At 40.9% G+C, this 72,089-nt stretch overlaps 2 protein-coding genes across 5 annotated transcripts in view; both read right to left on the bottom strand.

The window, feature by feature from the left end:
• LOC141972446 (interleukin-1 receptor type 1-like) overlaps positions 1 to 10,054 on the bottom strand; it is a 17,053-nt gene extending 6,999 nt beyond the window's left edge. The window contains 6 exon segments of the mRNA XM_074930319.1: positions 1,082 to 1,244; positions 2,072 to 2,258; positions 2,563 to 2,806; positions 6,128 to 6,197; positions 8,827 to 9,014; positions 10,010 to 10,054. Coding sequence (XP_074786420.1) covers positions 1,082 to 1,244; positions 2,072 to 2,258; positions 2,563 to 2,806; positions 6,128 to 6,197; positions 8,827 to 8,874 — 712 coding nt within the window. The 5' untranslated portion in view covers positions 8,875 to 9,014; positions 10,010 to 10,054.
• Positions 10,055 to 13,310: 3,256 nt separating this feature from the next.
• On the bottom strand, positions 13,311 to 47,297 carry LOC141961836 (interleukin-1 receptor type 1-like). 4 transcript variants are annotated; one of them, XM_074909197.1, is made up of 13 exons: positions 47,252 to 47,297; positions 45,765 to 45,846; positions 43,093 to 43,173; positions 41,783 to 41,849; positions 39,880 to 40,111; positions 37,642 to 37,831; positions 34,635 to 34,809; positions 33,376 to 33,441; positions 29,360 to 29,480; positions 26,260 to 26,405; positions 24,564 to 24,707; positions 23,332 to 23,496; positions 13,311 to 13,888 (listed from the first exon to the last, which is right to left on the bottom strand). In XM_074909197.1, exons 3-13 carry the CDS (start codon positions 43,093 to 43,095, stop codon positions 13,866 to 13,868), a joined length of 1,332 nt encoding a protein of 443 aa, XP_074765298.1. In that variant the 5' UTR covers positions 43,096 to 43,173; positions 45,765 to 45,846; positions 47,252 to 47,297; the 3' UTR covers positions 13,311 to 13,865. The 4 variants fall into 4 exon arrangements, with proteins under 4 accessions (XP_074765298.1, XP_074765283.1, XP_074765290.1 ...); XM_074909182.1 differs by lacking the exon at positions 13,311 to 13,888 and adding an exon at positions 18,419 to 21,863; XM_074909189.1 differs by lacking the exon at positions 13,311 to 13,888 and adding an exon at positions 18,419 to 21,863 and having other exon boundaries at positions 45,765 to 45,839; positions 47,252 to 47,287.
• Between the last annotated feature and the right edge of the window lie 24,792 nt (positions 47,298 to 72,089).

Below are 72,089 nucleotides of genomic sequence, written 5' to 3'. Positions count from 1 at the left end.
TGCTCTATTGTTTGGACCCCAAATCACTCATTTTAGTGTAGATTTGCTTAGCTGGAGTATTTAAAAACAACTGAGCTGCCCTCAGTCATTCACAGCAAAGGAGTGATATGATTTTGCTTCTGCTGATTAGTGGAAGCTGAAATTACACTAAGAGAGAAGTTCTAAGGAGAGATTTTAAGACCTGGATGATCATTTCATCTGATCTGAACTTATGTTCCCCATACTTTGTTTATCCACATCATATACACATGACATTATATGAATATATGTTCATATCATATATATACATATACACATATATATACATAAATATGTGTGTGTATATATATATATACACACACACAGAGACAAAACAGGCAAGCACAAAAAGAGATCACTAAATAGCAATGCAATCTATTAGTAAACCTAAAAATGTCTTTCATCAGCTGGAATGTAAAAACAGTATTAGTATTTCATACCTTGATATAGCATAGCCTTTTCAGTGATCCATTATCAATCTCAAAATGCTGTGCTAGGAAAGGAGTTTTATAGATTTTGTTGTGCTGGTGGCCCCCCAACATAAATCAGGGTGAACTGAGCTAGATACACAATATCAGAGATCAGCAGTTCTTGTGCTGAGGAGCTTAAAACCAAAAAGAGAAAGAGACAAAGGTTTGAAGGAAACAGGTGGGACACACGGTCAAGATATTGCTATAATTTGGGCTGGTTTAGTTTGTTGTTCTTACATCAAGAGGATAATGTAAAAGAAAGATAAGTAAGATGGGCAGGATAGAGGGTGCAGCTACAGCAGAAAGTACTGTGCCTGCTAAGTCTTAGAGAACACCTGTTTAGGTGGTCTGGGCAGCAAAGCTTTGACATAAACGCAACTTTGAACAGGGGAGCATATCTTCAACGTGGTGGCAACAACAGACAAAATATATAAACTCTCAGTCATTATTTCTCTCCCTCATATTTAGGTGAAAACTAGTACCCCTAAGCTTGTCTATCCACAAATTGGGATCTTTTAGCTTTAGTCTTTAGAAACTTGGACAAATATTTGGTCATCATTAAGAACACAAACACAGTGAGACTACCTACTTACCTTCTACAGTCAGACTGATGTCTCGTGAAATGTTATATTGTTTTCCATTGTAGGTATATGTTGTTTCACATGTATAGTTTCCTCGATCATGTACAGTCACATTGAAAATTATAAGATCACTGTTTGAGAAGGTAAACCTTTTCCCTTCCAGCAGCTGACAGTCCTAAACATGTGAAGAGATGTTAATGTTAATGTTAATTCTTACCACTATATCATATAGTGATATGAATTCATGTCACTATCATATGGAAACATGGTTTATCTCTCTTTAATGCAATCTGAACTTTCAATGGACCACAGCATAAGAATGGATGTCTTGCAGAGGCTGAGGAGGAGCAAGGGCAAAACATTTTGGCTCTGAGTTTTTAATTCAAAGACACTACAGTTCATTTCCTATACAAAACACCTTTCAATATGAGAGAAACAAGAAAGTGAAATGCAAGTGTCAGGATTTGTAAAAGTATTCATTAATGATGAATCACTCCATAATTAGGCTTAATTTTTTCAAGTATTTAAATACTCTTGGTACCATATGGACTTCAGGGGCATGAGGCAGGAATGCTGCAGAAGGCACTACATTCTTGTAACAGACAGAACCTTTAAATAAGCATGAACAGTATGAAATGGAATTTATTTAATGGAACAATATTGAGCACATAATGGATATGCCATCTCTCACAAATGACATACTAAATCTCTTTTCTGCACAAAAGAAATTCACGGCAGTGTGGTTTGCTAGTAGGTTAAAAGATGCCACCTGGTGGATACGTGGGTCAACGTCTCTCCTACATCTAAGCTGAATTTCTTCATCAAAAAACCTGTATATACCTTTAAAAGATAAAAAGTCTTCATCTTCTTCCAATATTTTTAAAGTTTTTTTCTCCCATTTATAATAACTCTTTAGTTTTTCTTCTACAATTCACAAACATCAGTGATTTAGATTTTAAATAATGGACAGTTACAAGACAGTACAGAACACAGTATTCTCACCTTATACCAACGAACAGGCTGAAAATTCTTCGCATTCCTGAAATGATCCAAGTGTGGACACACAACCTTTGCAGATGATAATGTGAATATCACCTCCTCCACAGCAAATTTTTCATTTAAGCATAAACCATCAATCCTCTCAAAAACTGTTACTTTCGTAAACATTTTCTTGCAGCTTGTCAAATTCCTGCAATTAATGTAACATAATTAAATAAATCTATTTGAATATCTTCCCACTCAAAAATATATGCAATTCTTTTTGGAGAAGAAAGAGAGGACGAGAAGTTCACAGTTTCTCCAATAGATTTACTTGTGTCTACTAGTAAAAAGAACCCCAAATTAGACTTACTTTTCCCAAACTAAAGTTATTGTGAACACACCCTCCCTTCTTCATCAGTATTTCTCTTACCCCCCAAATTCTACTTGCTTTCTAAAAGTTATTCCCTTTGCAACTCATTTCTATAACAACATAATTTTTTTTTAACTTTCACCTTATGACACATTCATAATCTCCAGAATCTTCTAGCATTGCAGGAAGAAACCAAATTAAATTCTTCTGCTGATGAATTCTAGAAAGTTTGTCTCTAGGCACAGCTGTCTGGTTACCAACTTTATACCATGTTAAGTTGTAGTCTCCACTTTTCAAGCTCTTTTCCAGTGAACATTTAATAGCAAGAGGCTGCCCGTCAGGCACAAGACTTTGCCTCAACATCACACTATAGGCTTCACATTTCTCTAAAGGAAAGAGATAAACATTAAAGAAAACTTCAAACACTGTAAAAGGATGTATTGAGCTAATTTTTGATAACAACAAAGTCGTTTACAAAGTTCATTGGAGTTTTCATCTCCATTCTCAAGACATCTATTAAGAACACAATTATAATACTTTATCTTTACAGTTGAGAGTACCACTCAGTGATATACAGATATAGTTATGTCACTGAAATGAAATTATGTTTTTTGAATGCAAAATTTACGCTCAATAGACTCTCTTTGTAACAGACTCCCATTTGTACGTTTTAGTTCAGATGCAATTTACTAAAGTACTTGTATTTCTCCAGTGTGTTTCATGTGCATGTACACAAACATACACATGCACACACAAATTTCACATTTAATGTCTTTCTTAACTTCACTTAACTGTAGCCAAAGTCTTCAAGACAGACTATGCCTTCCATACCCAAATGTCCTAAGAGGATATTGGAGTTAAAACTGCTGTTCCACAAATATTAAGCTTGCAATGGAAATTTCAACTAATTCTTCATTTTATGAGCATTTAGAGAGGAATTACTACAGGCACTTACCAAATGAGCTCATTTTCTCTCCTCCTGACCTAAGGAGATTCATACAGGAAAAGACCACCACCATGAGATTTTTAAATTTTTTTGTCAGTATGACAAAAAAGGCACCGACTCTGGATACCATAGTCACATCCCTGAGTCAGTATTATATTTATCTAAAATTCTTTTTTTCTTTAGAATATAAGAACAGCCACACAGAGTCATTAAAGTGTCTGTCTAGCCCAAAACCTTGTCTCTGATAATGATCAGTGTCAAGCGTGTAAGAGAGTCGGACACAACATGTAGAGTAATACTTTGCTTTTGACACTTTTCTTTCCTCTTGTGTTCTGCATGAAAAAAACATTCATTGGCTTTTATAATTTCTCTGGATATCATGTATTTCTTATTATGAAAAATGGCAAAGCAGACTTTCCCTCATCTGCCTAGTCTACATTATTGACAATTTTATAGACCTCCATCACATCTTGCCTCGGTCATCTCTTTACCTCAGAGACCTCATTCACTTAATGACTTCTCATATGGAAGCCATCCCATATCACACAACACTGTCACTCATCCCTGTACCTCTTATGATACAGTCTTTCCGAGATGGAATGACCAGAACTGCAGAGTTCAATTGATGCACATTCACCATGGGGTTATATGAAGTGGTCTGCTTTCCACTCTACCTCTTCTCAAAAATTCTGCTTTTCAGACCACTGCTGATGACAGAGTTAATCCTTCCAGAGAGCATCCAGAGATGTCAAAGCAGCATTTTTACCAAGTGGATATTAACTAACTTAATGCTCACATCACACACATACAGTATACATGCTTCTGCTATACAAGTATGACGCTTCCATGCCCCTCCACATCCATTTGATTTTACTTATTGACATTCTATCTCTAAACCATTCAATATCCAGACATCCTCTTCATAGTGAGCATTAGTTTTAATTACCAAGATTTTACATCATCCACAGTTCTCACCACCTCACTACAAATCTTTTCCAAATTACTTAACAAAATATTGAATTGCTCAGATATCTGTACTGAATGCCCCACAATAACTTCGATGGTTATGAAATACTGGGGCCACAGGAACTGATAACTCTTTTCTGCCACTAAATGCTAATATTCTGAAATAATGTCGTCTTTTTTTTTTTTTTTTTTTTACAGACTTCTTGCCTCAGTTTCTCTGAAATCCCCCTCCCCCAATGCCTTCCATTGTCTCCATGGAGCAGGAAAGAATTATAAGGTACACATAACTAAAGAGACAATAAAACTCCCTGCTACTGGGGGGAGGGCAGCCGAAAAATCACCTTTCCATATGAATACCAAGAAACAGACTATCCAATGGATTTGTGAACCCTGCAGATTGTCCATCCATGGGAAAAAAAAAAACAAACCAAAACCAAATCATTTCCAACCAAATGGCTTGCTAGAAACTCAAAGAATGGAAATTCATGAAGTTTTTAAACAGTCTGGCACTGCTGCAAGACGGAATGACAAGATTATGACAGCAACTCATTTGTACCATCTGAAATATTTTAAACATGAACTGGATTGCTGGTTGACAGCTGCAGGGCAGAAACAAGCAGTTGCAACTGAGTAGCCTAGCAATTTTACAAAAATCTAAATGTTATTGTCAAATGGCTATATTTTCCAATATGAAAAAAATCCTAGGGACATGTTCCGTAAAGTTAAAACTACAACTCATTTCATCAGTTTATACAACAGATGTGTATAATGTCGTGCTGCCATTCAGATGGACCTCAACAGGGTAGAGAAGTGGGCTGACAGGAACCTCGTGAAGTTCAGCAAAGGGAAACGTGAAGTCCTGCATCAGGTGAGGACTGTCCCTAGGCACCAGCACATTGGACCAATTCAGCTAGAAAGCAGATCTGCAGAGAACACTGTGGTCCTGGTGGACAACAAACTAACCATGAGCCAAAGCGACCAAGGCTCCCTCATGGCAAAGGTGGCTAACCGTGTCCTGGGCTGCATTAGGACCTGCCAACAGGTCGAAGAAGGTGATCCTTCCCCGCTGCTCAGCACTGGTGAGGCCACATCTGGAGTACTGCGGCCAGTTCTGGGCTCTCTCGTGCAAGAGAGACATAGATTTACTGAAGAAAGTCCAGCACAGGGCCACAAAGATGATTAAGGGAGAGGAGCATCTCTCACATGAGGAGAGGCTGAAAGAGCAGAGACTGTCCAGCCTAGAAAAGAGAAGGTTTGGGGAGCGTGTGGGTGGATCCCACCAATGTGTGTAAACACCTGGCAGGAGGGAATTAAGAACCAAGAGCCAGACTTTTGCCAGTATTGCCCACTGACAGGACAAGAGGCAATGAGCACAAATTGAAACACACAAAATTCCATCTGAATACAAGAAAATACTTTGGTACTGTGAGGGTGATCAAACACTGGAACAAGTTGCCCAGAGATGTCGTGGAGTCTCCATTTGTTGAGATATTCAAAATCCAACTGGACACAGTACTGGGCAACCAGCTCTAGCTGACCCTGGCAGGGGGTCAGGGAGGTTGGACTAGATGATCTCAAGAGTTCCCTTCCAACCTAAATGATTCTGTGATAAGGTAGTACATAAAATATCACATATTCCATGTTTCATAGGTTCCTACTTTTAGGACTGTTTAAAAGAACGCATTGGCATGCACACAACTTTGACTTTTACAGTGATTTTCACAGAAAATTAGTATTACTTGTGTGAAAAAGTGAGTTTCAGAACAAGACCTGCCATAGCCACCACTAAACTTACCTGCAATAATTAAAGACAGAAATGCTGTTGTGATATTACATGAAAACAATGTTCTTGCTGTCATGTTTCCCTGCAGAAATGGAAATAAAATCTTCAATTAGTGGTTTCCAATATAGACCTCCACAGTTTAAAGCCAATGTTTGCATTACACAGTTAATACAGGAATTACAGAGTTAATACATGACACGGGAAATATATTAATTATCTGTGGCTTATTTTGAGCATGTTACCTGCTTGTTTTACCGGACAGCTACTAATTATCATACCACAAGAAAAAAATGAGCAAAGGTTTCCTATTCAGCCTGTCAAGCACTCAGGATTTTTTTACATCTGTAGCCCACTCCTCCCTGCTTCTTGCTTTCCCAAGCTACAGTCTTAGTCTAACTGTCCCTTAGACGGAATCTTTGCCACCCTCTTCTGTATCATTTCCAGTTATGCCACAGCCTGTCTGAGGTGGGGAGGAGAGAAAAGAATTTGCATACAGTCTTCAAAACATAGGTACACTATGGATTTATAAACTAAAACACTGATTTTTTTTTCTGGGTTTTTCCTAATAATTTCTAACAGTCTATTTGTTCTTCGAGTACTAGAGTATTGACCTGATCTTTCCATGGGCTTATGTAGTAAAATCCCAAGATCTCATCACTGACTGTTAAAAATTAGGTAAACCCAGTCAGCCACTAAGCACATGACATCAGGATTTTGCCCATGTGTTTTCATTTTAGATTTTCTTTACAATAAAACTGCTGTTATTACCCAGTCATTCACTATCATGACATCCTTCTGCCATCTTTGCAATCAACACCTCCATGTTCTAGCCTGAATAGCTTTATATTGTTAGCAAATACTGCCACTGCAACAGTTTCTCTCTGTCTAGATCATTAAATATATATGCTGAGCACAAGAGAGTTGTTGGAACTCCAGTAGTAATCTTCCTCCACCTGAAGAACTGATCATTTATCTTTTACCTATTTATTTATACATGTGAGAATAAATACATTATGACAGTGTGGCTTCACTGACAGACTTGCCTTTTGGAAATTAAGGGAGACTGTATGAGCCATGTCCCCAGTGTGTTAACATAAATGGGTACAATTCTAACACAATTCCAGCATTTGAGAGCCATGACTTCCCTTTACAAAACTCGCTGCTGACTCCTTCCCTACATAATTTATTTCATTTCCACTGGTTCCGATCTTTAAATCAGTTTCTACCCAGCTGCCTGCTGCAGATACCAGGCTCACTGGTCTCTACTTTTCTGGCTCTCTTCTGATTACACGAGGAGGATAAAAAAAAAACATTTATCACTTTTTTTAGCTGCTTTAAACGAGACATTTACAACAGAAGAACACAAAAGTGAGTATCAACCAGTCATGGTGCTTTGTTCATTCTGTAACTGCCTTTTGCAGACTTTTCCATTTGTGTCAGATCCTTCCATGGAAGGTTAGCCGTAAGAAAAGCCACTGGCACTGAAATCCATGCTCTTCCAAGATGAACACAAATGCAAAAAAATTTTTCTTGCTATATTTGGATCTTCCCATAGCCCATCCCATAGGGACTTTTTTATACCCGAATGACCTCTTTGCTCTCAGGACTCTATGGTAGGCTTCTTATCCCTAACGTGTTTGGAGAAGGATCGATTAGCTACATGCCTCTGACAGGATGTTCCTTAACTTGGCCTGCCTTACTGCTTTTTCTATTCAGCCTACCACAGTTTTTACAGCACTGTGAAAGGATAAATGCAATTATTCAAACTGAGCAGGAGAACCTCACCCTGTTGTGAAGAATATTTAGCTGATCACCAATTTCTACAGTAGTCAAAGATGACACTTCCGCCTGCTGTGTTTGCTTTCACCAAACTGACTCAGAAACGTGCCATATATTGAGTCATCCACACTGCTTCTTGCAGTGCCTGCTTTCTTCCTCCTTCCCCTTCTCTACCACCCTCCCTCATTGCAAATTTCTGCTCAAATTACCGGGCAGGTCTTTTCTTGCCTAGCTGTAAGAAAGAATGAGTCCCCACAAGAATGCTGAGCATAAAAAGAAATACATAAAACTTTAAAATCACTAGAGGGGGTTTATGTGTGTTTGAACAAAAGCTCTAACTTTTTTCACTGTTGTCACCGACAGTAACTCTTAAAATCTCCAGTTTTAAATTCTAAGGAAGACAAAAATATTATAATGGAAATAATTTAAACAGAAAATGGGACTGAATAGACTCCACTTATGACCAGGTATTTTCTTTATGACTTCTCTGAATCTGTTTTGTCATAAGCTCTGTTCCATTACAGTGTTACCTTACTCTACCATTCTTACACATGCTCTCTCAAGCAGCTTTTGCCCCTATCAGTAGATGCAGTAGATGCAGCAGTAGTATTTTGGCATGTTCTGAAGGAAAGTCTTGCAGAATCCTGCTTCTCTATAAATTCAGTGTTCATTCTATTTAAATTTATAATTTGCTCCTTTGCCAACATGGAAGACCCGCAAATATATATAGCCCTGTATAACAGCAGATACAGGCACTGCTCTGAGGAGACTCCTCCTTATCTCTGATTTTTCATGATGAAAAAACTTCCATTTTTATAGAAGGCATATTCAATAGCAAAGTTAGCTTCTGCTCTGTGCATATGCATTCATATAAATTGTGAAGAAAATAACAAACGTATGACTACAAAGTCAAATGCAAATGTTTTTCCTACCACATTCTGCCACGATAAACAGCTAAATTTATCCCTTTTTTCAGCCATTTTGTCCACATCTTCAGCCTGCAATCGACCTGTGGAGCTCTACCACTCAGGAAATAATTCAGCTGGAGTTAACTTTGCCCCAATTTTCCAGAGGGGAAAAAAATTCCAAGTATCTGAGGCCATGTCCATGAAGTTTCATCCTGAAAGGAAATATCTGTATCAATTTAAGATTAAAAAAAAAATAATAATGAACAAGCGTCTGAAAAGTCTTCAATGATACACGCACCTGAATTACAATCACAGCATCCATTATACCACATATTAAAGCACAAGTTCTCATTAAATGAATACAGCCTTTTCCTTTGCTCTCTAGTCCTTTCAAAGTTAGCTTATTCGATTAAAAAACCCACAACTAGTCTCATCAGAACTTTGAAGAATCATGGCTTTCACTATTTTTTGCATACTTGTGGCACTTTTTCTTTCAATGTTTTATTCGAAAACATGAACAGATTAAAACATACAACAGTCCTGTTCTCAGAATTGAGAGAACCCACAAAAAGCCAGAGTATCACACCACTTCTTTTACATGAGTCCACGATCAGTGTAAATCATAAAAAAATATATATTCGTACTACCTTAAACGTTTCTATTAACTGCAAGGTACGCCATACCTCTTCAAGAGAACTTACTCAAGTGTCTTGCTTTTGATCTAGAAAAAAATTATTACAACAAATACATATATTCCTTGGTTGTTGGGGCACACCTAACCGGTGCCGACCTGACGGGTTACCCCCCCCCCGCTGGGATGTAGTTATGGAACTGAGACTATCTCGGTATTCGCTTTTCTGTGACTTGTTGTCATCCCTCGCCAGGTACGGCCAGGAAATATTTTTTCAATAGTCTTCATTTAAATTCTTCCGTATTCCCGGAAGCATTCAGGTCAAAGGGCCCGGGGAAGCCCCGCCGCGGGCAGGCGGCCGGCGCTGAGGGCAGGCGGCTTCCCGCAGGACGGGCCAAGGCGCCGGGGAATCCCCGCTGCTCCCCACCTACCTGCTGCGCCGCTGCCAGCGCGGCCCGGCCCGGCGGGGCCAGCCCCGGCCGCCGTCTCCTAGAAAGCCCGGGCGGCCCGTGAGCCGCGGCGCCGCTGCCGGCCCTCGCCCCGTCGCACGGGCTGCTCCTGCCGGCCAGGCCTCACCTTTCCCCGCCTGCAGCTGGCAAACCGGGCGCTGCGGTGCCCCGCGTCACAGCCGGGCCGGGCCGGGCCGGGCCGGGCCGGGCCGGGCCGCCTCCCCGCCCAGGCGCAGGGCGGCAGGTGTCCCGGCGCGCGGATTAAACCCAGGCTGCGAAAACTAAGGAGTTTGAGCAAGAGCCTCCTTCTGTTGAAAAAAGCAGGCGGCGGCGCCAGGAGAGGCGGCCGCTTCACTTCACCCACCGGCTGAGCCGCCTCCCCCAGCCCTTTGCAGCCGCGGCTCGGCCTCCGTCCCAGGGCAGGCGCGGGGGGAGCCGGCAGGAAATTCTCCAAGCAAGGACTGCAAGATCTGGGGTTACTGACCTTTTCTTCCTTTTTTTTTTTTTTTTTTTTTTTGGTCTCTGTACTACGGGCAGCTTCAGGCTTCCCTAGCTGAAGAGAGCATGTCACGGGAAGCGAAAGATCCCCTCAAGACTGTGGAGCTATTGGCAGGAGGATCTCAGGAACGTCAGCTCTTTTATTTGCTTCTTCAATAGGCTACTTTGGCAGCTTGGTCTCAGTTCCCCAGACTGCCACATGTCACTGAGATACACTGAGCTCTGAAGCTTGAACATACAAATTTAATCTTACCCCTGTACTTGGCCCTGGTGAGGCCTCAATGACTGTGTTCAGTTTTGGGCCCCTCACTACAAAAAGGACATTGAATGACTCGAGCGTGTCCAGAGAAGGGCAACGAAGCTGGTGCAGGGTCTGGAGCACAGGTCGTACGGGGAGCGGCTGAGGGAACTGGGGGTGTTTAGTCCGGAGAAGAGGAGGCTGAGGGGAGACCACATCACCCTCTACAGCTGCCTGAAAGGAGGTTGCAGAGAGCTGGGGATGAGTCTCTTTACAGTCATTCAAATATTCAGTGATTGATGTGAATCAGAATTTAGAAAAAACATGTTATAATAAAGCTGACTGAATATCAACTGAAATGACTGGATTTGACAAGACAGCAAAATACACAGAACCATGTCAGTCATAAGATCACAGGAAAGAGCAGAGATGTGGGTTGTCCAAGGAAATCGGACATTGATGCCAGCCTGAATGAATATTTGATGTGGTCACCAAGAACACTTCAAAGCAGACCAAGAACCACCAGCTCCAGCAACGAAGGTGATGCTAAGCAAAGAGTTTTTCAAACACCCTCCTGATCGGATCTGTGTAGTGGAATTTACCTTTTTTTAATCTATACAAATGTTCAGAAATATTTTGTCTCATAAAGCTCCAAGACAGAATGATGTGTTGTAATTAACACAGGGAGGACTCTAAAACAACTTCTCAGTGCTAGTGTTGAAACTGGATTGCAGCAGACTGATGATCATGACATGGCTTATTTTTCTGCAACTGATGAGGTGTTGAAAGAAGGCTACATCTGTGCAGATGAAGCAACTGGACTTACGGGTAGCATTTGGTATGTTGCATTTTTCCAAAATATTGTATTTGCTGAATAAGGTATCTCTGTGAAGTCCTTTTTCTGTTGGATGGCCCCATGCATCTGCTTTATTCATTTGATAAATGTTATATAACCGATAAAGGGAGAAAGGTACCTGCAATAAACAATTCAATCCTTTTGAGTTAGAAAGAAATCAGACAGAGTATTCACTTCAGTAGGGATGGGATGGAAGGTACTTGGGATGAATTTATACCATTGCTTTTAATTACCACAAACTTGGTTTTCTGCATCCTTCAGTAGTTTTTTATAAGATCACCCATATTCCCCAATTTATAATACTGATGACTTTCCCATTTTGCATGTATTCATTTCCTTCAGGTGTATGTGTGTGGCTTCATTAGCATTTTCTTTTGGAGCAGGAACATGCGTTTAAAGCTCATCTGTCTCTCAACTCCACCCCCCCACCCCCCACTGTGTATCACCAAACAATCCTGGAACTCATGAAACAAATCCTTTTCAGAAGAGGAAGACAAGCTCCAGCCACTTGGGCATGCTGTCAGCAGTACCTGACAGAGTTCGTCTGAAGTACAGTCTCTTGAAACATGCATTGTGTGGATACCAGGTCCTCCACACCAGCTAACTTAACCCACAAAAATCAGGGCAAGCATTGCCCTAATTTCTTTTTAGGACAAGTGACAATAACAAGCAAACATAATCGCTACTTCTATAAAGGAAATGATAGAATTCGGTAATCTTGTGTGTCACCTGCTCCTGGTTAATCATCCCTTCTACGTGAAAAGAGACTATAGTCACAGTGTGTTTCTAAGACATCCGGAAGTATATTTAGGGCAAAACTATGTGGTTTGTAGCCACAATCTTATTTTCTGGTTTTGGCTGCAATACATATTGATTGTATATCTTTCTCATCTGAAACTGAACAGGGCAAATAAAACCCTAACAAAATTTTGAAGTCCTTTATATATATTTTTCTGCCATTTCTACTCTAATTTTTGTTGCACAAGATGTCTTCACTGAAGTTATTGAGAATATTGTTGTACGTACAAAACTTATAAAGCTACAAGAAAAAATAACAAGAAATGTAATTACAGGTGATTCGTTAGATACAGTTAAAGCTGCATAAACCAGTCTGTTTTGATACTTATCATCCCTAACCAGAATATTAGGAATGTCAAGGCCATCTAAATTGCTTGCAGTGCTGAGAATGTGTAATTCCATTTTACTGAGCAATCCCATTTCTGGTTTTAACACTGAGTTTAGCATTTACATCTTGCAGACATCCATCTTACAGGGATTTCTCTGGACTTGTAAGTGTGGTAAGCAAGCATCTTGCAGTTACAAATTATTCACCGGTAGAGCATAGGAAGTAATTTGTACTTTTGGAAGGTTTCTAGTAGAAGGCACACTTTTCATGGCAAAATCTATCCATCTTTCCCTCAAAGGAAATGATTCGTCGGTTTTCACACTTCCAACTGCATGTTGGAAGGCTTAAAACTCAGCTGGGAGAATCTGTCTTGGCAAGAAACATTAGAGAAATGGGACACAGGACTGACTGGTTAACAAAGATCTGTTCTGAAGGTCATAACCACAAGCACTGGCAAAAGTCAGATGGAGTGTAGTTTCACTAGGTAAATTAACACATTTAATAAAATGTTCTTTAGGTATGACAATGACCAGTGAAATAGGAATTCAATGCAATCAGAATGAGCCACAATGGCAACTGTGGGAGGAGAGGGCAGCAAGACTGGTAGCAATAAAGATATGATCCAGGAAATTATAATACCTAAGAAGAAAGGAAAATTCTTAAGTTTTCAGCATATTTCATTCATGGAAGCCAAGCAGTTTCTGTCCTAAATTCCGGAGTAACTGGTGTATGAAGTTGCAGGCCCATTAGCTAGTAATCTTGAAGCACGGCAAGAGCCATTGCAAGAGGTAATATCTTTCTTTGGGCCATCTAAAATAGTTCAAGGAACAGACAAGCTTTTCTGCAGAAAAAAACCCTAACATTCTACATTGTATATAATATACAATTGTAGAACAGAAATTCTTCTATTGAGGAAGAAATATTCAAAACCAATCAAGTAAGTGGCAGGGTATGCAAGAACTTTTGATCCAGAAAGGTTAAAATAAGAGTGAAAAATGGAAATGGAAAATGATAAACTAATGTTGCAGCATTTGGTTACATCACATTAGTCTGTTGTTTTGTTTCAATATGCTTATTGCCTTCATCTTGGAAACCGACTATCATGGCAGAGCAGAGAAAGCTGAGTTATATTGCAAAACCAGAATTGCAAGACGGACTGGGAAGCCAGCTCATGAGCGATGACAGCAGATGCTTGAAAAGGGAAGTCAAGGTGTGGCAGTAGTTATTGTCATGGAGGGAACTCACCAGGGGATCGGCCATTACCTTCATATCAATGTTTTCATCAGTACTGTCAGCAGAAAAAAAAAAAAAAAAAAGTTGAAAAGGTGAAATATGAAGTTTCCGTATGTAATTTATCAATAGCACAACAGTTGGAAGAAAAGTATGTGCCTGAGAGGCCTGGCTCGTAACGATGTTGCCCTGGTTTTGGCTGGGAGAGAGTTAATTTTCTTCATAGAAGTTTGTATGGGGCCATGGTTTGGATTTGTGCTAAAACGATGTCTTTGTTACTGCTGAGCAGTGTTTCCACACAGTCAAGGCCTTTTCTGCTTCTCACACCACCCCACCAGCGAGGACTGGGGGTGCACAAGGAGTTGGGAGGAGACACAGCCGGGACAGCTGACCCCAACTGACTAAAGGGATATCCCGCACCATGTGACGTCATGCTCAGCATATAAAGCTGGAGAAGAAGGAAGGGGGGGACGTTCAGAGCGATGACATTTGTCTTCCCAAGTCACTGTTATGTGTGATGGAGCCCTGCTTCCCTGGCTGAGGACCTGCCTGCTGATGGGAAGCAGTGAATTAATTATTTGTTTTGCCTTGCTTGCGTTCACACCTTTTGCTTTACCTATTAAACTGTCTTTATCTCAGCTCACAAGTTTTCTCTTTTACTCTTCCACTTCTCTCCTCCAACCTGATGCTGGGTGGTGGAGGTGTTGGTGGGGTAAGTGAGCATCTGAGTGGTGCTTAGTTGCTGGCTGGGGCTTCTCCACTAACGTGAGCTGGTTCAGATTGTCCTACAGCTGTGTGGTATCTGCAGCACAGCTCAGGCCTGCACCTACTCTCATCAGCTCTCACGTGGGTCACTGACTCCTCCATGCACATGCATCTTCAGTTTAGGACCCCAACAATGCTGTTTAGGGTCCTGGCCCACCTTCAGCTGAAATGTTGTGCAATATCCTGGTCAACACATTAACAAATTTGAAGAGACTTCTCATGGGAGGAGAACTACTAGTATACTATGGAAAATAGGAAACTTACCTTTCAGGAAGGATTAAGGTAATTTGGCTTGTCTAGGTTAAATTGAAGACAGACTACAACTGCTGTCTATAAATAATACATCCAGTATATACCAATGAAGGAGAATGTCTCAACTGTCAATGCATTAAAGCTACACATTTACAAGTTTCTAAGAATCAGGTCAAATGTCGTTCTTGAACAGCAATAATGGAGATGAGAATCCTAACTACTTTGTTGGGATTGAGTATGATATATCACAGAGAGAACAGTATAACTGAACACCTGAGATGGGAAGGAACTAGCTAAGGGGAAGAGGAAGCCCCTTCCCATCTCGTGTTTCCCAAGTTCAGGCCTTTTAGGCACTATATATACATTACACAGGTACACACTGTGAAGTTCCTGGTCACAGACAAGGAAAAAAATGCATTTATAATTACATACACAAGCTACTCACTGACAGAAAGTTGTGTCTAAGGGGCTTCAGATGAAGTCCTCTAAAAACTGGAGGGCAGAGTGTGGGGTAATAATTTAGCTGGGGAAGAGATAACATGGGAAAGTCCAAACAAATTTCTCCCATGAGGTTGTCTCCTGCAAGTCTTCACAACTGCCTACTTTGTTAAAGATTTCTTAGCAGTCCTAGGAGTGCATAATGCACTTTATCTGCATGATTATGCAAGCATATCCCCTATCTGCAGGCAAAGATGACAGGGGTTTTAATGCCAAGGCACAACATCAGACATAGAGTATATTTAAAATACTTCCATCTTGCAACAGTTAAAAATGCTGGGGCAAGGAGTCCTGCAACCAAGCAACCACAAGAATTTTGAGTTAAACCAGCAAAGAAAGACATAATGAAAGTATTGCATCAGTCAGCGGAACTTTCAAGCAAGTACAAAACACAAATATTTAGGTCTCCTTAAGCTGCCTACAGGGAGTTCTCTGGGCGTATCACAGAGACTCAAATCTCCCACTTGTGGTGGGGTTTTTTATTATTTAAAACTAGTCGAGAAATTATTCCAGCTTCTTTGTAAGAACTTCACTGTAGGTCATTACAACGTGATCTTCAGTACAAGCAAAGGAACAGAGCATTTCGGTTCACTTACTGGGAAAAAAAGTCTTAGGAACAAGTGCTTGGTACAACTTAAATTCTTTCTTTCTATACTTATTATTTTAGTTCTACTTAATTATTTAATACGTCTTAAATTTTTCTGGTTCTCATTAATATTCTTTCTAGAAGTTCAGTTGTCCAAGTATCCACATAAATTGTGGTTTGTTGGAAAAAATCCACAACACTGGAACTGTAATAATATTTATGCTGGTAGCCTCGGTAGAGCAAAGATTGCTCAGGGAAGGAACAACATCCAGAGGTCCTGAGTGCATAAAGCAATAGTTGAATCTCAAAAGAGGGACTGAAAAAAGAAGCACCAGCAAACTACAGAATGGGTCTTTGCTGCTTATTCCTTTGGGATCAGTGGGAAATCGGGGGTGGTAACCTTAACTCGATGTTAAATCAAGTGTTGGCACTGGAACTTCTCATATTTCAGCCTCTCACAGTGCTGGCGGTTCATCACCTGTATGCATGCTGGGACTATGATGGGAGGAAACCTGGGCAAAGCATGCTTATGACTCCCTTTTAGCTGCAGACAGGGTTTTCTTCCAGGGAAATCCACAGAGCTGGTTTGAATCCACATTACATCCTGGTGTGGGGTCAGGATGCAGCTCAGGCTCAACAGCACTGAAGAACTAACACATCCCGTAATACAGCTATAGCCCTTGACAGCTCTCAAAGGTTTTATTTACACTTCTGCTTGTCCCCAGAAGACTTACTTGCCTAGACTTGCATTTCTTCCACTCCTGAGGCAATGAAGGTGCTGTGCTGTGCTAGAAAGGTCTCCAAACTGCCCATGTTCACCCTCTACAGTCTGATGAACTGCCTCATACTGCGACCTGACTAATACTCAGCACACTCGCCTTCCAAGAACATAACACGTGTTGATAGAACTTCCAGGCCAGTGATTTTCACCTCAAATTTTCACTCTCCACTCATAACCAATATAATTTGAGTAGGAAAAAGTAGCTGCTGACAAGAGCAATAAAGAGTAACTGGGTAACAGCTGGGTTCCTGGGCTATGAATCTGCACGTGGATATGCTTCTAAACACAGAAAACACAAAACTATTAACAGATTGTTAATAATTCTGTTAAGACTTCTTGTTTTAGAAAAGTTTACTATAACTGAAGAAAACAGTTTTCTTAGTTGTTTCAGTTTAACATTCCTCAGGAATACAGAGAATCATCATGTCAAACTTTCGGATTTAGATAAAGAAATGATAGAAAATCCATAGAATCACATTACTTTGTTACACAATAGACTGAAAAGTAAACTAATAACTTTTACATAGAAGTTATATTGTTTTCCCAAGCAATTATATGTGATTTGCATAAGTAATTCCCTCAATTCCTTTTACAGTCATATCAGTTAGTACAAGATGCTCTCTTAATCTAAGAAATCTTCTGTCTTTAAGCGGATTACATTCCTAAATTCATTAATAATTATTAAAACATGGACAGATAACACAAATAAAGAACTTAATTCAAAATCTATAGTATTACTTCTCAAGAATGCAGCAAGTAATTTTGCTGGTAACAGTATAATTCTTTTCACATTAAGATATCTCTGAAAACTTTTTTTCTTTATTTTTCACTTTGCATATCACAGATAACTGCTGGGTTTGCCTACGATGTGCTGACAAGCCTGCTACAAACTCTGCAAAGCCAGAGCAGTCCATCAAGACAAGGCATGTGGGAAAGGGTAGTGGAGCTTGCTGATGTGCCCCAGATGCACTGAGCAGCCTTTGCTTCTAGAGCCATTCTAGCCAAGGGAAGTATCACTTTATCATCCACATTTGTGTGGATACATGTACAGATAACTAAGTTGTCCTTTCCAAATGTAATCTAAAAAGTGAAGAGAGGCAGAGAAAAGAACTAAGCATATCAAAACAACCAGATACAACACCTTGATATACAAAGTCCTGTTACATAAATAACACCTTTATCTTTTACAGCAGGATGTATTTACTATTTAAGCAGAAGCTGAAAAGAAAATGTTTCAATTTAATCACAGAGCATTTAAATAATTAAAAATATTTTAGTTACACTACTATTTATAAAAAAAGATCTTCCTCTGTTTGATGTCTCCAGCATTTCCCCAGCTCTTGAGGAGGTGCAGCAGAAGGTTGCTCAGTGGGGCACTGCTGGGGACCATGCTGGTCTCAGAGCAAGGCAGCAGCCTTGGGGCTGCAGTAGCTTCACTCCACTGCAAGCTGAGTACAGGACAAAGCAGAACCAAGCTCACAGCTGCTGTTTGCCCAGGCGGTGTGAGGTGGTTAGTGCTAATGCTGTGCCAAGACCAGACTAACACAGTGGTTAACAAAACCCCTTCCACACACACACATTCAGCAGCCTGAATGAAGATCTAATAGAGCAGTCTTGCTTAAGACACTTCAAGTCTAGACTGCTGCTTGCCATTGCTCATTCTCAGCATGCTTTAGTGGAAGAATAAGGAAGAAAACCAGCAGTGCTATAAGAAAAAATATGTAGTGCCTTTATTGAATCAAGAAATGGATCTTTTTTCAAAGTGCCTTTACATAACACACATGAAAACTTTAGCATCATTTGTATAAATATATCAAAAGTAACAATTAGGGGGGTTTTTCAAAAAAACAGTATTTTGGCTCAGTAAAGTAACTTTCCTATCCCTAAATGTAGGGATCACAAGTAGCAGTTTTTCATTCAATCTATTCCAGTTGGCAAAAATAATTCAGGAGGCCCAAGGTTGCTCGAACTCTGTTGGCTGGCCTGCATACTGCATGCTGTCAAGGTGGAAGCACAAAGTCAGTATTAGACCCTAGTCCTCAGAGTACAAATACCATACTTCCAGTGTCTGGTCTTCACATTTGATAGAGGAATCTTCTTACAGAAGAGTTCTGTGACCAAACCATACTGCTTCTGTCCTACCAAATTCTTCTGTTGATGCGAACTGTAACAATTAGCCTTGCTCAGATGGATCTCAGTAACTTCAGATGGATCTCAAGGCTCTTTGACCCTACAAGCTGCCACTGAACACACTCCATATTTAAAAGCAAACTGTGTGCAACAGCTAAGTGAATGTGGCACTTCATGATCAGAACTGATGCTCCCTTGACACTGCTGTCTTAAGCACAGAATGAGAACAGAATATAAGCATGTACATTGATCTATACATACACGACATTCATCAATAAAACACTCCAGTACCATGTCAGTTTGAAATAGTCTGATGTTTCAAATGCACTTTTTCCCCTCCTATCCCAAAATGAAGAGATTCTTATTCCATTCTGGCCAAACACACACTCAATTCACAAAGCTCATACGGCACTGTCTCTAAGAAGCAGAGGTTCAAGTTTCCAGCATACACTGAGGTAACCAGAGCACTTTAAGAACCTATTTCCACTGGTTTTGTCACTTATCAGGCAGAACACCAGGCTCATACCATCCCACGTTCACTGGGAAGTTCTTCTGTGGGATGGCATCTCACACTGTCAGTTTTGTTTGGTTGAGGATGGAGGCATAAGAAGATAAATGCTTGAGCCATGAAAAAAGAACAAGCCAACGCTACAGTGTCAAAATGAGTAGACAAATTCTGAAGGATGCAGAACATGAGCATTTTCAGATGAACAAGTAGAAATATCAAAGGACCAACTCAAAGGGAAAATTTCCACCTAATACTGTGTTAGCAACAGCCTTCAAGGACATCTTGGAGAGTGATGCAGTACAACAGTAAGTTGCTTGTTCCAAGATAAGGGAGCTGCAAGGGAAAAGACAGGCTGGAGTTTGAATGAGAGGAGAGCAAAGGGTGCTGCAAGAGAGAGAAGCTGACAGGACACCCATAAGAATGCAGAGTTGCAAGCAGCAGATAAAGACACTAACAGTCAAATCCTGAAGCTTCCATTCACAACTAGATCTCATAACTTAAAAATGTAACCTTCAAGGACAGACTGAAAAGCACAGACAAATTGGCTCTCACACCTCCCGCTCCTATAAAATTTATAGCAATAAAGATGTCATTAAACCAGATTTGATATTTTTTAAAATCAATCAAATCAATTTCCTCCCCCAAAAAAGAAGTGATCATTACAAACTACATCACTGCCTACACACGAGTCAAACATAACTTCAGAGTTAACAATTGTGGCATACATAATACTGTTAAAGAAAAAAAAAAAGGAAATAAAGGACTCAACACACACAGTATGTTTTACCAAGCTCCTTTCCCAACAAGCTGTTTGGAAGGTACTCATCCAGCCTCAACTCATCTAGCCTCAGCCAAATGCAGTACAGTCAACCTCAGATTCCTTACACCATCAGGGCAGAGGGAAAGGAGAAAAGTAAGCAGCTGCAGGGGGTAATGCAGGACATCTCACTCTCTCACTTTAAGGAGCACTGGGCAATAATGCTGTTTTAGCTCTGTTTTCTAAACATATCTGGAGCAAAAAAGCATGGTCCCACCACCCTTTTTCTTCTCACAATGCATTCTGAACCCTCCAGGAACCACATAAACTCATTAACCTGGAAGAAAGCTATCCCAAGGGAAAGACAATTTCTGCCACATTAATCTGTTCAGCAAGCTTCAGCTTTCAGAGCTGACACATGCTAGAGCCAGCATCCTGGCTGGCAACAGGAAGGACGACCTGCTCTCCTTCAGTAACAGTGACCCATGAGAAGTGGGTGCCCTGAAGCCCCTTGATCTGGTCCTTAAGGTAAGGCAGATGAAGCCAACCATCCTGTACTCCCCATGAGAGAGTCTGTGTCATTAGCTAATTGTTCCACTTGAGAAAACTAAGAACAAATACATTAAGCCACTTAATTGGAAAAAAAAAAAATCCTCTGGAGATTAATTTTGTGACTCAGTACAGCATTACAATGGTATTTTTACAATGTCTGCATGGGACAATTGACTAAAAATGGTACAGTTCTTTAGAATGTAAAAAAGGTCAGGGAAAAGTATTTATGCTTTGTCAGGTTCAATTGCACTTTTGTGGGGCTGGGGTTGTCCCTTACCTTTCCTCTTGGATTATGTCACTGATGCAGTAACACAGAGGGATTTATCTTTCAGCAAACTGAACAAGGCAAATAACAAACTTGTAACAAAAGAAAAGTTTTGTGTCATTTCATTAAAAAAGAAACAAAAACATTTACTGGCATCAACCATGCCCATGACATAGTATCACAATTATAATTCATATAGTTCCCGTCATATTCAACCTTTAATTGCAAGAAATGAGTTTTCTGAGGGTTTTGACAGTTTTCCCCTTCCATTTTTAATACCAAAAGAATTCCATCAAATCACAGTGCAATTCCTGGAAAAGGCCTCATGTACTTCCTATGTGGTTTCCATGTCATCAATGTGCTGCTGACAGCAGTTCAAGGTGTTCTGTTGAACTGGCTTGAAGAAAAAATTATTCATGTCTGTAGATGAAGTTGTAGTACCTTCAATCCAGAAAATTTGGACAAGATTGTCTGCACAAAACAGATACATGTAACCCTCAATCAAGCCATCACCAACTACGTGAACTGAATTAGCCATCGGGTGTCATTTTTCTTTGGTTATTTAGGGAGAATTAAGGTTTTTTGGTAACAAATGCAATGCTGATGAAGATCCATTTTTTCTGGATGGCATGTGGTAGCGCACTTTCTTCCAGAATCTGGTACTTGCTGAGTGAGACCTTTCTGAGAAGTCCCCTTTCCATCGGATAACCCCATGCTTTTGCTTAACATATTTGATGGATTCTGGCATGGCAGCATAATCTTGTATTTTTTCAAGTTCAATGAGAATTACTTTAATGCCATCTTGGATAAGAGCATTATACATGGCTAGCTGCTTTTCAGACACGTCTTCTAGAATACTGTAACAGGAAGGTTCTGGTACTAAAACAATTATCACTCTTCTACTTTGACGGATTTTTTCATCAGCAATGCTGATCGCAGCTGTAGAGAAAAAGGTTGTGCAAAATTAAGGCTGTACGTTTCTAGTTTTTGTTACCAACATGTTGCAGCTGGTTCACTCACTGTTTGATACTTGAGCCAACACACTTTAGCTCACAAAAAGGAACAGGGTAAGGGCATGCAAGCAGTTACATTGGGTTAGCCAACAAGTTGAGATTTGGCCAATGCAACACAATCTGACCCCATCAGACTGCATGTCTATATTTTTGTGTTGCATAAACAGAAAAGACCTATCAAGTTATCTCTCTAATTCCATTTTATTAATGTCATAGGTGCAATTGCAAAAAAAACAAGTTCCAAAAATATAGGCCTAGATAAAACTATGGCCTTTTTCCTTAAACTGCTTGTTCTGATATGCTTAACTGGTTTTTGTTACATATAAGCAGAAGACAAAGCAAAGAATCCTCCCTTCAGTGGCATTCCAGACAATTAATTCTAAAACAGCAAAATATGGTAAATACCACAAAAAAACCCCATACAGGTTAACCCTGAGAACAGATTATTGCATTTTTTCAAGCTAGAAGAATAAAGCAGCACTTCAGATTCTACTTTTCAGGGAACCCTTCCTTCTCAAACCACTACCAAAAGCCTTCAGATGTAAAAAAGTGATTCATGAACCACCTCACATAGGTTTATTCACATCCAATTGTTTTTTTGAAAACTTCTATTTAAGGCCTGCTCTGCAAATTTATTCAGTATCAGTATTATATTTTTAAAATCATAGGACCAGGAAGGATTGAGAAGACTTTTACCATTTCACATCACATAAACAGTCAGTGGGACAGACTTCACCATTTTCAGTGTCAGATGCTAGAAACTTAAATTTAATGTGTATATGCACACAGAGAAAACCTTCACAATGATTTCAAAGCCTTGCAAGGAAGACAATGCTTTATAGGAACTTCCACCATGGACAAGCAGTTTTTGATACAGCCAGTTGTTCCCGATAACTTAGTGTTGCTCTGTGTTCTTTTTTTTCCACCTGCACTAACCCTTTATAGCATCCCACTGGTTTGACAGCAATCCTCAGAGAAAACAAGTGAAACAGTAGAGAAGCCATCTTGTCAAATGGCACCTCAAAGCAACAGGCTCTTTTCACACCACTCATGAGACCTACTTTTCCATGTTTCCTGACACTATCCATCATTCACAGCCACAATTTCAACACCTCTTCCCCTCATCATCCTTCCATCTCCAGATGTCTAGGCTAGCCAGACACTGAAACAACCTGAAGAGATACATAATGACAAGGGAAAGGCTGAGATAAACAGACTTCATGGGAGCACCCAGTGCTGTATTTCTCATTCTCCACCAGAGAGAACGAGAAAATCATAACTCATTAGATGGTGGAAGATATTTAGAATCAGATCTGAATGAATGCCTGTTTCTGAGTTGTATTTGCAGCTGCCAATGAGAAAACTCAAGTGTCATTTCTCTTCAGATAGCTTACCTTCTCCTGGTAAATCATCCCTCCCAAATATGAAGAGGTTATATCCACACTGTCCTTCTAAGACCTCTGGCAATATCTTCAGGGCAAAAGTATCTGATGAATACAAGCAGCTCGCTCTGTTTTTTGGATACAGAACGTAAGCATCATAGATCTTTCCATCTGAAACTAAAAAGTGAGCAACAGGACTAATATAAAAATGGATTCTAAAGACACAAAAGCAAGCAAGCAAACAAATTTTAAAAAATTTTCTAAATTCTGTTTGTTCCCCACTTGAATCATTTTTAGGTCCTAATCCTGCTACCATCTAAGCATCTATAATTACACTAAGCCTGAAATATTTGTACAATCAAGCCTTCTAGAATTCAGTATGCTGGATCTGGATAGGCAAAAAACCCCTACAAAATTAAGTAAGGTTGAATGTTCTTTTTTGAACTCTAAATAAAAAAATGTTATCACTGAATTATCTGGAAAATAGTGGTCCCAGTAGTACAACTGACTACTTAAAATTCCAGCTGCCATATAATGCATAGGTCATTTTTGCAATCTGGAGTTTCAAAACACAGCAACCACTTAGACATGAAAACAAAAACTAAGTATTTGACAGATTTCAAGGTCTGAATTGTATTAGATATTTTAGAATAAACTTATCAGAAAGACTAAATTTAAGAGACTTCACAAAAAATCTAACAGAACCTCAATACCTCTAGAAGATATTTTCTGTTTCTCTAGCCAGGCACCAACTCTCAGATGTTTGGAAGCGACCCATACTTCAGCATACTCTCATAGACAGCACCCCTATCAACATTTTTCTGAATGCCAGGATTTTGCAGAAAGTAAAATAATCAGAAGTGCCTTCAAATAGAAAACAAAAGAAGTGAAATTTGTCCTGTTTTGGCTATAGAAAATAAAAAACACCCAACAATTCCACTGTATTACTGCTTTCTGTAAGAACAGTAATTAAAAGAAATTTGAACAACTCCTGTCAGAACAGCAGTCAAACCACTGAAGTGGATCTTCAGGGAAAGAAATAATAGTACTGGATTCCTGGAAAGTTGCTGTTTTTCCCCCCTGTAGATACTTTTGTTATCTGAACTAATTCTAAACATCCTAAAAACACGTTACCCTTTCAAAAATCCCAAGGAAGACCAATCACACTTTATAAGGTCAACTCATTGCTTTGCACGAGAAGGTGGATGCTCATTATAACACATGGCACTGTTACACAAACATACCTTTTTTACCCAGGAAAGGATAGCAGGAGTCCCGATACCAAAGTACAATATCAATTTTGAAGATCTTGTAGATAAAGAGAGTGAAAAATACTAAAAAAACCAAAGAAACTCCTCCTCCAATTAAGTAACCCTGAATGTTCCGAGCTGCATAGAATGGAGTAAGATGAGAGAAAACAAAATAGTTACACACTAGAACCAGAGAAAGACAAAAGACATGTTAAAAAATTGTTTGGTCATTAAAATATTTTTTTTAAAAAGGATTGAATGAATGAATAGGAGAAAGTTTTTCATGTATGCTTTCTGCAAATACTGTTACTTGACAAGCCTAGTTCTACCTTTCAGAGGAAAGATACCTTGGCAATGTGACAAATGAGGCACTCTTCAGCTGAAACACCAAAATATTGACATATATCCCAGTGCAGTAGTAGAGTGAGAATTCTTGCAGAAGATTTTGTCGGTCAGCAAGAAAGTTAGTGGGGAGGCGATTTCCTGACCATGCTGTTCTACCCAGACCAACCAGCTTTCCATTGTCTCTAGCCTTTTGGAAAATCTGTCATTGAACCTACTCATTTGTTGTCTTTAATACATTTGTTGTCCTTAAAACAAACACACACCCTATCCAAACTGCAGCTTTTAGTTCATGTATATTAAAGGATTTCTGAGGTTAAATCCTACCCTGACAATATTTATGAAGAACTTATGTAACAAACTAGAGCTCAGATCCACCTTCAGTCAAATATTTGTTTATAATGTGGCCAGTTAAAGGTAAGTTTGAGAATATTTGTCAAAGGATTGGCTCACGGTTGACAAAGCCAACTCATACAAGCCTCTGAGACTCTTCTGCAGGTAAATTTTTTAAAAATGGGCACATTATATTTGTTGATTTGGTATCTGGTATCTTGTGTATCTGTCTTTTCTGTGTATCTGGGTTTTTTTCTTCAACCTTGCATCTGAGTTTTTAAAGCTCACCTTTACCTTTAAGTTCATCTCTTAAAGAAAGAACTTCATGCTAACCAGCAACAGGTCAAATTTATCTGTGCCTCTAGGCACAAGACTGGGGTCTCAAACAAGTGGCATGATGCTTCCTATCACCATGCATGAGCCTATGGACACAGTGATAACACAGCACATGCATCCGTAATGAAAAGTCCATAACCTTTCCAAGTAATCTATTTCATTCCCTCACTATCATTATTGTTAGTATTTCTCTTAACTAATAGATTTTTTTTTTTTTTTCTTTCTCCTGGCAATCTGAGCCCAGTATTTGTTACTGAAGGACAGGACAACCAGGTCCACATATACATTCATGTCTTTTTGATAGTCTGTTCCACACTTTGTTATTGGCCATTCTCACTGCTTTCCTAGATACACAATCTCCTCTGAACCACATGCTTCTTTAAGTACAAGTTTGTCAAATGAAGCACAGCATACCACTGAGGTCTCATACTTGCTTCAAATAAATTGGAGTCTTTCCATTAATGTTTCCTAAAACACTGAATGAAAGAAGAGAAAGCAAATTTAAAGTGCTGTTTTCTTAAATTTTGCTAGGAAAAATTCACAAAGAAAAGGTACTGAGCTGCAATGCCCACTTTGCACAATGGTACGTCATGCAGTTTTAGCTCTAGGTAGGGTGTTATCAAACTAACTGTGAAGTAAGCATCATCGATCACCATTTTATCAAGATGAGATCTCTTACCTGGACGTTCCAATTTTATGTAGGCTGTAAATTGTTGAGAACCATATATGAAGTGACAGAAAAATTTATGAGCATAATCCTTCACTTGCACTTTTGAAATGTTAAATTTTGTTCCAGATACAGCAAGTCCATGAGGCATCCCCTCTCTGTCATTAAAAAAAGGGTAGAAAGAAAACATCTGTAGGGAAACTGAAGTAGCAGGGCTTAATATGAGATAGATTCATCTATCCACAAATAAAAGAGCATTCATTTTTTACTTCTATAAACCTAAGAAGCCATTGAAGCACAGTAAGTATCACCCCTGTAACAAACAGCTTCATGACCAGAGGTGATTTGACATTTTCCATACACGTGGGGTTGTTGGGGGTTTTTTTGCTGGGTGGGACAAAGTGCACCATTAGAAGTTTCGAAGATGATACAAAACTCAAAACACCAAAAGGTCATGCTGCCCTGACTGGCTGGAGAAATGGGTTGACAGGAACCTCATGAAGTTCAAAGCAAAATGCAAATCTTGCACCTGAGGAGGTATAATCAGTCCCCAGGCATCCTGGACTGCATTAAGAGCAGCACTGTCAGCAGGTTGAGGGAGATGACCCTTCCTCTCTACTCAGCACTGGCGAGGTCACACCTGGAGCAGGGGGCCAGCTCTGGGCTCCCCAGTACAAGAGATGGGGATTTACCATACAGGACCATAAAAATGATTAAGGGAGCGAAACATGTGTCATATGAGAGAGCAGGGACTGTTCAGCCTTGGAGAAGAGCAGACTCTGGGGCAGGAGGTTGGATCTTATTGATGTGTGTAAATACCTGATGGGAGAGAGTGGAAAAAAGGGAGCCAGGCTCCTTTCAGTAGTGTCCACTGACAGGACAAGATAATACACACAAACTGAAACACTTTCCCATCTGAAATTCCATCTGAACACTGTTTTTTACTGTCAGGATGGTCAAACATTGGGACAGGTTGCCCAGAGAAGTTGTGAAGTCTCCACCTGTGGAGATATTCAAAACCCAGCTGGACACAGCCCTGAGCAACCTGCTCTGTCTGACCCTGCTTGAGCAGGGGGGTTGGACTAGGCAATCTCAAGAGGTCCCTTCCAACCCAAATGATTTTGTCATTGAAAGACTATTCAAACCATTAATAACTAGTAATAAAAGCGTCAAGAAAAAAATCGTCTTCCAGAATTCTTTATACCGATGATGAAGCCAAAACCCTTCTAGGCATACTAAAAGACTCCCTGAGCACAGTGTCCACAGTCAATGGCACCAACCAACACAAGAAATAATTATAAACAAAATTCACAAAAGGTGGGCGACCCTCATGTTGAAAGACAACAAACATGGTGATAACGCCTTTATGTCCAATGTTTATTGTCACAAGAGGCTTGGGCATATAATATGCTATCCTGCTAAACACCATCACGCTCTAAGGTAGATTTTTACCAGTATAAGGTGGGAAGGGACACAGTGAGAAGGTACCTACAAGCTGGTATCCTACTCTATATACCAAAGTGACATCACCTTATGTACTCAAGGAGGAAAACTCATTTTGCAGAATACCCTGAAGAGCTGGTTTCTATTACATAAATAATTGCCAGCAACTTCTACATAGGATACCAATGCAAACCCCATCATTTTACAACATGTTCAGATTTGTTCAAGTCAGTTTTAACTTTTCTCCCAGCAGAGAAAAGAGTTACCTCCTAGGGGTAAGCCCTCAAGTCCATAATGCTGGCCATTCCTAGTGTCCTTTGCTAATAGCAAATGCTTCACAAATTTAATTACTGAGAAATTTCAACTATCTTTTGAAATAAAACATTATTATTGCAATTAGATTAATTTCACTGATACTGGTTAACTTACTTGGAACTATTAATCCTAATTAGAACTTGCATAGGATGTATTTGCACATCTCCATCTCTGGCAAGGGGAGATTATCAGGCAAGACAGTGATCAGAAATGGAAATCACTTCCAAGCAAGCCAAAAATCTTAACAGAGAATTGCTTCAAGTTAAATATATTAAATGCTTTTCAGGAAGAAGTGTTTAATAGCAGGATCAAGCTGATTTCAGAAGAAGCTGAAGTTATTATAACTTTAAACAGCTATACAGAGCTGCACATGTGTCTTATCTGGTAAAGCTGAGAAATTTCATGTCCTAAAGAATAATGGACTTAGTTGTGCCTTAAGAAATCATAAGCTAGGGCCCTAATATTTATAGGCAAAACAACAAAGTATACAGATCTTTAATGAAGGTAATAATTCCCCCTAAAGGAGCTTGGGGACAAAGTAGAACTAAGATCCCTTCAGGAGGCCAGACACAGATGAATTAAAACATCATTTTAAAAGCAGTGTGCAACCTAACTCTAGCCATATTTTGCACTGATTGTGGCACTTGGTGAAGACAGCAATGCTTCTGTGTCAGCATGAACTGATCAGTTGAGGGTTGTTTTTTTTCCTTTCTTTGCACTACATTTTAAGGGTTATATTTAACAGCAGTGATTGATACAATGAAAAGCGAACAGTACATCCACACTCTGCTACAGCACAGACAGCCACCAACAAAGGTCCTACTCTCTCAAAAGAATTGCTGGTTTTATCAGCTTGTATTTAAATTTTCTGACCATAAAAAATGCCCTAAAATATCCTGCAGCAAGAACTTCTGCTTTGTGTTCTTGAGCATTGGCAGCTGTGTCTGTACTCAGAAAAGGGCCAACTTCAAACAAAACCAAGTTGGGTGATTTTTTGCTTCTGAACAATCTATCCTTCCCATATTAATGACAGAGGGCAGGCTTTAATGTATTAGTAAGAAGGATTGCATAAGAACAAATGCATAAATAAACCTTATGAAATTATATGTTTCACAGCAGCATTATAAAAACCTACATACAACTGCTTCATTACATTTGTATCAGATACATCAGTATTTAAAAGTGGTTATTGTTTTCAAAACCAAGCAATAAGAATATAATGTACTTGATGCAGACTTCTAATCAGTCTTTTGGTGACTATTGACATTTGACTGTATGGTGAATTCACTGCAAATTAACTGCAGATTACTTCACCTACAAATGCACTTACAATTCAATGTGTAAGAATACTTACTCATAAAACTGTTCCCTGTAGGTGCTATCAAAGCTATCGACATCCTCATCATTAACTTGCCAGAATGGAATCAAGCCATTTATGCCACTTGATATATTACATTCCATAACTACATGAGAGCCTACAAAAAAAAAAAAAAAAAAAATTTAAACACGGCAATTGAAGGTCTTGTAACAGAAGCAGGATCAAGTGATATGGGAACAGCTGGGAAAAGGAGGGATATCAAAAAGCCCACTTACTTCATGAAAAGCAGAGTCCTTAAAACTCATCCATTTGTAATCTGCCCTTGGGTGTCTCCAATTTGAATGTAAATTCTACTCTAAATGTAGGTGTCTAAATGTTCACATCTACATGTAAGCTAGATGCCTAAGCTAGTAACAGAGTTTAGCTCTGCTGGAGTCCACTCACACTAAAGTAGGCACCTGGACCTTATCAACTGAACGGCTCTCCGGACTCCACTGACTCCACTGAAAGATCTCCAGGGCCCATATTAGTTGCATGTACACAGTATGGTGACATCTGAGATGCCCTCCAGCATCCAAGGCATCTGTATAGAGATGGCAGACAGGACTCTGGAACTTCCAAGAAACCTGCATTGCTAGAGTTAGACCACCTAAAACGGCACTAGTCATCTGTGTGTAAGCAACTGAATTAAGCCCCAACCCCCCACTGATAACAGCATGAATTAAGGATGCTAGCTCATATGCAGATACCCAAATTTAGACAACTACACCCTGGAGCAGAATCCCATTCTTAGTGACCATGCATATCTTTACTCCAGATCAGTCTTTTGGCCAACACTGTCCACTGGGATGGTTTCTGAATACTCTCACACTCTGCTCCCAGAGCAAGATCAGCTGTCACTCAGCTCCTTTGCTACCGAGAGTCCACATCTTACAGAATACCTCAGTATTAAGAAAGCAAGCCAAGCTGCAGAATATATTTATGTACCTCAGAGAGCTCCATTTACAGGAATGTAAGCAGCTTTCTTGGAGTCCTTTCATTCTATATTTTACCTATGGAAGTTATGATTTGATAGGAGAAGGTAGGCTCTCTGTTCACCTATGTAAAGATCTCAGTGTTTCATTTCCTAGAAACACATCAGATTTAGATGCTTCCATCAAGGGATAGTCTCTATCAAAAGTATGGAATTAAACCTTTAGCTCACATGCAGAGCAGTTACTTGAACAAGAATTCACATAGAAATCATGGAAGACATTGGGGACCTCTCTTCTGTCTTTTCATCACAATAATGAATTTTTCTAAAGATGTGGTTCAATGCATTGCACAGCTCTTCAAAAGGAAAAGCTCTTCAAAACTCCTCGAGTGTTTCATGCCCTCCATTTTCATACATTCAGGAATGTAGTGCTCAGTTTCTAAACATCCTTCTCCTGCCATATGTCATTCAAAAGGCACACAGGTGTTTCCAGGTTCTGCCCCACAGGCAGCCAGGCATTTAATAAGAGCAAAGATTTTTTTTCCCCAACATCCCATTAAAGGAACAGAGAATATTATTTTTGAATGGCAGTGCCTTTTTAAAAAGCAGCAAAAAAACTTCACTAACTTCTTTTAAAGTGTCCCCCTCTAGTAAGGAATCATTCGTAGTTGTTCAGTAGCCACAATAAACCCACTTTGTGATGAAAGCTTTGTGTCTCCTTTTAGTCTCACATGTGACTGCTTTCCTAATGTCTATAAGGCAATCAAGGTTTTTTCATCTTAGCAGGTCTAAGGCATCCAATAATACCAGCAGCTTTTAGTTAATGAGTGTCATAACAAATATGGACCAAATGCTATTCTAAAATAAGGAGTCTGAACAAGATGTCCCATAACACATCTTAATATAGTCTGAGTCACAGGCATCCCCTGGACTAATAATTGCTAAATTATCCATTTTCTCAGCAAGTACTATAAGGATTAAGGAAGTCCTATAGGATATCTTCAGTAAATTAAAGAGCCTCTAAAGGGCCTATGCAGATCAGGTTTCTTCTGAGTAGAGGCTGCATTGGTAAGAATTTTTCTGAATTAAACTGGAAGTCATAACTAATAACCAGTCAGAACTGGGGATGAGATTTACACATTTTAATGGGTGGGAGATGCAGTACAGGGAAGCCTCATAGTAATATTACATTGTTTCTTCAACAGTTACAATTACAAAGGAAAAGGAAAGTTTTCACATATAAAGATTAGGGTTGTGTAAGGTAAGAAATGACCATGGGAAGTCTCCCTATTTCAGTCTAAAATCTGGTGAACAGATTTCCTTATTAGTGGAAGAGTATAAATAAAACTTTCAGGCATGTAGTTGTAATGAAGCCAGAGAAGATGTAATCACCAGAAAAGAAGAGGCTACTGAGCCATTTCAGAGTATTTCCAACAGAATTAAATAACAACCTGAAGACTGCAGGACTGTAAACCTATAAAATAATACTGTTTGTATCAGACCCTGAATATTCCCACTGTTTAAAACAAGGCCTTCTGGACTTTGGAGGAACATAATTTCTATTAAAGCTCATTCATTATTCTAGTCAAAATCTACTCATCCTCACCAGAACCTGGCAGCTTCAGAATGAGATATCTTTCACAAGCTGTTGAGGTCAAAATGAAATAAAAAAAAAAAGAAAATCACCAAAACAACTGCAACAAAAAACAGACCCAAACAAACAAAACCACAAAACCCACCAGTATTTCAGTGTTGTTCACTTCACTCTAATACCATATACCCAAAGTTAGAATTTGGGCCAAAGTGTTTCACATGATGTGAAAAGAAGCATGAAGCCTCAACATGAGAAAAGAACACCTGATACATACAGTATTTACAAGTTCAACGTCAGAAAAAGCAACAGCAAAAGTAGCTGTGTAACATGGGACTACCTTCAGTGTGACATACATAAGAATAATCCACAACGCTCTGGCCTCAGCTCCCATGCAGTGCCAGAGCCCCAGTGCAACCTTTCCTCAAAGCTTCCCTCATGAGCTAACTGGTAATAAACCTTCCTCAAAAGATTACAAGACAGCTTGGATCCTGTACTGGGAAATTCTAGTAGACAGTCAATCACACCTCTCCAAAATCAGCTGATGCCCTTTTTAATCAAATATTCTGTTTGAAACAGTTCTCCTTGGTGCAAAATGAGAACAAAAGTTACAGTTCAAGCAGCTCCAAAACTCATTCTTCTGGACTCCATTCTGGTGCAATCTAAACACATATAGGTTTGCTTAGAAAAAGACTTGTATACCATATACTTGCCCCATAGAACTGCAGAATAATTGAAGTTGGAAGGGTCTTTGTAAGATCTCTAGTCCAATTTCATGCTCAAAGCAGGGCCAGTTCTGAGGTCAGACCAGGCTGCTCAGAGTTTTATCCAGTCAGGTCCCAAAACCTCCAAGGATGGAGACTGCACACCTTCTCTGGGCAGCCTGCTGCATTGCCTATCTGTCCTCACTGGGAAGAAGTTATTCCTTCTATCTACAATATTATTTAAGAGATTTCTAACATAATATCTGGGATACCCATCAACTAGCAGCTCGCTGTTTCACAGAAGATCAGTATCTGAAATCTTTTAATCCCCTAGAATAAGGAATAAAATCCAGGTTGTGGAGAGGGAACGGAGACAGGAAACATACAGGAGGAGGAAAAACTACTGGTCAACTAGTAACCATCCTAACATGTTACATATATGTAACCATATTTCCACAGGTACTGAGGATAGGTCAAGACACATATACTGAAGAGTGGTACCAAGGACAGATGGCAACAGTAACAAAACCAAATGCATCCCACCCAACACTGCTGGTCAAGAGACTCCAATCTTAGGCACACAGTTATTCTCACTCCAGACTACTTGTGGGAATCATGTTCTACCGTCTGTCTTCCAGATATCCTCAACCCATGGGCCTGTCTCCCAGTCTTGATGAAGTCAGTGGAACTGTTCATGTGTTATTTCAGAAAGACTAGGAGCTTATTTGTTTTACTTATTTAGCTTATTTGAATGTTAATGAAGTCTTAAATAGTCACTACTTACCAAGTTCTACTTCAATTGTATTGTTCTTCGGATAAATAAACTCTGGTCTCATCTGCAGTGGTCCTTCTAACAGAAACGAAGAGAAAAAAAAAAAACCTTCAGGCAAGAAGAGTTCCACAACATACATCAACTGATAGTTTTACAATGGTTTTATTGTTTGGTACTATTGTAGTGCCCTACTTAATACCAGTTTCAAATTTACAACAGAAAATATAAGAATTGCTGTACTCTATCCAAGTTACTCTATTTTAGCTTTCAAGTTAAAAAAAGCGCTTTAGCTTACCTTAAAAATACTTTAGAAAAATAAAAATATCTCAAATTTACTTGCAGTTGATATTGAAGTAATACAAAATCAAAAAACAAAACAAAAAAATATGATAAACTTTGTCAGAGAGATGGATAAAGAAGAGAAAGAGGGATTGTATCAATGACCTCCTAGACCAAGTGAATATCTATTTAAGTAACAGTAAACAAGCACACACTTAAACTGGGCTGAAATTGTATCGTTCTGCACAATATAGAGACTCACTGCTAACAACCCACTGTTCTTGTATCCCCTCTTTAAAATCAGAAGTTTTATTTAATCTGTAAAGATGGACATTCTACCTAGAGCCAACTTTTCTGATAGGGCCACTATCATGGCATGGTCAGGCTGTCAGCAATGCTGCCTACAAAGATGCAATCACAATAATCACAGCAATAAATTACAGTACTGAGAGAGGGAAACAGCCAGTTCCGAGTCCTGTGTGCAGAAAAGCTTAAGCAAGTGCCAACAGTAAGCTAATCCTTTCCAGAGAAAGCCTGAACAACTTTGTAGTATTTATACAGCTTGTCACATCTCCTTTCCATTCAATTGAGATTCTAGTGAACTTTGTAAGCAAATTCACCAACAGGGCCACAAGCAGGTGTTTTGCTGTGGTCTCAGCAAAAATTCCTCTTTTTTTATTTTAAATAATTTATGTAATGGTGCATTATTTGTTTTAGCAAAAACACCCCACACACACCCCCTAATAACCACTGCCTCCTCCTAATTCTTATTCCTAAGCCCACATTTCTCATTTCACCATGATAATTCTTCCTCAGAAGCAATGCTCAAGGGTAGCAACGTGCATTATTGTATTTTAACTTTACATTCAGGAAAAAATTAAAGATTTGCAACTCTAATTTCACAGAGCTGAAAAATAACATGCCAAATAGCTTATGTCTGCATACAAATATTTACAGCAGAGTCAAAAAAAGAATAACCTTAATGCACTCACCTTTAACCTCTAGACTCATGGTTCGTGAAACATTATATTGTTTTCCCATATATGTGTATACCATACGGCATGTGTAGTTTCCTCTGTCTTGTAGAGTTACATTGTGAATCAAGACAGCGTTTTCACCCTCTGCCAAAAGAAGTCGCTTGTCTTCAAGAAATCCAGGCTTACATTCCTAAATATATCAAAAGTACCTGTGATTTAAGGGAACTAAGAATCTGATAAGTTACTGAACTCCAGTGATTATTAATACACTTGCAAAATACTGATTTTTTTTGAAAGCCACAATGTGGGTTCTTATCTCTCATCACTACACTCTAACATGAAGCTTGATGACATGAAGCTCATTATTAGACATGTAGCAGAGTTTCTGAGAATAATGACTGCATTCTTACTTCAGAGATGAATGAGAGCTGCTCTAGCAGTCCTTGTGCTATGGTGTGTATTACTGGTTTTGTGCCAATGCAAATACAGTGAAAAACTTCCTTCTCTCTTCCCTGACTGATAAGCAGTTTACAGAATCATAAAATCATCTAGGTTGGAAAAGACCTTGAAGATCATCCAGTCCAACCATTAACCCAACACTGACAGTTCCCAACTACACCATGTCCCTCAGAGCTATGTCAACACAACTCACAAACACCTCCAGGGATGGGGACTCCACCACCTCCCTGGGCAGCCCATTCCAATGCCCAACAACCCATTCTGTCAAGAAATGCTTCCTAATATTCAGTCTAAACTTTCCCTGGTGCAACTTGATGCCTTTACCTCTTGTCCTGTCGCTTATTACTTGGTTAAAGGCTCATCCCCAGCTCTCTGCAACCTCCTTTCAGGTAGCTGTAGAGGGTGATGTGGTCTCCCCTCAGCCTCCTCTTCTCCAGACTAAACACCCCCAGTTCCCTCAGCCGCTCCCCGTACGACCTGTGCTCCAGACCCTGCACCAGCTCCGTTGCCCTTCTCTGGACACGCTCGAGTCATTCAATGTCCTTTTTGCAGTGAGGGGCCCAAAACTGAACACAGGAATCGAGGGGCGGCCTCACCAGTGCCGAGTACAGGGGTAAGATCCCTTCCCTGTCCCTGCTGGCCACGCTATTGCTGACACAAGCCAGGATGCCCTTGGCCTTCTTGGCCACCTGGGCACACTGCTGGCTCCTGTTCAGCCGGCTGTCAATCAACCCCCCCAGGTCCCTCTCTGACTGGCAGCTCTCCAGCCACTCCTCCCCAAGCCTGTAGCGCTGCTGGGGGTTGTTGTGGCCCAAGGGCAGCCCCCGGCATTTGGCCTTATGGAAACTCCTCCAGTTGGCCTCAGCCCATGGCTCCAGCCTGTCCAGGTCTCTCTGCAGAGCCTCCCTACCCTCGAGCAGATCAACACTCCCACCCAACTTGGTGTCATCTGCAAACTGACTGAGGGTGCACTCGATCCCCTCGTCTAGATCATCAATAAAGATATTAAACAGGAGTGGCCCCAAAACCGAGCCCTGGGGGACACCACTTGTGACCAGCCACTAGCTGGGTTTAACTCCGTTCACCACAACTCTTTGGGCCCAGCCATCCAGTCAGTTTTTTATCCAGCAAAGCGTGTGCCCATCCAAGCCACAAGCAGCCAATTTCACCAGGAGAATGCTGTGGGAAACGGTGTCAAAGGCCTTGCTAAATTCAAGGCAAACAACATCCACAGCCTTTCCCTCATCCAATAAGCAAGTCGCCCTGTCATAGAAAGAGATCAGGTTTGTCAGGCAGGACCTGCCTTTCATAAACCCATGCTGACTGGGCCTGAGCATCTGGTTGTCCCATGTGTGTTGTATGATGGTGCTCAGGATGAGCTGCTCCATCAGCTTCCCGAGCACCAAAGTCAAGTTGACAGGCCTGGAATTTCCCAGATCATCCTTCCAAAACTTCTCATAGATGGGCGTCACATTGGCCAATTTCCAATCTGTCAGGACCTCCCCAGTCAGCCAGGACTGCTGGGAAATGATGAAAGTGGCTTGGCGAGCACCCCAGCCAGCTCCTTCAGCACCCTCGGGTGTATCCCATCCGGTCCCATAGACTTGTGTGCGTCTGTGTGATGCAGCAGGTCACTGACTGTCTCCTCCTGGATTGCAGGGAAATTGTTCTCCCAGTCTCTGTCTTCTGGCTGAGGAGGCTGGATTCCCCCAATAGTCTTGCTATTAAAGACTGAGGCAAAGAAGGTATTAAGGACCTCAGCCTTTTCCCCATCACTTGTTACCATGTTTCCTCCTGCATCTGGCAGGGGATGGAGACTCTCCCTGGTCTTTCTTTTGCTGCTCACATACTTATAGAAACATTCCTTGTTGTCCTTGATTGCTGAAGACAGATTAATTTCCAGCTGGGCTTTAGACCTCCTGACTTCCACCCTGCATAGCCTCACAGCATCTTTGCAATCAAAATCTTTAGAATCATTTCATCTCAAAAGATGTACAGCTGCAGCGCCAAGGTTATTTTACATGTACAGGCCCACGTAGCTACTTTAATACCAGCATCAGATTTAAGATTTGAACTACTTTAGAATTTTACCCTAACATAGACAAAATACATGTTTCTACACTTGCATAGTCTACGGAGTATTTTGGCAGAATCAGAGCAAGCGGCAAAAAAATACCACACCATAATCAACAGACAGGACAAGCTTAATATTCTGTGAAATGGAAATAATTATGAAGACCCTTGCATTTCAAGAAACATCCAAGTTTTTAAACTTCTTATCTACATAAAATAATCAAAGAATAAACTAAATTTTCATACATCAACAAACCAAAACACGTGGTTTTGACTCTGGAAAAACTTGCAATCCAAAAATGGACAGTTGTTTTTTTAAAATATGCCTCCCATACCTCCTTACACCTCCCCAATAGTGTAGCAAGATAGGTGCCTTACTTAAATTGTAGAGAAAACAAACCTTCCCTTCCAAAAGCTGCTCTCCAAAGTTACTTCCTAACACATTTTAAATAGAGTATTTCAGAATATCCAAAATACATATGCACAATACCTTATACCAGTGTACTTCAGGCTGATTATTGTCTTCATCTTTAAAATGTTCTAGATCAGGGCATATAATCTTTCCAGTATTTGTGCTCATCACTTTTTGTTCAAACTTCATTTTTCCATTAAAACACAAACCATTATCATTTTTAAAAACTGTTAAATTTATAGTTTTTTTGTTAGAGTGGTTGAGGCTCCTGTAATTAGAATAGCAGACAAGTCAGGTCATTAACAATAAAGTTCCTTGTTTACAGCAAGTCAGGAAGTTTACAGAGAGGGACTTCAGCATCTCCACCAGCCTTGCCTCTAACGCCCCTGCTACAACCACCCTAGCCCTTAAACACCACCCTCAGCTCCTCACCCCCTGTTCCAGACCAAGAGATGGGAATAAGCTCTGATTTATTTTGTTGCAAGCAGAAGTGGGGTTCGCTCTGCAAGCAACAGAGGGGATGCCAGAACTGAGAAGTCCTGTGGAGCCTACAGCAGCAACCCAGTCTTGCCATTTTCAGCACTACATCTGCCAACACACAGTCATTCAGGCTAATCCAAAACATATCTGCACTGGAACACCCTTGGTGCCAAATGAACAGAAGACAGGTTCACCTCAGCATTCCTTGGAGGGACATACCAAAAAAACCCAGACTGTAACTCTCAGCAGAAGAGAGACAGAGCTTTTGAATAACATATACATCAAGGTGTGATATCAATGTGAAACCACTTCACACCAAGAGCTCACACGAACCTGTGGTACAGTATCTCTGCAGAGGAGAGAGAGATGGCACTAGAAACCAGAAGCCTATACCAGGAGTAAAGGAACAGTCTCTATTAATTCATTGTTCAACTCTTCTTTTCATAATGCTATGTTAAGGGAGAAGTTTCCAGAAAAGTAAACTGCATGTTTTGAGAGTCCTGTCTTCAACTTCTCTATACTGCATCTCGACAAACTTGTAATTAATATTTAAGTGACTGATGCACAAAATGTAGCCTACAGTTGACACAACTGAACTTTAGCAAGTTTTTTTTGTCCCTCTGACATTATGCAAGCCAGGGATGCAAGGTGCCTATGGGAACACATCTCTAGAGTAACTAGAAACATAGCAGAAAAGATTAAAGTAAAATTCTTCAAAGCTACTCAGTTAAAAGGATTACATTTCTTCTAATCTTCAATTTTAGCTTCATTATTGACCCTGGAGCACGAAGGTGCAAAGGCCTGTGACCACTGCCCACACTGGAAATTTCTGCTGATCACTGTTACTACACTGACAACCCAAATGCCTTCAGCATAACTGGTGTACTGTATGCACAGCAGTACACATAACTAGTAACTACTAAAACAGATTTTGGGTCATGGGAGAAGCCAGCATTGGCTGTTCTCAGTGTGCTGTGGCAAGACCACAAGGAAAAGAACAATTTCTGTGTTCAGTCCTAAAATTACTTTCCTGTTCAGCACACAGTGAATTTCAGCCATTATAAATAAGATTTGACCACCTGAAGTGGTGAAATCCAGTGCACTAATCTGAGCTGTAAATATGCCAAGAGCTTTAAAGTACCAAAGAGCTGAAAAGAATCTATACCTTTTTTCAATCTTCTCAGATCTTATGAGCAGTACTGGGGATGCATTACTTTCACTGTCTCTAAAGCTAACTAGCACATTGCTTTGCTCTTCACGTGCATTCTTGTTCTTGACCAGTAACATTTGGTAATGTTTTAAAATAAAATGTAAGAATGGTTTTCTGACTTTTAATTTGTAAATTTCTAAATGATTCACAAAAAGTTGCTAAGTTTTCCAGAATGTCTGTATGTGGTGATACTGGATAGCACGCAGTGTTTGCTCCTCTTAGATCCTTCTTCCATTTAACCACGATCAATGATGAAACCAAAATGTTCTTCTGATTTGTCAGTATCAAACAGCAATCTGAACACAGGAAAAGCTGAAGCAGTTAAAGACTTTTCCCTGTGACCTTAACACTTCATCCAAAACAAACACAAAAAAACAACCCACACAGGCTATCATGCTTTAAGATAAAAAGTCTTCCGTACGAACCCCTTTTTCAATGCTACATGAGTGGAAGAAAAAAAAAAAAGGCAGCACACAGAAACAAAAAGCATGGTCAAGACAGTACTTTTAACTGATCTAAGCTCTGTACCTAAACAAATTCGGTACACTCCAGTTCCAGGAATATATTATCACACTTGTAAGCATTAGCAACCCAGTTGTTTCCTCCTTCTCTCCTCCCTTCCTTACCTTACATCACATTCATAAAGTCCAGCATCTTCCAGTGTTGCAGGAATAAACCAAAGCAAACCCTCTCGTTGATGGATCCTGGCATCTTTCTCTGTGGTTACTGGTGTAGCACTACCATTTTTATACCACGTCAGATTGTAACCAGAGTGAAGCACTGGCAATGTAATTATTGGACAACTAACAGCTATAGGCTCTCCAACAAGCACAAAGTAATCACAAATAATGCATTCTTCTATTAAAAAAAAAAAAAAAAAAGAGAGAAAAAAATGCTTTTAATCTGTATACTTTTATGTTTTAGAAGTATTAATACCCATTCCAAGTTACACAAAATTAGAAAATAAACTTTCTGTAACAATTTACCATTAAAACATCACAAGGCTACCATTTTTTGTTTGGTTAGCATCTTCTAGTTGAGGATCTAAAACACATGCTTTACAAAGCTAAAGTGACAACATCCTTCTATTAAGGCAGTCAGCAAGAAGCACATGTAAGTCCAATGGCCTCAGTGCAAACAAGGGTGTAAGAAGATACATGGGATTCACCAGGCAACACAAGCTTCACAACTTGCCTGTCATGTCCTTCTTATTTAAGCATGTTAGTACTTTTGCAGAATTACCAGATACTTAATTAAATACTATCTACAAAAGCATGGCACAGACAGTAGCAGTGCAGAGCTCCTCACAGTACTCTGGCCATTATGACTGTGTGGCCAAAAACAAACTAGGAAAAAAAAAGGGGAGGGGGGGAAAGATCTTTTTTGACCTGAAGCACAAGGTGGTATGGAAAGAGATCAAGACCTCAACACATCAAAGAAGCTGGTGAACCAACATGTCATAATACAAAGGACATTTGGAGAGGCACAGTATTTAGATTAAGAAGTCTTGACTATAACTTATTATTTCCTTACTACATTTGCAGTTTCCGTCATTCTTATCCAGAAGGCCCTTTAATTTATCAACATTATGCTGGACATCACGTAAAAGGTGAGCATAAACAGAATTTTTATAATTATGGCTGTGTAACAAGTTGACAAGACACAATCATGCAGCCTAGCAAGCAAGTTTTTTAAACATCAGCCAAAACAATACCAGAGAAAGGACAGATACTGCAAGAAGTCATCAAGAACCCAAACCTGCAAGTGAAAACCACTTAGAGAATACCAGTTTAGCATGAAGAGAGGAGGCCATGTGGCTATAAAGCAGACTTTAAATGCTTCCAAACTTTTGCATACATGCGCAAGACTGAATTTCTATGAAACTGCAAAATGACTGATTTTACAGATCTTGCTGAACAACTGTATAAATACAAAGCTAATGTATTCAATGATAAAAAAAGTCTTCAGTAATCTTTCCAGACCTACCATCTTCCTATCATCTAATTTAAAGATTTCCAAGTAGGTCCCTATGGAACTTAAACTAATCCAGAGACATTAATATTAGACTGCTTATGCCGAGAGCAGCAAGACAAGTATCATTAATTAATGTAGTTCTAAACTTTACTGAAAAATTAGATCCATCATTAAAAATATTACTAACTAATTGTAAAGAAAAAGCCCTACTCCAGGCCTTTCAGGATGTCTCAAAGAAGGCATTCAACAGCTAAATCAAGGAAGGCAATCTCTTTGGACTTTTTTCATAGGAATCAGGGAGCAGCTAATCAAAGCCTCAGTACCCTGAACATTTTTAAATCTGGCCGCATAGATTTATGTCAATTTATCCATTCCATCCCCAGTGCAACTTCAGTCCAAGAAAAGGCACTCAGTATATCTTCAATATGCTGAAGCAAAACCAAACCGCAAATCCACTATTTGCTCTCAGTAACTCCTTTCTACTAAAACCACACAATTCATCTCTTGAAGGATTTCTTTTCTAAAATGGCAATTTCAGCAATGTATTTAACTTACCAGCATTGAACAGAGGTGTCAGTAGAATGAGATGACCAATGAGCAAAAATATAGATGTCATCTTTTGCTGCAAAGAATAATTTTTTTCCATTAGTGTGGTAAGAGTGTTCAAGCTGCACTGTCCTCTGTACCCTGCACTACTCCTTAAAAAAAATCAGAAGCATTACTCATCTTGGGGAGTGGACAAGTGGGCTCTTCAGAGCCCCAGCCTCTCAAGATTTCAATTGCAGCAACTGTTGGCCTCCACAGAAGGCTGCTCAGTTTTCAGTTTTCTACTGGAATAACTCTTGCATAAAGTGTAACTTTCTTCTGCTAGCATAGTTAATGAAAGAAAGAAAAAAACAACCCTCCAGCACAGACAAATTATGCTAGCATACAGTGATTTAAGCTATACCGTATAATTTTGAAACCAGGCTTGAATAAGCTACTCCTCCTTCCACATGTTTATGAGAGACACAATCACAAGACGTATGAGGTTTCATTCTTTGAACTGTTCTTGTACAGTTAGGCAGCAATGCTTTTAAGAGCAGATGAATTCGTAGTTCTTTGCAGGACAAGTACACTGTAACTCCTGAATGATGTAGCACTTAAATTGGTGTCTAAAGCCAAAGGTGTGGAAACCACAGCTAATTGAATTGCTGTGGTCAGACACAAAACAAAGTGTTCAAGATTTGTAGTTTCACTTCACACCTCAGGTCTTTGCAGCTTTCTCCAACAAAGGCATGACTGAACAGACACTCACTGCTCTCATGGCCCACAAGTAGCTTCCATGAAACCTCTCCACCTTAACCAAGTCCTGCCTCCCCCTCAGATTCACCTGCTTGATGACAAGATGTCATCAGAGCACTTCTCAAGCCTTCTACTGCCAGCCAGATGGCAAACACAACCCCCTTCTCTTCTGACAGCTCCTTGTAGGTTAAGGTCTGAATTTAGCTGTCTTGCCTTTCCTCAGTTCCTGATTATTTTCCATGCTGCTGCTTCTCACTCTAAAGCAATCTGGTCTCCCACACAGCAGTCTGTTGCAAAACATTCACTGCAAAGGTCCTAGTTTATATTTGCCTTCAGCCCAGCTAGAAACTAGAAGAGATGGCATTCCCTGAAAAAAACACATGGCCTTGACTTACTTTTTATATACAATATAGTTCACTTTAGTGACAAATAAGCCATACCAGCTCCATCTTTGGAAACATTTCATGTGCAAAGTGTTGGGGTAGTAGGGAGGGACACACAGAGCAAAGTTCAACACTTTAATATAAAAGCCTCCAAGTATGTACTTCTTTTGGACAGTTTATCTGACAAAACTCTCATACCATAGTCTTTATTTAGTTGCCTTGTATGTGGTTTTCCTGTAACTTGCCAATGAGCTTATCATTCTTGGAGTTTCAGTTTGCCTGTAAAGAGTAGAGAAGAGGGCGGAGAAGGGAAAAAGGATTTTACAAAACACATCACTTGGACAGCAGCATAGATATATTTCTACAGACATGATAAAATTTTCTACAGACATCCTAAATGTAAGAACAAGAGCATTCCTCTGCCTACACCAGATAGATGACTTCAAACAAAAGGGCAACCACAAAACTTGCAGTTAAAGATTGACCGAGAATTCTAGCAAAGAGATTTGGAAAATGAAGTCCCTGTCAAAAACAAGGCAACATTACATAGGGATCAAGCAAACAACAAAACTAGACATAATTAGCCACTTTGCAAGATAGATTTAACCCCAAAAGGAAACAAAGAATAATTTAGGGCAAGGTAAGAATAACTAAGCAATCCAGCAAGTTAAGCCTTACATTTTGTACCCAGTACTGGTCTCCTGTACTGAAGGTAGATGTCTTTCTAATACTGTATGCTAAAGCTCAGCTTTTTTGAAGTTCTATTCTTTCAAAATTCACACACCCAACCCCACCCCCTTCAAATATTGCAGCGGTAAAGCTTACAAATCCTGGAAATAAGAGAAGTCTCTAGCTTTTGTAGTTGGAATACCTCACAGTATATGGAGCATTTCTATTCTGGCCAATACAACTTCAAGAGACCACAGAAGATTTTTACACTTTTTCTTAAGCAGAATATACAGAGAAACACTACCCAAAAATCCACAAATGCAAAACAGCAAACTCTGTTTAAAAAGTAGATGTTTGTTCACGTACCTAATTACTTTAGCCTTGTAATGCCTGATATCCCACTCTAAGCAATATGAAATGCCCCTGTGATACAACCACAGAAGTTCAAAGATCTCACTGACGTAGAGGGAATGGCAATTTCATTGATAACACTATCTGCATACTTAGTTTGGAAAAATATTTCAGCTCAGAGCTTGCTGGGCTCAAAGGAAAAATGTACGTGAAGTCTTTTGAAATAAGAAGAAAAAAAAAAAAACACAACAAACAAAACAAAACCCCAGACCACCAAGCAATCATGCTTGTGGTTCTATCTACTAAAAAATAAAAGGTTTGATTTCCAAGTTACTTTCCAGTATTTATCTTCTCATAGTTAAAACACAACTTACTACTGCTCCTTCAAATTTCTAAAGTTACCATCTTGAAAACAGAGATAGAAAACATGGACCTAATTTAAGATATGGACATTTTGTTCTTTTCAGGATGTCTGTCTTCACAGAACCTGTCCTCTTACTTGCCTTAGGCACACTGCCAACTTTAAATGCCATAAGAAGAGGTTTAGAGACATACTGGTCCCTAAGTCTCCATGCAGTGGAATTAGTAAACTAGTCCTTGAGGAAGCTGTGCGAAAACATGTAGCTGTATCTTTGTTTTCTGAATTTTCTGTCTCCAATTTTTAAAAATTTTTACTTGCAATTAAGTTATAAATGGCATGGATATGGCACATCCTTGCAAAGGCCAACAAAATGAAAAAATGCTCGAGACAGTAGCATAGAAAGCATCTAGGCCCCTCAATTGCCTATCTGTCACTGTCACTGTTAATTTAAGTGGCTTTCAATGTTGATCACTGTCTATGGGGACTCATTACAGCAAGGGCAACCAACAGATGCTTAGCCTTTGAGCCATACAGAAGAATACAGAAACTGTGGTTCAACGGCAACTAACTCCTTATCATCTCCACAAACAACAAGATAGCATAGAGGTGTAAAGTGTCCCAATTTAGTGGCATACCTATATGAAAGAACTGCATTAAGTTTTGAATTAAAACTTTAATACAGTTTGATTGAAATGGAGCGGAGAATGTGGAGAACCAAACCTATGTATGGGCGGTTGCTCCAAAGTTCAGCCACCAAGACAAGATTCAGCACACTACAATTCATACAGTTCACATTTTGTCCCCTGTTGTGTTCACTCCTGTCAACAGGAGTAAGCTGTTAAGCAGCCAACCGGGGTTAAACCCTAACAGACTAGGACCTCGTTTGCAGTCTACCACTTCCCTGAGGCCCCAACTTTCCTGTCTAACATAATAAATACATAAACAAAATGCAGCTATTATTTTACAGGGGCATGCATGAATGCTGTCACACAAAGGGATGCACAAGCACCCTCTAGAAGTGGATCTGGTTATCCACTGTGGCATTCCAACACCGAAATCACGATCACAAACTTTAGTCTTTAAATGCCTCCTTTCCAGACAATCCTGCAAGTTGCAGGACTACAGAAAATTCATACCTTTAAGAGAAGCCCATTATTCAAGACCTTCTGTTGAAGACACAACAAAATGAAGTCACAGATATCAAATAATATTCACAAAGACTGCAATAGGTAAATTGTATAAGCTAAATTCCAGTTCAGCTTTGAGACAAAGTATTAACCACTCTAAATCTCAACAAGGGGTTTATTGCAGGTACTGCCTCAACTTTCACCAAAGCATGGGAGGAAGAAAGAAAAAATTCGAGTACAGTACTGTGAAGAGCTACCTGTTCACCCACTTCCACCTCACATCAAACAGGAGGCAATGAGAGCATCCAAATCACCTTGAAATGAGCGATCTTATCAGTATTTAAATCAATTGGAAACAGTACCTCCTTTCAGCATCAGTTGGAACGAGCTCATTTCGCAATCAGCACTTTAAAGAATTTTCTATGTCATTTCAACTCCTGATACCTGTCAATATAAAGTAATGCAGATTTTAATGCATACTATTTCTTATTTAAGTCAAAATTCTTACTTTTCCACTAACATTTTCAAAGTACAGTTAAAGAGTTAAAGAGGCATTTAAAAGGTTCAGAAGGGCTCATGCAGATAAAACTGTATGTATCAAAAATACACTGATGCAAAGTATTAAAAAATTCATGTATTACTCGACAGGGGGGGATGGGGACGGGGGGGAAATCTTACAAAGAAAAAGTAATTGGCATTTCTCATTTCAGAATTAATTTTAAACATGTGAATTAAGGATTCTGCATTATAAAACAGTTTTTGTATACAAGAGTTTTATGCCAATTTCTCAGCTTTTCCAGCACTCCAATTTCACAATCTATATGAAAGGCAAGAGTGTTCGTTTAGCAACTCCAGCCTGATTTTGGAGAATCCAAGCACGTACAAAAGGTCCAAGCCAAACAAGCGTGCAGTGGCCAAGTTTATGAAGAAGAAAAACAAAACACATCCAGCATTTCGCTCGAGTCCCTGATGAAAACTCTCCAAACTTAAGAGCTGCTGCTGAAAACAAACCGGAGCCTGGATTCACCTCAGTAGCTTTTTGGGTAGTTCGCTCAGTCCGACCAAAGCTGCAGCTGCCCGGGTCCGGGGCTGCCAGCGCAGCTCCTCGCTAGGTTTGCTACTGATTTTTGCAGCCAGCTCTTTGATCCTTTTACAAAGGGTTAAAAAAGTGGTCCTGTTGATCATGGTTATGCAATAAATAGTTGCTGTAGTGTTTTACCGGCTTAAAAATATTTATGGCAAGGTTTATCCTGCTTCCTGTTACAAGTACTTTAAAAAATGTGACAGCGTTCAGCGCTCTTACAATCTTCATTTTCATACCGTACTTCCTACCTGGCTTTGTATAACGCGATACACAGCGAGGAAGCGGGCACGAACACAAAATAAAAAATTACTCCGAGGAAGCTGTTTGGGGCCACTAAAAGCTGGAAAACCAGCAGCCACGAGCAGGAGTAGAGGCATCATGCAACCACAACGCGCATCAAAACGGCCCCCAAACACGCCTGAAATTACCCCAAAACACGCCTGAATTTAACACAAACCGATGGGTTTGGGTTTTTGGAAGCCACCAGCGCTGCTGACTGCCTGCCGAGGAGCTGCTGCCCGCTTTGGCCGCAGCCCGCGGTCGCCCCGATCGGCCGGGGGACGCCGGGCGGGAGCGGGCCCTCCCGCCGCTGCCAAACGGGCCACGGGGCGGCGGGAGACACGCGGGGAAGGAAAATCCGCGCTGCCGCCCGGCCCCCCCGCCACAGCCGGACACCCCGCTGCCCTCCCCGTCGTGCCGGCGGCGCTGTAAATCAAGCCCAGCCGAGCCTCGGGGGGGGACGAGGCGGCCGCCGCCCCTCCTCACCTCCGTCCGCTCCCCGCGCCTCGCCGGCTGCCCCAGCCCGGCCGGCCCGCACCACAGGGCGGGCGGGCAGCAGGCCCCGCCTCGCCCCGCCCAGCGGCCGCCCGCGGCCCGCCCCGCCGCCTGCACCGCCCGGGGACCCGGCCCGCGGCCCATAAGCGGCGGGGGGGGCCCGGCCGGCCGCCTCGGGGCGCGCTGGGTGGCCGTGGGGGAGCGGCGCGCCGGGCAGCCCCCGCCGAGCCGACCCTCGTGGTGGCCCCACCTGTGTGGTCTCCGTGGGGCGTCTCCCCGAAGTCTGAGCTAACCCCGTTTTCTCAGTTATCAGTGCCCCTCCTTTAGCCGCCACCGCTGGGTTTAGTTGCCCTTCAGGCCGTGATCCCAGGGCAGGGCTGTGTGGACACCAGGGTTCCCTCCGGCTGCGCCCGGGGCTCACGGCAAGCCCTGGCCGTGCTGACCCTGGAAAGCACGGGAGGCCTGTGGCCAGCTCAGCGTGCCGGCTTTGCCGCGCCCTGGGGCTGACGCCCCTTTTGGCAGCCCGGTGGGAACGGAGACGTGCATAAAACGCTAATTGACGACGTGAACTTCGAGTAACCAGTTTCTACCCACGCACCACGGTGCATCCAGGGCATGCCGGGCGTAGCAGTACCTGCCCTGGGAACGTGTGGTAGCACAAGTGAAAGCAGTCCTTGGCGAACTGGGCACCCCCTCATGGGGTGAGTGCCGGGACCCTCACTTATGACTGGTATTTACCAGAACAGATGTGTGAGTGCCTGGTGCCACCATTCCCGTATTCCATCACCTGAAGTTGCTCAGCCTTTCTATTTGGAGCAGAGCTTTGTTTGCTTTCCATAGTGTGTTTACTTTTTATCTGGTCTGGTCAGCTGCCCCTTCCACCATACCAGGGCATTACTTTTTCAGTTCAAACAATAGTTTCTTCCTTCAAGGTCTGGGTAGTAGCTCTGTATAGTTTTCATTCTTTAGTTTGATGGTGAAATTAAACGTGTTCAAACATAGAAAGGCAATTTTTTCCAGACAGGGAGAAGTTGCTCTGGAATTGTTTTCTCATCCTAGTTTTCAATTCAGCATCTTTTCCTCCTTGAGTTTGCCTTCACTGCCTTCATTTTGGTTCCCATAAGCTTATTTTTAGTCACTCCTCAAAGACATGACTGTAGGGTACTCAGAGCAATTGCTTATCCCCATCTCTGCCTTTATTCAAGATCAACATGCATTAAATTTATTTAAATTCCAGTTGAAGTAAACATACACTTTAATATGAATTAAAAAACGTAATGCAAGAAGAAGCTTCATCCTGGGGTTTGAACAATTTCCAGACTAGTGTAAAGGGACTGTCAACTTGGTTAAGGGTTTGGAAAAATGTGGGAAGGCATGTTTTGATTTATTAAATGGTAGAGGAGATCCTCTGTTCCGGTCTCACAGAACCATTGCTCTTTTCCAAGTAAGAAGCTTGGGTAGAAGAGCTAGTTTTCTTCCCTCTTGGCTTCGTTAACACTAATCAGAGGAAAGAAGGGATTCTCATACTGGCCTTCTTCCACATATGTTGACAATATCAGGATGAAGAGCTGGCTTGAGCCATGGAGCTCTCAGAGAGGAAAGCTGTGAAATGTTTACCAGCTTATCCAGTGATATAAAGGGGGAGAAAACCCTTTATAAGCTGGATGGGTAAATTTCTATTCCTGTTGCTGTATGTGATTATAAGCCTTTGCAAGCTCTCATGTCTATTTTAGCTGTGCAAAGTGCTTTTATCTGCTTTTGCCTTCACTGTTTTTGAGTCAAGGGTGGTGTTAAGATGACTGGCTAAATTGGGGGGAACTTCAGAGGCCATAGCAATCTTAAGAACAGAGATATTAGAGTGCTCTAAGTGTTTATCTGCCCAATACTTTGTTCCACAATATCCAAAGGACAGCAGCACTGCTTCCAATTAAGCTGCACAGTTTGAAAGTTGGTGACACAGGGGGGTTCTGAGAAAGAAGTGTCTCCCTAGCAATGACCAGGAAAGCTCTCCACCAGGTATCAGGGGAATAGGGAGCATGCTAGAAACCCAGCAGTCTCCCCAGCAGTCTCAAGGAAGACAACACACATGTATATAATATATGATAAGTGTTGAAGACAAAATGGTCATTTGTAGAATGTGGCACATATCACTATTTCCATAATTCTGATATCCCATATCTGTCATGACCACACTTTTAAAATAAAAACCCTAAGTACTCTCTGCCACTCATTTTAAAGAAACTAATCACTCCAAACCAAAAGTACACTTCCAAAAGAACGCACGCAAGTGTCAGTGCAGCCAAATTGTGATTCAGGAGCAAAGTATGCATTTTTCTCAGAGCAGAGGATGTTACCTAGAGTTTCCTAAGAGCATTGTAAATTAATCAAACATGAAACATCTAGTAAGACTCCATTTAGAGAGGAGTAATTTTGTGAATTTCTGTTTTTGTTCCACTGTAGAGCTGTTTTCTCGAGTGAGTTTTACAACCCAACCTGTTACCTCCGTTACACGGTCAACTGCGTGAGTGTACCTAGGCACCAAGTTCACACGTAATTGGGAAAAGCCTGTCATTGCTTCCAACTGCAGGCCTCTGAGGCATGTTTCAGGGCTCAGCCTCTGGGCCAATGCCAGGTTGCTGCTAGCCAGACTGCATTGTTCAGAAATCAGTCAGCACCAAGAAGCCAGACAGAGGTTTGTGTTCTTCAGTATGCTGGAGTAACTGGTCAGGGTGAACTTTAGAGCAACACAATAAGTTGTCCCAGTTGGCTCTGAAAGGTACACATCGATCACTGATGCTGGAAGTGATGACTATGTCAGGCTAGTTAATTCAAAGGCAGTCTGGTAATTCCACTGAAATTCTCCACAGGGTTCTTGGGACTTGTAGTTTAATATAGGTTAATGTGGAAAGCAAGCAAGAAACACAAATTTATTCCAGAGAGCCTATTTATACTGAGATAAATCTTGCTACAGCTTGCTGCAGCACCAAAAGCTACAGATCTTTGAAAACAAAACAGTTCTGCGTCTCCTACAGTCTGAACACACCTGTTTTAGCACAACAGAGCTTGTGCCCTCCAAGACAATTCCAGAAAATCTTAAATGCAGAGATGGTGGATTTTCTGGTCAGCCAAGTCCAAAGTCTAAATCAAAACTGAGTAGCTACATATGATACTAGATCTCTTCTCTTAATGCCCTCACTTTTCTCAGAAAGAACAGGGTAGCAACTGAAACACAAAAACACCGGCATCACATTGTACTCATGATAGTGCTTTCTGTGTTACCCCTTCAAAGGCATGTCAGACTTACTTCGTACAAATGGCAGTAACCTGAAACATGTTTTCATGTACTGAGGCTTGTTCAGTTACTCTGTCTGGCATTTCCACACAAAAGAGAGTTCCTATTTGGTCAGGTATACCCATACGCACTTAAAGCAAATTTATTCTGGATACAGCAACTGATCTTAAATTGACATTTTAAGTGAAAAACCTGAAGATACCAATTTCCTCAAAAGACAGCATTTGCAATTGCAATCTCATTTAAAATAAAAATAGATGCTTAATTTTTCTTTTTAAAAAAGCTAGAAGATCTTTCATCAGTTCTACATATTTCCATGTGCAGTAACTGCATCTTAAGCGGAGGTCCCTGCAGTTATGTGACTGTCACTGCAACACTTAACCAGGAATGCATGTTAGGAGCACCTTTCTCCTCCTGTCCACCCAGAATCACCGTGGATTTCTTCATAGGGTGCTTCTCTTCTGTCTTTTGTGCGACTCTTTTCCATGCCTCCTGAGAGCAATGCTGACAGTTGTTGGGGATTTTTCTGTTTTGTCTTCAGCACTCAGAAGCTCTATAGCCCTGTTTATTTCCAATGTGACTAAGCAGGCCCAAAACCCCACTTTTTTTGGCTTTACCACATTACTACTTAAGTAAATCAGCCATGCTTATATTTTTGACACTACTTGAATTGTACTGGTTTGAATTGAAGCAATTCTCAATGCAGATCCCGGAATGGCTTCCAGGTTATTATTGATCTCCTTGGGACTTCCTTGAGGTGGAGACAGTATGTTGGCACTAAGAATACTCATCAGAGCCAAAGCAAGTGATAGCTTCACTAGCCAGTAAGTGAATCATTTGAAATGAAAATCAAGTTTAACAACTTCATATCTCTGCCTGACACAGCCACCTCAAGATCTTATCCTGTTTTGTGGGTTAGAGCTCTTGGAGTCAGCAGAAGTGCAACTGAAATGGCTGTAATTAATTTGCAGTGAGGTCTGTAAGATGGGTGCAGTGTTTCATTCCTCATATATAGCTAGTGTGAGTTTAAAATGTCCTCATCTGTAATGACTATGATCTGTCTGCTGTTATCATGGAGCAGCTCTCTAACTTCTGCTTCTGCAATTTGCTATGTACAATGTGCACTCAGAAAGTATTCTTCAATGCTGTACAGTAAGGGGCAATGTGCTGGAAAGGAACCTGGAACTGTGAGCAAAGGAATCCTAGATTTAGCCTTCTTACTCAGCCAGAAAGGGACAGCACCAAAAAAATCTGGGCAAACTGTACAATGCCTTCATGTCTATAATCAGATTATCCAATGCCTTGCTAGAATACCATTAAAATTACATGAACAAAAGCAACAAGTAAGATGAAGTAACAAAGTAGTCTGAGGAAACCCATGCAAGAATATTCTTCTTCAAAGTGCTAGGAAAGCACTGAAAGGATGCACATAATTTCAGCAGACCCTGAAATATGGTGATTGAAAAAGAAATAATCTTTAGGAGACATAACTTGTAGTAGATTGAGCTTTGAAAAATAAACCTCTGTCCCAGGAGACACTAGGGTAATGTTGGTGATTTCACCCTAGATTAGAAGGAAGAATTGGTTGCTTTAGAAGCACGTAGAAATTCTTGTACTGCTGCTTTCTCCTACCACCTGTACAAGTTATATCCTCAGAGCAGCAGAAGACATAGGAAACAAAATACAGAGCTACTTTTGCCTGAGCTGTGACATTCCTTGCAGCAATAAAAGCAAGAAAATCAAAGCAGCAGATGTGTGGAAGATAATGCTCATGATAAAACAAGTTAATTATTTCTCTACATCAACTGATTTCCCATGACTGGAGCATGAAACCTTTGCCTCTGGAGAGTAAATTACTGTCTTTCATAGGGCTGAGCTCTAACTGGCTGAACATAAATCACTGTGCTATCTGCTGCCTCAAATGCTTCCAAAGGCAGGCAGAATACTCTGCTTAATATTTTGCCAAGCAGTTGGGTTTTGTCTGCTGTGTGCATGTTAAGGGGTCCTGTGCTGGCATTGTCACTGAGTTCTTCCAGAAGCTTTGATTTTCTCACCTTACTTTTGCTGAAGTGTCATAACAAACAAGCAGTAGTGCCATTGTTAGTAGTTTTTTAATTGATTAGTCATCAGAAGCTTTGTGCACAAAGTGAATAAGGATCTGATGCTAGCCTAATTTCAAGGAAGTCTTAGGAAAAGACCAAGTAATCTGGAATGGAGAACACAGCTGGAATTGCAACATGCTGCCTCATTCAAAAATTTTATACTCTCAGGCTGCTTGGAGAAAATGGCTCATAAATTATGCTTATTACTAGATTTTTATTTCTCTATTAATAACACCTATCCATTATTCTTTAGTACATGTAAAGTCCAAAATGCATTTCGTGACACAGTGATTTTAGTTTGCAACCACTGTGTACCCACCCTACCATAAATCTGGGTTGCAAAAAGAGGAGCCAAAGGCAAAGAGAAAGGGCGGTTGAAACTGAATCAGATTAGAAATAAGAAGTAGAAACTGGTCTTCAGTCATCAACTTAACAGTACATGTGGAGGGAAATAAACAGACTTCAAACAGAAGACTGCTATGGCTGTGTCATGCTATAGCTGTTGCTCAGTGCTGGCATATTAGCTCTAATTAAGATTGGTCCACCTTAAAAAATGGACAGATTTGAAGTTTTTGAGGCAGATTTTCATTGCCATTTCCACATACAAAGGGAAGTTTCCTATGACAGAACCCACCCTGTGACGTCCTTGCCATTTGTTGTAGTCCACTGATCAGGACACACCTAATTTCTCCGTAGGCTTTTAGTCATCAGCAGCATTTGTGAGGCATAACACTACCCCAATAAGTTTTGCTTCTTTCCTTTTCCTTCCCCATGTCCTTCAAACACAAACATTAGCTCAGACTTTTGTAAGATAAGCTTGCAATTTTTCTTCTCTTACCCTAAGGAGACCAACTCATTACAGCACAACAGGTTCTCCTACATCCTATCCTTGTCTTACAGCCCTCAGCAGAAGCTAGAGCACTCTCCAGCTTTCTTGCTGTCAAGGTGTCAGAGTGTCCCTCTTGTCATGATAGGGACTGGGAGCTCAGGGAGTCTCAACAGTTCTGTGATACCCTTGGATTAAATTAAGGTGAAACCATACCAAACAACCAGTTAAAATGTTTTATTTGCAATAGAAAAATATTTAAACTTGGAAAAGATAATAGGCAATGTATATCTATAAGAAAGAAGAGAAAGAGAAAGAGAAAGAGAAAGAGAAAGAGAAAGAGGAAGAGGAAGAGGAAGAGGAAGAGGAAGAGGAAGAGGAAGAGGAAGAGGAAAAAGAAAAAGAAAAAGAAAAAGAAAAAGAAAAAGAAAAAGAAAAAGAAAAAGAAAAAGAAAAAGAAAAAGAAAAAGAAAAAGAAAAAGAAAAAGAAAAAGAAAAAGAAAAAGAAAAAAAGTAAGGAGAGAAAGAGAGTCAAAGAAATCTGGTCACCATCCCTGAATCCAGAATTGTCTCAGGTCCGGTAATCTGGGGTGGTGGGTGCACACACAGCAAAGTTTCTGCCAACTTTAAATTCATCTTATCAGCTGATTAATATACTAGACAACAAAAGGCAGGTATTCCATAAACTCATTTCCATGAGAGACAAGGAAAAAGGTGAAATGTGGGTTCCGCACGTACATTGAGGGGGAATGGGGTGCACCACCCCTTGTCCAATTGAGTCAGTGGTCATGCTCCCCCTGCCCACCTTTGTTTTTTTCCTCAGTCCCCACAGATTTTTGCTGACTTCATGCTTTGTGAGCAATCATCCAGCTTCTGGGGTGGAAATGCTCACCTCTTATCAGGCCTTGTTGCCTCTTCAGCTTTACACAATAGAGTCACAGAGTATTGGGTTTACACAATGCAGCCAGTGATTAGCAGTCCTTGTTCTTGATGAGAAACATTTGGTTTCACTCAGTCCGTGTTTCCTCCCTCTGGGGTTTATCTAAGGAGTTTGTCAATGCAACTGCAAGGGAGTGGGGGGGTGCATCCTTCCATACACTCCCACTTCCTTGGGTGACATTCCTTGGGTGACATTCCTTAAACAATTACAAAGACCATGGCTTGTCCTTGAGGTTTTCTGTGTCGATGAATGTTTGAGGCATTCCTTCCTTTGGTTCCTTACACCCCTGTCACACTCCTTTCCTTATATTTCCTTCTTCCCGTTGCCCAGCTGTACATGTGCCATTTCTCCTTATAACTCTCATTTCAGGGCAAGCTCTCCAGGACTTTCAGCTCCCAGGTGTCTCAGGCCTTCACAAAGACTGACTTGAGCACTTAGGACAGAGTTCATCTCAGCAGATGATCCATCGGTGATCATCAAGTTGTGAGGAGCAGTCCTCTGACTTGCTGCCCTCTGCTTGAAAACTATCATCTCAGGCATAGAAATCTATCTGTACCGTGGATGTCTGCGCTGGAGGGGATGAATCCAGTCCTCAGAGCTGCCTGAACAGCCTGCAGCATTTCTAATACATCTTATGCACTTTTAATTAATTATTTGTTTTATGATAATTCCTTTTACTGGATCATGTTACAGAAGGGAATGAAGACAATTTCCCTCATGGGTTGCATTACTTTTTGAACTAATAATTTATTTTTCTGAAAGTACCTGCAGGAGCTTTTTTTGTTCCCAGCTGAAATGTTCCACTGCCTGAAGAGCTGGCATTCTCCTCAGCCAAAAGAAAGAAAACAGTAATGTGGAATACAGAAGTAGTTCATGAGCTGGAACCTTTAAAAATGAGTTGGCAAATGCTGACACTGGTGTTAAGCAATCCCATCTAACATTAGCATTATGATTTATCCCTTGGAGACATTCATTCTGTGAGTTTTTATTGCTATAAAACACAACTGGACCACAGTTATACATTCAGAAAAAAAAACGAAAACCCAAACAACAGAAACCCTAAACAAACAAACAAAAAAACCTACAATATTGTTATTTTCAACAGCCACAGAGAGCTTTTCTGCTGAATTTCATTAAAATTTCTTCATTTTCCTATTTGCAGTTACTCAAGGACTATTTTGTTATGGTAGTAGAAGAAAAATTACTCTATCCTTTTGCCCAGCTAGTCACCTCTGTTCCCATGGTCCTTGATTAACTGTGTTAGCAACTGACTTGTGATATGAAAGTTTTGGTAAAATACTGGTGCTGTGTTCATTGAGTTATTGGGCTCCAGATAATATTTTGCCTGGATTTTGGTAATCAAAACCAGGTCTCCACCCTCAGTACATACAGCTGCAGATGGCACAGTAAACGGCAGTGTTCAAAAATGAATGAAATTCATTTTGAAATTCTTTGAATTCAAATACTTTCCTTCTCTGGATTTCCATGTGCTCTTTTTGTCCTCTGCCTTTTCTCTAGATTGTGTGTGAGTATGGTACATAGTGGTCAGTCAAGATCTGTGGGACTTACTGTGGGGTGATGGTGACTGTGGGGTTCTCAGGATTCTGCAATATACAAGGATACCGAGGTCAGGTTTCTGAGAATTTCTTTGTTAACAGTTTCTACAAAATTGTGATTAGTAAAAACAAATAAATAAATGTAAAGATAAAGATAAAAATGTATGTTACAAGTCACTATAAAATTACCACTATGAAAGCAAGTATATATATGTGCTGGTTAAATTTCTTCATAGTAGCTGGTATGGGATTTGTGCTGAAAACAATGTTGATAACACAGGGATGTTTTCGTTACTGCTGAGCAGTGCTTATACAAGCCTTTTCTGCTTCTGACACCACCCCACCTGGTGGGGTGCACAAGGAGTTGGGAGGAGACACAGCCGGGACAGCTGACCCCAACTGACTAAAGGGATATCCCGCACCATGTGACGTCATGCTCAGCGTATAAAGCTGGAGAAGAAGGAAGGGGCGGACGTTCAGAGTGGTGGCGTTTGTCTTCCCAAGTCACTGTTACGTGTGATGGAGCCCTGCTTCCCTGGAGATGGCTGAGAACCTGCCTGCCTGTGGGAAGTGGTGAATGAATTCCTTCATTTGCTTTCGTTGCGTGTGCGACTTTGGCTTTACCCATTAAACTGTCTTTATCTCAACCCACAGGTTTTCTCACTTTCACCCTTCCAATTGTCTCCCCCATCCTGATGCTGGAGGGGAATGAGTGAGCGGCTGAGTGGTGCTTAGTTGCCAACCGGGCTTTAAACCATGACAATATATATTACAAGAGTAAAGAAAATATATGTATATTACAAGTTATTACAGAATTCCAGATAGTGAAGAGATATGTACTTATGCACCTTTACCTGTGTGTACATCGATAAGTATATTATGCGATGTGTTACCAGTATGACATTCACCAAACTGATCCCAAGAGTGGGGCTAATTAATGAAGAATTCTCACTTCAAACATGATCTACATCACAGGGTCCAGAGTCAGACATCCCCAGCAAGGGTCCCGCCTGTCTGGGAGGTCTCTTGCAGAGAAGCTTATTTTGGGTAGGTAGCAAGTTACTTTATATACCTTTTTGGCATAAATACCTTTTTGGTAGATACACCCATGGGTGTAGGACATCAGTTCCTGGAATAGTTGTTGCTGATTCCTGTTTTCCTGGAAGGTCAGTTCATTGTCACAGTTTCTTTGTTCTGCACTCATCCAGGTTTTTGTAACTACTCCCTATCAAGGGAGGAACTTTGTAACTACTCCCCATTAAGGAGGTCTGGGCCAAGCTTATAAGGGGCTGAGCTTATAAGGGATGTCTTGGGACTCTGACTAACGAGATATCCTTCTTTGTAAGTATGTTTATTGGGTCGCCTTTGTGGCAGCTATGGTCAGGTACATCAACTGTCAGAACTTCCATTCTGCTGGGTGGTGAAGAAGAGACAGGAGCACACAAAGGCAAATGGTGTAAGAGGTGGAGTGTAAGGGATGCCCCCACTCTGACTGAGTGAGCAGTGCTTTGGTTCAGGCATTACCCACAAGCGGGCCTGACTGAAATCAGCCTTGCTGTGCAAACCATGAGAACTGTGCTAGGCCATGTCTTCTCAGGCGCTAAGGAGTCTAGGTCATGTCTTATCAGGAGCTAATAGTACCAGCCTGAGCTTGGACTAGACAAAACTAAAAATTGCCACAGCTGCACTCCTGCACATAAACCAAATTGGGGATCTGACTATATGTCATTCACTTTATGCTATAAATATCTGTAATCCCCTGAGCCTACTGAGCTCTCCTGTACAGCAGCAGGCTGCATGGCAGTGACCTCCCCATGAGCAGGGATGCCTCGCAGAGTTAATCCTTGAGGCTAAGAGACCCCTTAACTGGCATCTGATATCTAGAATGAGGTAAGCAACATTTTACATTAGATCTAAAAGTATAGCTTATGCTAGCGACATTTATATATCCAGCTATATCTTAATTATTAGAAGTGTAGTAAGTAGTAGACTGCTTGACCACTGTCTAAATTATCGTTTAAATAATCATTTAAATCATTGTCAAATCATTGTTAATTGCCATTCAATTATTGCTTAATCACCATTTGATTACCATTTAATTTTAATTCTATAATTGATTAATTATCATTTGATTGTGGTCTAATCATTAATAGACCTCTGTTAATTAACCCACAACAGTGACTTACCAATAATTCACCTGCAGCAAGGTGGCACTTGGTCTATACTAGGAAGATGAAACCAATTATAAAGTCTCTCTAGCAAGAAGGTTAGAAGATTTCTTTGAGTACATCTAATATTACATCTTATGACTCCTCCAGACCAGCTTCCCAGTCTGTGGAGACCACAACCATGTCAAGCACAGTGTCTTGCATGAATGGAGGGCATCATCCAGAGCACACAGGACCAAGCATGCACAGTACTTTCTGATGCTCCCTCAGAGGGATATCTAGGGGCTGTCCAGAATGACAGAATGATGGACAAATGAATTGAGAGAGTGTGCTGTGCTCATGGCCTTTCCAAATACCTCTCTCTCAGAGCTTTGTGAATATACTGGTTTTGCTAATATGCTTCCTAAGTGTCATCTGCAACCAGCCAGCAATGATTAGACTCTTTCTCAAGAGTGTTTAATAACCAGTCAGAGGTAGTTCAGCCTAAACTGGTGGTGTGCTGTTGTGAATATCAACAGCAGTAAACAGTCCCATTACATTTCTCAATCCTCTCCCAGGGTAAGTGGCTCTTCATAATCTCCTAGATGGCTCTGGTGGCAGCTGAGATCTGGGAACAATTAAGAGGGCTATCCATGTTACCTTGCCCCCAAAATGTGTCCCAAACTATTATGGTCCACACAGATGAAGAGTTGTTCTATAATTTTCAACACCTCATGTGCCTGGTTTAAACAAGTCATTGTCTGATGCAGGTAAATTACATGTAATGAATGTCTTGCAATAATGCTTTTAGGAGGAAAATTAATGTGATAGATAAATAGTATGTGGATAAAAAAAAGCAAATGCTGAAGATGATTCAGTTGATCTAAGACGTAAGGGAAGTCAGAACCATTTGGGGCTGTCTTAGGCTGTGGTTTCCTGAGAAGTTCTGGCTTTGATTTTGCTGGTTTATATTTTTAAAATCACAGCCTCTAAGAAATATTCTTAGCCAGAAGAAGTCTGTGTTGTTAATGCCAAGCTTTTCTTTCAATGAGCCAGACAGATGCTTCTTACCTCTTTACAATAAATCAGACTAAAGATATAATCTGTGGGTTTATTTCTATGCCCTGGCATTCAAGGTAGTAATACAACTAACCAGCTTAATGCTTAATACTTAATGTTGGTGAATTTACAGGGTTAAGGTTAAACTTTAGAACTTGTCTTATACTAAATTATTTTCTCTTCATGGTATATCAAATCAGTTCATGCCCCAAGTAAGGTACCAGGTTCCTATATTGTACAAGTTTTAGAAACAAAAGAGAACATACATCCTGTATGCACCCTGATTTCAAATAATTCACAGTGACAACAGGTGAAAATCCTTCAAATCATTCTATTTGTCTCCACTGCAGCTGAAGCTTTTCTTTCATGAGATGTCAGGCACAATAGGGAGTGATAGTGTAGGAAGGCTGTTGCTAGCCTTCCTGCCTCCCAGCATCCTACGGGAGGAAACAGCTTTCTCTGAAACACCCAGACCTGTCTGCCACAAAGTGTAGAGCGTAAGTCAACACTGTAGAAAGTAACAGAGATTCAAGAGCTGAAGTCGTGTTAATTATACACCTTTCTTATTCTAGTGCCCCTTGCCTTTTTAACAGAGCTTTATCATTGTATGTATTATTTATGATCATAATTTTTACAATATTGCATCCCAGTCACGTCTTGATCCATTATGCAAAGCAATGGGTAAACAGCTGCGATGTACACCTTTGTCCAAAAGAGCATGGAATACATGTAAAATTAAAGGATGCTACCAATAAGTTTTGATATGGGAAGACAAAGAAGACTATAACAAAAAAATAGGACTCTCTCTGTGGTCTTCCGAGGGAGGCAATGCAGTTTGTTCCAAGCCCCCTGTTTTGAGATAAATCTGTTTATGTTTTGGTAATTTGAATTATATAGAAAGTATTACTGTCTCAACATTTTTCTTAGACCTTCAAGCTCATCACATCAGCTAGATTTGTATAAAGACAAGCAATATTTGAGCAGGACCTGCATGGACAGTCAGAGACAGCTTTTTGAAAAAGATGGTATTATGGTGCTGGTCGTGTAAGCTATGAAACTGGTAATATAAACATCTCGTGAGTGCTAAGCATGGAGTTTGAATGTGAATTAAAGTGAACAAAGCAGCTGTGCTTTTTTAATTATTGTTTGGGATGCATGAAAAGGTTCAACTTACTGTAATGACTGGTTTCTCCCACCACATCCCCTCTGGCCCCTCTCTGGGTCTCTGGCCACTCTTTGGAGAGCTGAGAAGGCGATACCATGGGAAGAAACATCTCTTCCATCCCTGGAACAAATGGGAGAAGTGTTTCTGAGCTCTGAACTCTCTGTGTCCTTCATGTTGCCAGGTGATGAGTGAGCTTCACATCCTCCTGATTTTAGTTTCTTATTGCTCAGCAGAAGACAGGAGGGAAGAGGAAGGAAGGAAGAGGAGCCAGACCACAGCACTGTCCTTTTTTTTTTTTTTTTTTCTTAAACAGGACATGCCAACGATGGAAATTCTCATTATATGGAGGCAAGCTGGTGTCCTGATTCAGCTAGGATAGGGTTAAGTTTCCCCAGCAGTGGGTATTCGATACCATGCTGATGTCAGGTCCCTTCCCAAGTGTGGAAACAGTTTCTGTGTTCCTTTTGTCCCGGAGAGTACCCGCGATGGGGCTGCTCTATCCTGTTGGTATATCTCTGTATATCTTTTATCCTGTTTACTGTTATTACTGCTTATTGTTATTGTTGTTGTTTGGTTTATTAATTGTTGTACTGTTGTATTAATTTTTTCCTTACCTCAGTCCTGGGGTTTGTATCTCACTCCCTGCCCCGTCTGGTCCAAGGGTGGGGGAGGGACAACAGCAGCGTGGTCTCAGGTCCCGGCATTGCCAAAACCACCACAGGTGGAAACAATCATTTTTATTCACATGATTCAACAGTAAGCGCTCTCTTTATTTCCCCACTCTTCGTTTGTGCTGTGTCACTCGGCAGCATTGCAGGGAATGGTTTCAGAATGACAGAGGACTTCGGAGAAGGAGCAAATAAGGCAAAGGATACAAGGGAAAGGGCAGAGGTAAAGGAAAGAAGCCAAATCTGTACTTTAGATAAACTGTCTCTGGCGTAGATCTCATTGCAGAACAGACCTTGTCTCCATTTTTAGAAAGTTAAATGCACAGGTCCAACGAGATACAAAACTGGTACTTTACCTTGTCATTTCACTTAGAAAAAGTTCTCAAAGGTTATTTTTCTTTCTTCAGGAGCAGCTTTTCAAGGATGTGTTCTAGTTTACCAAAAACATTACAAATCTGACACATACATTTATGCTGACTGGATGAGGTTTCTTGCTGATGCTCAAATGCAACTGGTGGGGAGGGAAAGGAGCACAGTTATCAGCCTATGCCCCACTCGGAGGAGGTGTCCTGCCCCTCCAGGGGATCTGTGACTGGTCGATTCCTCCTCTGGACCATCCCATAACCTTTGCCGTGCATCCCATCTGTTAACCTTAGAGATTCAGTCATTAGGAAAGCTGGAGTAAAGAAGGGGAAAGAAAAAGCATAAGCAAAGCAGAGTCATCTAGTGGCATTGATAGACTGCTCTGAAGGAGCTGCAGTTTAGGGTAGCTTTCAGAGGCACCCTAATATATGGGAGAAACTAGCCTGTGGCTTCAGGTGGCCTTGGACAGAGCATACAATCATATTTAGAATCACAGAATCATCCAGGTTGGAAAAGACCCTTGGGATCATCGAGTCCAACCATCAGCCCGACTCTACAAAGTTCTCCCCTACACCATATCCCCCAGCATCTCATCTAAACGACCCTTAAACACATCCAGGGATGGTGACTCCACACCTCCCTGGGCAGCCTATTCCACTGTCTGACCACTTTTTCTGTGAAATATTTTTTCCAGTCTAAACCTCCCCTGTTGCAGTTTAAAGCCATTCCCCCTTGTTCTGTCACTAATCACCTGTGAGAAGAGACCGGCACCAACTTCTCTACAACGTCCTTTCAGGTAGTTGTAGAGAGTGATGAGGTCTCCCCTCAGCCTTCTCTTCCTCAAACTGAACAGTCCCAGCTCCCCCAATCGCTCCTCATAGGATTTATTCTCCAGGTCCTTCACCAGCTTCGTTGCCCTCCTCTGCACTCACACCAGCACCTCGATACTTCTCTCCTATTGAGGTGCCCAAAACTGGACTGTGGCCTCACCAGTGCAGAGTACAGGGGGACAATCACCTCCCTACTTCTGCTGGTCACACTATTTCTAACACAAGCCAGGATGCCGTTGGCTTTCTTGGCCACCTGGGCACACTGCTGGCTCATGTTCAGGTGTTTGTCAATTAGAAGCCCCAGATCCTTCTCTTTCAGACAGCTCTCCAGCCACACCTCCCCAAGTCCATAGCAATGCGTGGGGTGGTTGTGGCCCAAGTGCAGGACCTGGCACTTGGCCTTGTTGAAGCTCATCCTGTTAATGTTGGCCCACTGATCCAATCTATCCAAGTCTCTCTGTAGAGTCTCCCTGTCTTCATGCAGATTGACACTCCCGCTTAACTTGATGTCATCTGCAAATTTACTCTATGTCCTTATCAAGATCATCAGTAAAGATGTTGAACAGAAATGGTCCCAATACCAAGCCCTGAGGAACCCCACTTGTGACCGGCTGCCAGCTGGATTTAGCTCCATTGACCACCACTCTCTGGGACCATCCATCCATCCAGTGCTTGACCCAGCAGACCGTACGCTCATCCAGGCCATGAGCAACCAGTTTTTCTATGAGAATTCTATGGGGAACTATGTCGAATGCTTTTTGAAAATCCACATAGACAATATCCACAGCTTTTCCCTTATCCAATAGTTAGGTCATCTTGTCATAGAAGGAGATCAGGTTTGTCAGGCAGGACCTGCCTTTCATAAGCCCATGCTGACTAGGCCTGATCCCCTGGTTGTCCATTATATGACTTTTAATGGCACCCAAGATGACCTGCTCCATGACCTTCCCTGGCACTGAGGTCAGACTGACAGGTCTATAGTTTCCTGGATCCTCCCTTCTGCCTCTCTTGTAGATGAGTGTCACATTTGCCACCCTCCAGTCCAATGGGACCTCCCCAGTTAGCCATGATCTCAGGTAAATCATGGAAAGCAGCTTGACAAGCATATCTGCCAACTCTTTCAGCACCCTTGGAGCAGTCACAGGCTGTCTCCTCACCCTCCTTGCACTGGCATCTACAGCAGTTAGGACCCAGAATTTTCTAGGTTTTCTAGAATGGGATGGCATCAATGACTTATGAAGAGGATGTTGCAATAATGTAGCACTTCCTCTCTCAGGGCACAGAAACTGAGCTCCCGGAGCATAGACAGAAATCAAATGAAACATCCTAAAAGAAAAGGCCTTAACTGGTAACTTTTAGCAAATATGAGCATCTGTGAGATGAAATATGCAATGATTTATACATTGGCCAAATCCACATAGCACTTCACAGAAATGCAATCTACACGTCCTTGATAAAGACTGTGTTCCTGTTCCTTGCTTTAAAGCATGTAGACACAGTGTTTGTCTTCCTTAACTTCATTTTAGAAATTTCTGAATGGATTTGTGTGACTTTCCTTTTTTAAAAACAAACTTAGATTACTATGGAGCATAGAAAATATCTGTACAAAGGGATAATTTTAACAATATTAAAACCAGCTCACCCAGTATTTTTATTTTTACAGTATTTTTATCAACCCCATCCATAATACTACCAATTACTTACTATTGCTATTGTAACTCTCCTGAATCCAATGCCAGCCACTTTAACAACTTAAAATAAAATCGGCTAAACCACACCCTATTTACAAATCAGCTGCACGTGAAAGGTTGATGGATTTTTCCATATGTTCCATTGCAATGGCTACTTGAGAAACAGTCTTTGAAAAGCATTGTTAGGAAGGCCTGTGCTTAGGTAAGCTACACGGCAATTCTGTTCCTTAGAACCCAGTTGTTCCATCCTGGTAATGAAAGTCCCACAGTGATTTTGGGAACCTACACTTGTTGCAATGTTGAAGTGGTCACTAGTTTTATTATTTTGAAAATAATGATTTTCAGAAGAGGTTGATTAGATTAAACATACCGTTTTATTGATTACAAATACTTTTTGAAAACCAAGAAAAAAGGAGACGACAGGGAAGACAGCTCCCCACTGTAACTGTAAGAGTCATTTTGCACGGAGGTCACTAGAACATTCTTTTAGTTTCTCATTCAAGAGGTTTTCAGCCACAAGTGGTTACACAGGCAGTAATGTCTACTACATCAAATACAGGGCATAGTAACAATCAGTGCAGCACTACAGCAGCTTAGACTGCAACTGGAACATTACTCAAAAGGTACCAGCACACTGTTCTTATACTTCTGTGGTTTGTCAGGCTTCCTTCATCTCCCTGTAACACTCAGTAAAGGAAGAACTGTAATAGTCACAGAGAATAAAAGTAGCATCAGCACTTCCAGATGTTGTGAGTTTGTTTTCTGTTGAATAAGTGATTTAATTTTATCAATGTTTTTTGTTCCACATTTTCAGATATTTGATAATATTTGGCAGTCTGGGTCAAACAGGATGCTAATTCCCTGGTTGTCTACAATAGGTACATGTTAGTTCAAGTCTATGCTCAGCTTTGGGTCTACATATGCAATATGAATGTGACCCATGGGAGGACTAGCAGCCAGGACCCATGGGCAGATGCTCCTTTTCATTCCTAAAGTCATACTTCTCAAGCAATTCCCATTCTGAAGAGATGGAAACCACGTGTAGTCCCTGAGTTTCATGCATCTCACCTTTGCTTGGCCTTTCCTAGTTTTTATTGTCGAGTTGATAATAAATGTCTTGATACTGAGATACTTGAAATATGTAAGTTTTACTGGCAGATTTGTGGTGTGCCCTTCTTTTCTTTGTCAGTGTTGTCAACAGCTATAAAGAGCAAAAATTCCATTCAGCACACAGTCTTGTCCTGACTGAATTTATAGGGTGAACTTGCTATGTTAAAAGAATTTGGATGTGAAGTCAGTGCTGGAAAAAATATTGTGAGCACCAAAAAGAAACGCATGTAGAAACAAATATTTTCTGAGCTGGGCTTGAATAGAAGATAAGAAATAAGGCATGAGAATGCTCACTTCATTACCAGGGAGAAAAAAAATATCCTGACTACATGATCATTAATAGAGACCACCTTCTTTCTTGCCAGCAAAGCCAAAGAATTCCTAGCAGGTACAATAGTATGTGACAATAATTGTAATGCATGTAAAAGAAAAAAAATCTTAAGACTGCATAAGCAACTTAAGGCAACAAATAATTCTGAATCATTTGTTTTGCAATCCTGATGATGTTAATCTTGTGCATCCAGAATTGCTGGGAGCTACTGGCAATTGCTCTCCCTTGTTCCACCCATCTTCACCTTTCCTCCTGCCTCACGTTTTGAAGAAGCACGTGGGTGTTACCTCTCTCCTGGGATCATCCCACTCCCAGCACCTTGGCAAATGGTTGCCTGCCTGTGGGTGGGGTGCTACCACCACTGCCCACCTTTCTCTGCTGTGCTTTATGGCAGCTCTGCGTTTCTTCATTAATGTGGGTAGGAGGACTAACAAAAGAAGGCCCCAGATACACCACTGCCAGTGGCCCTTCACACTCAGGCATCCTCTCACTCTGTGACACAGTCCAGGTAATGGGATCAACATGCCAACTCAACTGAAACTACCAGCAGCGGGGAAGCAGAGTCCTTGGGGAGGGGGCTACAAGGAAGTGAGAGCAAGCTGCTCACAAGAGCAGACAGCTCCCTCCCTTGACATTTCTGCCTCAAGTTTTGCCACCCAGGATCCCTAAACTGAGACCACTGACCCAGACCATGGCAGGCAGTGCAATCCCATCTTCAGGGATTCATAAATTACAATCCCAGACCCTCCCTCATGGGAGAAGCCTCCTCCACACATCTGAGCGGATCTTGACCATGACCCACAGGAGAGCCCAGAAGGCAGAACCAGCCATGGGGGTAACAGCCAGGCAAAGGGTGCAAATGACACTGTGGAGTTAGAGGGCATGTTGATTTCTTTCCCCAAGAGTATATAGACCATTAGTCTAATTCCTTTTGACTCTAGTGATACTGTCTGCCTCCACAACTACCTGTAGCAACCATTTGCAGAAGGTTGGTACTGACTATGAAAAGTACTGTCTTTTTTTAAGCCAAGTGGCAGTTGCAAAGACAGTCTTCTAATCCTAGTACCATAAGATTTGGTGAATAGATTTTCTACTACGTTCATCTTACTCGTTGCCTTCAAAATTTTGTGAGCCAACAATATCTTTCTTCTTCCCCAACAGCCAACTTCTTGGTAAGCCAGAAAGTTTCAGCCTTTTGTCTCCCTTCATAGGACAGCTGCATCATCCTCTTTATCATCATTTTGTGTAATGCACCTATATCTTGAAGCAAGGGTACCATACTGTGGTGGTTTGACTTCGGCTAAATGCCGGGTATCCACCAAGTCACTCTATCACTTCCCCCTTTTTCCCCTTGTTTTCTCAACAGGGCAAAGAGGGAAAAGAAAATAAGATAGAACAACCCTTGTGGGTAAAACAAAAGCAGTTTTAATATAAGCAAAGTGAAGCAAAGGTCTGCACACAGAAGCAAAAAAAGAAAACAGATTTATTCTCTCCTTCCCATGAAGAGGCGCTGTCAGGCCTTCTCAGGAGCAGGGCTCCCATACGCGTAGTGGTTGCCTCGGAGGACCAAGGGTGACCCCACCCCCTTCCTCCTTTCTCCCAGCTTTATACTGAGCAGACGTCACATGGTCTGGAATATCCCTTTGGGCAGTTCAGGTCAGCTGTCCTGGTTGTGTCCCCTCCCAAGATCTTGCCCACCCCGTCCCACTGCAGGGGGAAAAATGTTGGAAAGAGCCTTGGTGCTGTGTAAGCCCTGCTCAGCAGTAGCCACAACACCAGTGTGATATCAACACCCTGCCAGCTCCCAACATAAAACACAGCACCGTGAGGGCTGCTATAGGGGAAAACCAGTTCACATACCACCAGTACACATACAATACTCAATTGTTCAAACAATACTCTGCACAGATGCCCCAAGGTTTATATATTGGCAAAATGATGCTTTCTGGCTTATTATCAATCCATTTAGCTAGGTCTTCTGGTTTCTACTGCACATTGAGGTGATTCCTTGAGAAAACTGTCAATGTCCAGGATTTCTTTCTTGAGCTGTAAGTGCCAGTTCTGTGTTCAGAATCATTGAGGCTAGGTTATGAGAGGCTAGGACTAGGTTATTTTTACTTATATGCATTACCTTACAACTACCCACATGCAGATTTATGTGCCAACTTTTTGCCTACTTTCTCAGTCTTGTGAGATGCATTGGAGTTTCTTGTCAGTCTCTATTTTCTTTGACCTCTAACCTCAGTCATAGCCTTCCTTTCATATGTAGTCTCCTTCTTTCTCCTCCAAAACAGATGTCTCCAGTTTCTCTGCAATTTCCCTGTTTCTGGAGGCTCCCACAGTACAGCTGTCCATGAGCTCCTCCTCAGTGGCATTTTCAGTCTCTCCACTGATCTCCTCCTTCAAACAGCATCTTCACAACACCCTCCCTGTATTCTCACCAGTTCCCAGTTTCCTCTGCTCTAGTTCTTACACCCAATCATTTGTTTCCCACTCCCTGTCAAACTCTCCCCTTGTTTCTTTCTTCATACAAAAGTGGCTAATACCAGTCTCCCTGTCTGGACCATCTCCATCTCTTTGAAAAACTTCTTCTCTTTATCAGGTTCTCCTTTCTACCCACTTTACCTCTTTACTTCTTTTCTGTTATTCATTCAAACTGCTCGCCTGAGTATGAACCACTTGCTCGTAATCTAACTTTAATAGGAGTTAGTCCAGTTCTCAGACTTATGGCCCATGTCCAGCCTTCCCCAGTTCTCCCACTCCTCAGCCACATCCCTCAACCTCGTCTCCGAGATGCATCACGTACTTCTTTTCTCCACTCCTTTCCCTCTCGCCCAGATGTAGTCTCCCGTGCACCCGTGCACATTGATTCCTGCTGCCCGCCAAACAGCTGCAAAATGGGCATGGACATCCAAGGAGAGACAGGTTTCTCTCTCTCAGTAGTAGTGTCCAGTTTCATTGTAGGGTAGTACAGTAAATACAGGGAATGTCCAATTTTCTTCCTAGGCTGGAGGGTCGCACCGCTCTGCAGACTTGTTCTGTCTGCCTAGCACTAACAGCCACATAGCAATGGATTGTGTTCAGTAAGGCTGAAATCTTCAGAGTTGTAGGTTGATAAACCTCAAAACACTCTCTTGAACACTCTATTGTGGAATTTTCCATTTTCTATAAAAGCAGGAACTTGACATTTAACATCTGACATCATCTTACCATATTTCTTAATGCATTTCATAAATGAGCTATCAACACTGAATATTTTATGGTATTTTAGTTTCAAAGGTTCAAATTTCTCATAACGATGGAAACAAGTGAGATTGGATTACACAAATTAGAGAAGAATGATAAACAAAACCTGATGTAAAAAAGAAAGGGGGAAAAGGAGTATTTGAACTAGTAAAGAATTGAGGATACAAGTGGAGAAATGCCATGTGTGCAAAATAACACATAAAAGAGAAATAAACAAGAATAGACTGAAACAAAAAATTGTCTAAAGAAGTTACATAAAAAGGTATAGTTGTAAAAAACCCAACAAACTTCAAATTTCTTATAAAGTAGGAGCTGAACATATAAAGGATAAAAAAAAGGAATTTTATTTTAAGATGGTAAAAAGAAAAGGGAAATTAACAGAGGTAAAGAGGACAAAAAGAGAAGAGAAGGAAGGCAATGGCTACAAAACAAACGTTAATCATTTGGAGTGTTTCAACGTATTGCTGTAAAGTACACAAGCTGTAACTTTCTGAGAAGCCACCAAAGGACATCCTGAAAGAGGAAGTGAAGCATGTGCCTTTGTGGTTAGCTGACCCAATTAGTGATGGAAATTGACCTGTTTTAGTAAGCAGGATATATGCTTTTATAAATCACCATCTTAAATATAATCGGTATTTTACCCACTTTAATGACATAGTTGTGACTTCTTTGATGCTTGATGGTGCTTTCTGTTGAAGATGGCTTTTGGGGGCATTTTTCTTATATGTAGTGCTAAACAAGTTGGTATTTAAGCATAAGGGCTCACTTCACAAAGTCTTTAATAAAAATAATAGATTGTGTTTTCATTAGGTGAAATGTTTTGTGAAGTCTTTTGCCTTATAGATCAGATTCATTGTTCATTTTGAGTAGGTCAATCTTGAATAAACAGCTAAGCCAACTTCAAATACAAATGGTTTCTTACCTTAATTCTACAAGTAATAGCTATGAAAGGTGGCATCACTTAGTCTGAACCCTGGCGGAGAGCAAAGGTCTGCTCAAAAAGATTCAAAAGCTCTTCCTTTGTCTCCCAGTGAACATAAGGTCCAAGTTCTGTAATTAAAACATAAGTTATGACATCATTTGAATCTAAAATTTTCTTCCAGAATTACAACAAACCACATTAGACAATACTTCTAGGTAATTAAATGAGATCATTTTTGTACAATATAAAATCCAGCTGTTCAACAGTGAGAGATTTTGTCCGGGCTATAACAGGCACTACTGAAATCATGCACTGACATTACCAGTACTCAAATAGTTTTGGCTAAACCTTGAAATGTGTGTCTGATATGTCTGTCATCATCCCATTCCTTATGCATCCTTTTCCTTCCCCACCTTATCCTTTTCCTCTCTCTTTCATGCCTTAGAGTTTATTAACCCATGCATAACTTATAATTAGAAATACTTATAAATTCCTTAGAAGTTGGAAATTGTAATTTTCACAATTTGAGTGTATTAAGTTATGAGCAGCTAAGACTGTTTTGAAATTTCTTGAGATGGTTTTGGCTCTACTTCTTTGCACTTCCCTCCCTCATTTCCAGGCAATTGGAAAAATATATAACAATAAAGGGATGTGCTAGAGATTCCTGTTTTAACTCCTTCTTTCATGTGCAACAGGGAAGAAGAGAAGATGCTGCCAAACCATCTTCCTCTGTTTTCAAGTTCTGCATATTTTTAGATATGAACAATAGTATTTGACTTCAGAGCAATTCCTTAGCTGTCTAAAAGGTTGCCAATGTGCCTAAATATTTCCCAAATTCTCACAACGTTTACCTCCCTTACAGGCATTTCTTTAGTCCTCTTACATCTTCAGAATTGGGAAAGTGGCTCAGTGCTCTTTGTCCCCTCATGTTCCACAATCTCTGCCTCGATGAGGGGGCCTGGAGGTACCCCCGAGTTGCCAGGCACGTCTTTGCTCCATAGTGCAGCTGCCACCATCAGGACATGCATCAGCTTGCACTTTCCCATAACGTGCTTCAGCCTTGTGAGAGAAACAGAGGCCACCTATGAAATACCACATTTAATTGGTGAGAATATTTGCACTCCTAGCAGGTATGCGCATACACACCCTAAGAAGCTGAGCAAAAATCTCTGCTGTGCCTTGATAGCCCAATACTGGCAAAGCTGACCACACCTAGACTGGTTAATAAGGTCATCATATCCTTTATGAAGTCTATGAAGGATGAACTTACTGTAAATGAGAGAGATGCGGATTGCGCTTTATGTTGTTCCAGGTGGATGCTGGTGTAATTAATGACGTGGAGTTTGCTGGTGAGTTTATGTTAGCACACAGCACAAATTCTTTTTAGATGCAAAAAATTTTCTGCCTCCCTACTTGGGAGATACAGCTTTTTCCAGCTGAAGGAACATTGTATTGCAGGCTTCAAAGCTCATTTCTTATCTTTTGCCATGTTCTTGATGTGTCCCTTTATCTTTTCTGATGTAAGAAAATACAGCTTTCACAACAAAATTGAAAACTCTCATAGACCTGCATCTCTGTGACTGTTCACTCAACTCCTACTCAGATTTTGGCTAACACACAGCTCATGCTAAGGCCTGATGTATGCCGGGAACAGTGCCACTAGGTCAAAGCAAGGTCATCACGTAGGCAGGACATGGTGGCCAGTAAGGGCTAAAGGTCATTACGCAGCCACTGTCACCTGCAGCTTTCTGTCTCTTGCAGCCATTATCCTTGCATACTGATTGTCTGGCAGTTTCTGCAGAACACAGTAACTCATGGAAACTGTATAGACCAAAATTCCAAGCTGGAAGATATAAATCCATCAGCTTACCCCCAAAAAAGCTTTTGAAGCAAATCCAACAGCAGCTGGACTGCTGAGGCTATTGTGTTTCCTGGTGTGCTGCAGGGGTTGTCCACACTATAGTGGAGGAGAAAGGATGAGCACTCTCACTATCGGCTAGGTAACTGTTTTGCTCATAGGTGCACAAGTTACAAGATGTGAGTTATGAATTAAAGAACTTGTGAGTTAGAAGCATCATGAATAAGTGATGAATTAGTGAAATCACATGGTAGACTAGTCTGCACAAAGGGGAATGAGGCTTGTTTGTTTTGTTTGTTTCTTTTCTTTCCTAATGTTCATAATGTAAAGTTTAATTTACAGCCTATGCTGTCTGTAAATTTGAGAGATCCAGATGACCGTAACAATCCCCAGTTACTGTGGCACAAATAAATGAATGGTGCAGAGAACAGGTTGTCTGAGGCCTATCTCCATGTGGCTAAACTAAACTCCAAAAGGTGTCCTTCAGAGAGTGTCCTCCGCTTTACTTCTGAATGGGAAAAGTCCCTACCCTGGGCTAGTCCCTGTACTGTAGGAGGTATTTCATGGCAGAGTACTAGCTGGCATCAGCCAGAAGGTGCCACAGAGCGTGCAGGTAGAAGAGACGTTTGTAGGATGGTGCTTGTGCCTCTGCCATGAATGACTTCCATTCACAAGCACTTAGGTAGTCTCCCAATCTCACAAGGGATTTCTGAACACCACCAG

The sequence above is a fragment of the Athene noctua genome, chromosome 1 (genome assembly GCF_965140245.1).
Source record: "Athene noctua chromosome 1, bAthNoc1.hap1.1, whole genome shotgun sequence".
Taxonomy (NCBI): domain Eukaryota; kingdom Metazoa; phylum Chordata; class Aves; order Strigiformes; family Strigidae; genus Athene; species Athene noctua.
This window is presented reverse-complemented; position numbering and strand designations above follow the sequence as displayed.

What these genes read in the sequence shown, in the direction of transcription:
- LOC141961836 (XM_074909174.1), bottom strand. Translation starts at nt 41,873, where the DNA reads ATGGAAAAAAATTATTCTTTGCAGCAAAAGATGACATCTATATTTTTG. An exon ending in CTTTATGAATGTGATGTAAG is followed by an intron (nt 37,832 to 39,879) that starts GTAAGGAAGGGA and finishes TTCTAATTACAG; the next exon opens with GAGCCTCAACCACTCTAACA. An exon ending in GGATGATTTACCAGGAGAAG is followed by an intron (nt 21,864 to 23,331) that starts GTAAGCTATCTG and finishes TTTTCTCTACAG; the next exon opens with CTGCGATCAGCATTGCTGAT.